The 72089-nt window shown below is 44.2% G+C and overlaps 1 protein-coding gene, 1 non-coding gene and 3 pseudogenes across 3 annotated transcripts; 4 read left to right on the plus strand and 1 right to left on the minus strand.

The window, feature by feature from the left end:
- Positions 1-7931: 7931 nt before the first annotated feature.
- On the minus strand, positions 7932-8004 carry trnat-ugu (transfer RNA threonine (anticodon UGU)). The gene has a single exon. It is a non-coding gene; the product is annotated as a tRNA-Thr (tRNA).
- Positions 8005-10537: 2533 nt separating this feature from the next.
- Positions 10538-12300, plus strand: LOC135520803 (H-2 class II histocompatibility antigen, A-Q alpha chain-like; annotated as a pseudogene).
- A 1123-nt stretch (positions 12301-13423) lies between these two features.
- On the plus strand, positions 13424-17363 carry LOC135520802 (H-2 class II histocompatibility antigen, E-S beta chain-like). 2 transcript variants are annotated; one of them, XM_064946595.1, is made up of 5 exons: positions 13424-13686; positions 15942-16214; positions 16341-16622; positions 16736-16849; positions 16943-17362. In XM_064946595.1, exons 1-5 carry the CDS (start codon positions 13623-13625, stop codon positions 16996-16998), a joined length of 789 nt encoding a protein of 262 aa, XP_064802667.1. In that variant the 5' UTR covers positions 13424-13622; the 3' UTR covers positions 16999-17362. The 2 variants fall into 2 exon arrangements, with proteins under 2 accessions (XP_064802667.1, XP_064802668.1); XM_064946596.1 differs by lacking the exon at positions 13424-13686 and adding an exon at positions 14401-14781 and having other exon boundaries at positions 16943-17363.
- Positions 17364-20384: 3021 nt separating this feature from the next.
- On the plus strand, positions 20385-35412 carry LOC135520804 (cytoplasmic dynein 1 light intermediate chain 1-like; annotated as a pseudogene).
- A 19657-nt stretch (positions 35413-55069) lies between these two features.
- Positions 55070-68512, plus strand: LOC135520805 (CKLF-like MARVEL transmembrane domain-containing protein 6; annotated as a pseudogene).
- Positions 68513-72089: the final 3577 nt, after the last annotated feature.

A 72089-nucleotide genomic window follows, 5' to 3' on the forward strand; every position in this document is an offset into this window, starting at 1 on the left:
TCTGCGGTTGGTTCAACGGTCCTGGGCGTCACCACCCCTTCCGGGGACTGTGCCGGGACCCCCCTTCCAAACTGACGGCCCATGTGTCTCGGTCCCGCACTGGGACTTTGTTGCTAGCTGGCCAGGTCCCTCTAGCACCGACTAATCTGGTACGGGTATACCAATATATTGGAGTAATCCAATATAATGAAACATAACAAAGGTTGCGTATGTAACCACGGTTATGTGAGCTATATGGATCACTCCAATCCTCTACGGTGCTGGTGCGCCTCAAAAATGATGTAGAGAACGTGTGCCGAGGCAATGGGGTCTATATATAGGTACGGACCCCAGCCGTGACATAGGTGTACACGGGAGTAAATATGTAAATCCTCACCTCGGATGTATCCCTCCTCCGCGGAGTGATACCGGATACCAATATATTGGAGTGATCCAATATAGTGAAACATAACAATTGGAACCCTTTCCGTGTTTGACCGCTAGATTTTATGGGTATTATGACACCTCCATATCCCAAAGGTTGGAGCCGTTGAAAGGAGTGATAACTGGGGTAGCATTGTGTTTAGAAGGAGCAACTGAAATGGAAGATTCCCGGTGTATGACGCCTGCCGCTTGGTGTGACTCATAGCCGGTGGAGAGCATGGTGAAACACAGATGACTGTCTGTTCTGCTGAGTGTTGATGCAGAGTCTATACCTGATGAAGTTAAGTTAGGATGTGTCAGTTATCCTGTGAGACCATTTGTGCAGAACCCACTAAGTTTATTTCAGATGTTAAGCTCATGTTGCAGCAGTGTGTAGGTGGGAGATTCCTAGATGTGAGAAGTGTGCAGGAGGACATGACACAAAGGAATGTGTGGAAACGGTGAAAAAAGTGGTGTGTGTAAACATTGGGGGGCCCATGGTGCTGGCGATTGGAAATGTCAGGTGAGAGAGGCAGGTTAAAGTTGCCAGGATCAGAGTAGTCAGAGCATAGCCGCGGGAAGTAGGGGTGCTGAGGGTGCTGCAGCACCCCCTGAAAAATCACAATAAAATAACTATTAATAAATACAAAAATACAGCAGCTACCAGCCTGTGCATGTTTTCTGTCACTTTGAGTAAGCAGAGTGCAGAGACAGTGCCATGTTCTGTCACTTTTAGAAAGCAGAGTGCAGAGACGGTGCCATGTTCTGTCACTTTGAGTAAGCAGAGTGCAGAGACAGTGCCATGTTCTGTCACTTTTAGAAAGCAGAGTGCGGAGACAGTGCCATGTTCTGTCACTTTGAGTAAGCAGAGTGTAGAGTCAGTGCCATGTTCTGTCACTTTGAGTAAGCAGAGTGCAGAGACAGTGCCATGTTCTGTCACTTTTAGAAAGCAGAGTGCGGAGACAGTGCCATGTTCTGTCACTTTGAGTAAGCAGAGTGCAGAGACAGTGCCATGTTCTGTCACTTTGAGTAAGCAGAGTGCAGAGACAGTGCCATGTTCTGTCACTTTTAGAAAGCAGAGTGCGGAGACAGTGCCATGTTCTGTCACTTTGAGTAAGCAGAGTCAGTGCCATGTTCTGTCACTTTGAGTAAGCAGAGTGCAGAGACAGTGCCATGTTCTGTCACTTTGAGTAAGCAGAGTGCAGAGACAGTGTCATGTTCTGTCACTTTGAGTAAGCAGAGTGCAGAGACAGTGCCATGTTCTGTCACTTTGAGTAAGCAGAGTGCAGAGACAGTGCCATGTTCTGTCACTTTGAGTAAGCAGAGTGCAGAGACAGTGCCATGTTCTGTCACTTTTAGAAAGCAGAGTGCGGAGACAGTGCCATGTTCTGTCACTTTGAGTAAGCAGAGTGCAGAGTCAGTGCCATGTTCTGTCACTTTGAGTAAGCAGAGTGCAGAGACAGTGCCATGTTCTGTCACTTTGAGTAAGCAGAGTGCAGAGACAGTGCCATGTTCTGTCACTTTGAGTAAGCAGAGTGCAGAGACAGTGCCATGTTCTGTCACTTTGAGTAAGCAGAGTGCAGAGACAGTGCCATGTTCCGTCACTTTTAGAAAGCAGAGTGCAGAGACAGTGCCATGTTCTGTCACTTTTAGAAAGCAGAGTGCAGAGACGGTGCCATTTTCTGTCACTTTTAGAAAGCAGAGAGACAGTGCCATTTTCTTTGCCTGTTAGCTGATTAGGCAGTGCGCCAATTGCTTTGGATTTGACGTTGGCATTTGAACATGGCCTTGTAAACCTTGTTCTAATCTGATAGCCAGAGGTTAAATTAATTGGGAGGTGGGGAGCCCTCGTTGATGTTGACCATTCGAAACCAAAAGCTGTTTTGTTGCTATTTAAAAATATCTGTTGTGATAGCTGTATGCCTAATTGTTATTTTCATTTATTCACCCAGTAGGCCAGTGCAATTTTGGTTTCACGTAAGCCTGTTGGTATGAAAATAAACAACTGAACAATTTGCTATTTAGAGCATTTCCCACAAATGCATGTCTTGTTTTTGGCTTCAAAGACAATAACAAATGATTGTTGGCTGTAACAAATGTGCATTGTCATGCAGTGACAGAATGATAATGGAAATAATTTATCATTATTGATTACCTAGTTGGGCGAACTTTTTAAACCTCTTGCTGTAGACCTACATCGTCATCCTCTGCCTGCATCTCTACCTGTAGCCTACCTGCCCCGGTATAATGTATGTTCACCTATCCCTCTATCAGTCTTGCTTGACCATCTTCCTGAATATTCAAATAGATCAATCTTGCTGGCAAAACTTAATGAAATATTGCTAAGTTATTTAGCTCTAGTGTAGATCTGGAGCTGTTTTTGTTGGATATAATGAATGCTGCGTAGGCCACACTATAATATAAGACAGAGACAAGCTGGCAGGGGGGAAATGTTTGTGGGCCGCCTCTGTGTTGCCTATGATGTTGCAATATTAGTATTCTCAGAGTAGTCTTGTTGATACAAAATGTTTCAATATAATCCAAGCCGCCTTGTTCGTTTGACACATTTTAATATTCTCAGAAACACCTTGTTGATGCAATGCTTCAATATTCGCAGAATGTTTCACTTCCCTGGTGAATAATGCAGACAGGCAAATACAAACATCAGCTGGCCTTACACAATATAAGCAACATCTCTGAATGCAGAGCAACACATTTGGTGGGAACTGTCATTGTACACTGTATGCTCCGTTCCACAAGCATGCCTTCATATAGCCTAGAGCAGGGGGTCTGAAACCTTTTTCATGAGTTACAATTGATCCTACAACTTCTAAAGATCTATGTGCCAGTTATGATTTTCATATAAGCGTTGTAGGCTACTCAAATGTGCCCAGAAAATGTCTAAAGTGAATAGCCTAATTCTAGCTGGCTACTGGACAGTCACACCCCACGGAGCTCCACTATGTCGACCTGACCAAGGCGCTGTCCATTCAGCGGTGCTGAATCACAGGCGCCGCCTTAATGTGTAGGTTTTTCTTCATTCCTTGGTCGATTTTGTTTGTCTTTATGCGTTCTTGTCGATTGTAGGCCTAAGTAATTCCTTTAACGTATGCATTTTATTTCAATGCATCTGTAGGATTTATCTGGCATCGTCTGTGGCATCGTCTGTGGCATCGTCTGTGGCATCGTCTGTGGCATCGTCTGTGGCATCGTCTGCGTTCGCAGTCAGCTGTTTTCTGCTCCGGTTACTTTCACATTGATGTGGGTATTTGACGTCGGCCTTGGCGTGTTTTATGCATCTATTTCAAGTTGCACTGTTCCACAAGTAGGCTGTGTACGATGAGAGTCATAAACCTAATTTTGTGGTGATAATGTCTGGGGGACATTTTTGTTTGTTTTAACTGTTCTCCAAATAGAATTTTAGAGTTAAACAGTAGAAGAAGACTACAGTAAATGAGCCGCAGCAGTAAATCACAGAGGATAGATGTTGTGGTGGCACCTGCAGATAAGTATTTGGGTGTACGTGATTCACAGGAGGTTGGTGGTGTAACAGTATAACTTTAGTCTGTTCCTCGCCCATACCCGGGCTCGAACCAGGGACTCTCTGCACACAACAGTCACCCACGAAGCATTGTTACCCATCGCTCCACAAAAGCCGTGGCCCTTGCAGGGCAAGGGGAACCACTACTTCAAGGGCTCAATGCTATTAGCGCGCACCACCGCTAACTAGCTAGCCATTTCACATCGGTTACAGTGGCACCTTAATTGGGGAGGACGTGCTCGGGGTGATGACTGAAGCAGAATCCGTGGAATGGTATCAAATACTTTAAACGCATGGTTTCCAGGTGTTTGATGCCATTCCATTTGCTATGTTCTTGACATTCTCCCCTCAGCAGCAGCCACTGATGTGATTGTACTGCAGAAGAGTTACAAGCTGTTAGTGATAGTGTCCTGTCCTACCAGGCTGTTGGCCTGGTGTAGGATCAGATAGGGTCCTGTGGTGGTGGTGAGGTTGTTGGGTTAGTTGGTAGGGAAATTCTTCACAGCGTAATGAATTAATAATGCAGAATAGTAGGCTGACAAACAGCCAAACAGTAGATGGCGGCAAAAAACACGAGTAGGTTGTAGTCTGCCATAAAACCTTACAGAAGAAGGCCGTTAGAACTAGTTTTGACCCGGAAGTGATTGCGAGAAAAATATTTTCAATGACAATAGAACATGTGTTTATGAACATTTTAACCGTCTTTTTGCGTAAATCATTTACAGAGAAATGGCTTCTCCGAACCATAGCCCGGGTGTAGAAGGGGCGGTCAGGGTAACGGCTTCGCCAGCTGGTAAAATACAGACGTTGGTTTTGGCTTCTAGCCTGGCCGGGCTCCGCGGTAAGAAGAGACCTGCTAACACCGCCACCTCTCCTGCTGTACTCGCCAGTGGGAACAACAGCAAGAAGAAGAAATTTCAGCCCATCGCAAACCCGACACAAGCACAGGTAGTTTCCCCGAAGCTAGCTAGTTAGTTAGTTAGCTAGCTAGAAGGCTACTACATATGCAGAGGAATAGACAGACCAATTCAAATGTTGATCTGATTTCGATGATATAGTAACAATAATTTTGTTGGTCGTGGTAAGGGGTCCTCCCATTACAAAAAATACAGTTAAATCAAATTGTATTTGTCGCATGCGCCGAATACAACAGGTGTAGGTAGACCTTACAGTGAAATGATTACTTATAAGCCCTTAATGCTTTAAGAAGTTAAGTAAAAAATAGAAAATCAAAGTAATTAAATAATATAGTGTAGTTAATCCGCAGCAGTAAAATAACAATATCAATATAATAAATAAATATCAAGTAACAATATACAGGGGGTACCGGTACAGAGTCAATGTGCGTGGGCACCGGTTAGTTGAGGTAATTGAGGTAATATGTACATGTAGGTAGAGTTAAAGTGACTATATATAGGTAATAAACAGAGAGTATCAGCAGTTTAAAAGAGGGGTCTGGGTAGCCCTTTGATTAGCTGTTCAGGAGTCTTACGGATTGGGGGTAGAAGCTGTTATGAAGCCTTTTGGACCTAGGCTTGAGGTAGTAGAGAGAACAGTCCATGACTAGGGTGCGCGGTTAAAGCCTCACTTCACCACTTTTTAACCTCGTATTCATCATCTCCAGATCAGTCCCACTGAAAACTATGATCTACGTTCTGCAGTCAAAAACTCTAATCTCTTTTTTGTTTTTCTAAACACCAAAGATCACTCAAAAAACTTGAAAAGTAGGGAGATTACATAATGGTTGTAATGCTGGCTGCACTTTGTCCAAACTGGTTGATCTAGCTAGTTATGTAACAGCTGAGCTGTCCCCTGGGCCAAGTTCAGTTGCCAAACAACATTGCAGATAGAAATGCCATGAATAGAGCCTACATGATCACTTATTTTACATGTCAGAGAGGCATGTTGTATAAACATAGTGTAACAGTGTAACTTTAGTCCGTCCCCTCGCCCATACCCGGGCTCAAACCAGGGACTCTCTGCACACATCAACAACTGACACCCACGAAGCATTGTTACCCATCCCTCCACAAAAGCCGTGGCCCTTGCAGAGCAAGGGGAACCACTACGTCATGGTCTCTGAAACGCTATTATCGTGCACCACCGCTAACTAGCTAGCCATTTCACATCCGTTACACTGGCATATTTCTATCTAAACATTCCAAAATGTTGCATTCTGCTAAACTGACCCTGTAGGTGACTGCAGTGGAGGCAGTGTCTGAGGGGAAGGCAGTGGGTGTGTCTGACGCTGTAGGTCCAGCCACAACGGAACCAGCAGCCAAACCCTGCCCTTCAAAGACCCAATATTTGTGGTGAGCAGACTGGGGGGACACTTGTGAAATGATAACTGGTTGATAGAGCATTTTCTGTCTTTCCCTCACTTGTCTTGGCCTCACTCCTCTCCCCCTTTCTACAGCATTCAGGGATAGGGGAGCTGCAGCAGGAAAAAGAACCGGACCTGGAAAAACCTGAAACAGATTCTTGCAGTGGAACGGACTCTACCCTGGAAGATCAATGACCCCAATTGTGAGTGTGTCTGACTTTGTGTATGAAAGATGTTTTGGGTCAATGTTTCTGCTTTGAAAGATGTTTACAGTGAAAATGAATAGCCATTTTGGGGATTTTAACAGACGGCTGTGTAACTATAAGCTACTTCTGACCTGATTCTTTCTGAGCCTTCTCTGATTGCCTGAATTTAACCTTTGAGCCTGCTGTGTTCAGACTACAGCATCGATGCCCCTCCCTCCCTGAAGCCAGCCAAGAAATACTCAGACATCTCTGGACTCCCGTGAGTAACTGACACAAATACAGTCTTCACACATGTTTATGGACTCTCTGTGAGCTGTTGTCATTTTGTATGTGTCAGGTGAACTACACACACACACTCACTCTGCATTATGCTATGTGTCCATGTGTCAGGCGAACTACACTGACCCCCAGACCAAGCTGAGGTTCACGTCATCTGAGGAGTTCTCCTTCCTGCGCCTGCTCCCCACTGACGCCGTCACCGGTTACCTGGCGCTCCGCAAGGCCACCTGCATTGTACCCTGACCGCAAGGCCTGCTGGGAGATGGGAGTTCAGCGTGTGTCTGTCATGGCCTGGGAGGGACATTGACCATTATGGGGAACAATGTCTAGGTGTCTGAGACTCTCAAGGAGAGGGACCAACAGGGACTGTTACAGAGCGAGGGATCCAATGGATAACTTTGGCCCCCTTTCGACAACAAGGGAAGCGCCTCTAGTGTCGAGAGACTATCACTCCCAATCTGGCTGACGTCATGATGGGGATGTCTACACAGACATTTTGAGCTAGCTACTGTCTACTTAGATATTTTGAGCTAGCTACTGTCTACACAGACTTTTTGAGCTAGCTATTGTCTACACAGACCTTTTGAGCTAGCTACTGTCTACAGACCTTTTGAGTTGGCTACTGTCTACACAGACATTTTGAGCTAGCTACTGTCTACACAGACATTTTGAGCTAGCTACTGTCTACACATCTGAGTTGGTTGTCTACAGGAAAAACAATAGAGTGAATAACTTGACCTTCCTATGATGATTGCTCCTTGATCTGTCTGAAATTATATTTGTGTTTTTTGTGTTGCTGTATGATGATAGTGTTGCTACTTGTTTTATCTGCCCTCTGTAAGGTAACACTCAACATATTGTTACCTGTTTTTTAATGTATTTAAAAAACAAAATACTTATCATCCTTACTGAACAAACTAGTTGTGCCACATTCTGTAATCACCTGCTGTAATGAGATTTGACAGCTTTGAAAGATGACTTTCTCTTTCGGACGCTGTTATCCTTTTGCTTGGGAGCAAAACTGGGAGATGAAGTAGAGAAGAGACTTCATAATGTGTTTTCCAGGGCTGGGTTAGTTTGAGTTGCTGGCTAACTGTAGAGAGCAACAGTACAATGGCTGCTGCATGACAACAGGTGCTACTGGTCTCAGGGTCACAAACCAGCTGGGCCAAAATATGTCAGGCCCCAGCGAGAATTGAACTCGCGACCCCTGGTTTACAAGACCAGTGCTCTAACCACTGAGCTATAGAGCCTTACCTGTATAGCAATGCAGAGAATATGCTATTTAAATACCACACCCCTACTGGCTACAGTGCAGATGCCACACCTCAGTAATATGTCAGACTCCTTATATAAATACAAGTAACGATACCTGCCGGTGTGATCCCACAAAGCCTTCCGAACCGCCATTGTAAATTATATCAAGTGAGTACCACATTGAGATATACTAAGACCCAAGACAAGGTTGAGGCTTATCAATGACAGTTGGGCAGAAAGATTACTCCGAGCTACCCAGAGAGACAAGATTATGCTGGATCTCGGCTTGTGTCTTTCTGTTATCGTTCAGTCTAGTTTGAACTGTGTTTGACCATTCAGACAGCTTTGTTTATGAAATTCTTGACTGGGCCAGGAAAAACAAACAAGATTTCAAAGGGTTGATCAAAAAGCTAATGGAAGAAGACTGGATTTATCCTGCCTTCTAAAATAGAGAAATACAGTAGGTGATGTGACAGTGCCTCCTGGTGGTATAAAGTGTTTAAAACAAGAGTATAAACTGTGGTTCAAGTCCTGAATGCTGATTGGCTGACAGCCATGGTATATCAGACTATATACCACTGGTATGATACCATGTATTTTTACTGCTTGAGTTACGTTGGTAACCAGTTTATAATAGCAATATGTCACCTTGGTGGTTGTGGTATATGGCCAATATCCCACGGCTCAGGGCTGTATCCAGGCACTCCTCTTTGCGCATAAGAACAGCTCTTGCCGTGGTATATTGGCCATATGCTACACCCCTTTGTGCCTTATTGCTTAAACATAGTGCCAGAGTCCTCTATAAACGTTGCTACGCACAGAAGGCGTACGTCACTTTAAGCAAACTTTGATTTATAAAAATAAAAAAACGACGGGAGAATGTGCGGTCCTCCATGGATACTTTGGCCCACATGTACACACACAAACTCGAGAAATGAGAAACTACGACGCCGATGGCAGAAGGATGGAAACTCAAGAAACGCTTTGAAATTAATACAAATGTGTGAAATAAATCGAAATATTACCTCATGGTATGAGTTACCTGGAGTTCACACACACCAAAGACACGATTTAGGATAAATACAAACGGAGATATGTTTTTGCAAAGAACCCCTCATGTGGTCCAGTTTAATCGGGAATCATTTAATTGGATCTGTAATTATTAAACAATACATGAATGTTATGAAATGTATTCTCATAAATACTAGTGAACAGTCCAAATTCTGTTTAAACTGAAGCCGTTTACGATGCCTCAGTCGGGCAGATACGAGTGCACAGTTTCATATTGTTATCACATGTTCGTTGCGCAGAACTATCAGTTACAGTCAGGGTAATTACCACACCTGAAGGTGTTACGCAATTGGGTAGCTTTGACAATCACATGGATGGTTATTAAAACGCATGCAATTACAATGCGTAATGACGCACAATAGCTGCTTTGGCACTGTTGGAAGATGGAGAGCGGCTTGGCGAGAGCGGCTTATCAGAGAACAGCAAGATCTACTGGCCAATGATGAGGAGTGGCTTATGAGCTGGTTCCCATTACCAAGAGCTGTTCTCTTGGATCTGTGTTGTAGTGGGCCCAACTTTACAGAGAAGCACCAGAACTAACAAAGCCGTGCCTGCACTTAAACTCCTTGGCAACCTCGTTAACAGCGTTGATGGTGTCTCTTTGCGTTTGCAGGACTGCATCTGTGAGGACACGGCTGCTGGAGGGTTGACGCACAAGGTGCAGTGGAGACGCCGGGGCTGGGGGCACTCAGAACACTCAGTTCCCGCTCTGCAGCGCCACCGAACCCGCTGGAACACGCAGACTAAAAACAATAGAATGTGTAAATGTTTGAACAACTTGAATGCATCTGCTTTATTCTTTTCAAACGTGTGAATACTATTTACGTACCTGGATCATCCGGTGCGTCTTGCATGTCCGTCACTACTCAGGAGGGATTCCCCTATAATACCGGCAAGGGGGTTGAGCTCCGGTGTCCTTTCCTCCGCCGTGGCAGAACACTGTAAGGCGATGCACCTTTTGACCTCCACTTTTGTCGGACCACCTTTTCATTTCTGAGCCAGCAGCATCCACAGCGTCCGCCACATGTAAAGCCCCACTATGTCCACCAAAGCATATATTTTCTTTCTTCATCCTCCCCTACAAGAACTTCCATTTCACACTGGGTGAAATGTTTTTTTTTATTGCCTTTTTGTCGGGATTTGTTGTCATGCAGTCAGTGACTATTCATAGGCAACTATGGCCGTTAAAAGGGTGGGACAAGACGCTCGCTCACATGCGCCAAATTTCGAGTTGATTGTGATTTCTAACGGAAAACCGGCGTGGGACTTGCATACGCACTGTTAAAAATCAGAATATTTTTGTATGTAAACACTTTCTGTGTTTTGTCCGTACGCCACCTTTTGACGTGAATCTCCCGCCCAGTTTTATAAATGAGACACCTGGTCTGTAAACTGTTTCCTCATGGATACAGAGTGAGAGTGAAATAAATGTTCTGATTGGTTCTAGTCTAGGTAATGCATGTTCAGCATTATTATCTGTAAACGAGAGGAAGGACCAGCACTGGAGTTGTCAGTGCCTTGTTCTCGGCAGAGTTCTCCCACACGCTCACGAACTGAGAGATGAACCTCTCTGTGGCAATTGTCGTTCTTACTGCGGTCGTCTGCACTTCGGCAGAAAGTAAGTATTTTATGGATTTTAATGCCATTTGAATTAGGGCCAGGGTCATATTAATTTATTCAAGGTACTGGGTATATGAAGTGTAATAACGGTTTAAAATAGACTTTGAACCAGTATTTGGTTCAATCACTTTGTAAAGATTGAAGCTGATGTAAATGATTTGGTGTATTTATCACTCAACTGAACTTGTATGCTATCTGTTTGGGTTTCCAGTTCCTCATGAGACCGTCTATGTGCAGGGCTGTCTTGAGAAGACAAAGGTGGAGGCGGAGGCGGAGCTTCAGATGGATGGGGAGGAAGTGGTATATGCTGACTTCCAGAGTGGACAGGAAGTTTGGACATTGCCTGAGTTCCTGGGGCCATTCCCAAGCTCCACTGTTCGTAACTTCTACAAGAATGCCGTTAAAGGCAGACGATTGTGTCAGGATGCCTTGGCTCTTTGGATATTAGAAGAAAAGTGTCCACCTGAGGTAAAAGGTAAAGAGCAAATCAACTTTATGACAATAATTAAAACGAAGATGAAAAGTGACATTTCTGTATTACAGTGAGAGATTGATTTTAAAGCTAGTGGTTGTATTCCCCCCAGATGCCCCTGAGAGCACCATCTACCCCAGGGCTGAGGAGGTGCTGGGGGTGGAGAACACCCTTATCTGCTTTGCCAATCATTTCTACCCCCCGCCTGTCAAAGTCAACTGGACCAAGAATGGCCTGGAGGTGACTGAGGGAGCGTCTCTCAGTCGGTACTATCCTAATAAAGATGGAACGTTCCACCAGTTCTCCAGCCTGAGTTTCACTCCACAGGAGGGGATGTCTATGCCTGCACTGTGGAGCACACAGCCTTGGAGGACCCCAAAACCAGGTTCTGGGGTGAGAAACTGTTTCTCTAAATAGGGTATTTATTAAATTATCTTGGGTCTTTGGAAGCCTATCAGATATAAGAAAATCTGAAACTCAGGGTAATGTTTCCTCAAACTATTGCCACTGTAATATATAATAGTTGAAATATGTATTTCTTCAATGTGTTGATGGCACCGCTCTCCTCTTGTCCCCCAGAGTGTAAGATACATGAGGTGAGTGGGTCCAGTGCTGGTCCTGCTGTATTCTGTGGAGTGGGCCTGACTCTGGGACTGTTGGGAGTGGCTACCGGAACATTCCTGTACGTCAAAGGACAACAGTTTAACTGAATTGTGACATATATGAAATCTAAAAAATCCTCTTTTGCAGTTGTAGGTAAACAATGTGACAGAATTAGTGGCGTACCGCAGTTGCATATTTTTTGTTGAGGGGGGAAACCGCTAACGTCGTACAATTTTACACATTTTGCCACTGGGCAAAGAAAAATAGGCAGTTTTATAACTAATCTCATGCTATTTTGCCATGAGGCTGAGAGAGAGTGTTGCTGTTTTAAAGCTAGTTTCCTGCAATTCTACACATATTGCAATGGGACAGAGAGAAATTTGCATTTTTTAAGCACATTTCCTGCTATTCTACACATTTTGCTCTGAGGCTTAGAGAAAAGGTTGAAGTTTAGCAGCTAATTTCCTGTCATTTTAAACATTTTTGCCATGGCTTATGACATGTTCATATGTTATCTGGGGGGGGGCTGACCTCCAGGGTGTACCCACCTTTTCTTTTGGAGAGAGGGGGGGGTGCAGAGAGTGTGTGGTACGCCAGTGCAAATAATATTATTAACTACTCTGTAACGGTTTAATTTTTTGCATGTCAATAAAATCTTAAATATTTTTTTCGGAAAACAATCAAAGGTATCATAAATATGCACCCAACCTGAGACGTTTAACAATAATAGACACATGAATGGATCACATTCATTAATTGTTCCCGTCTTTTACATTGTACACTGCAAGTGGGTAGTTCCCCCCCTCCGTCATCAAAACTTACATGATCAAACTTTAATGTCATTTCACCATTTACTACATTTACATTACATTTACATTTAAGTCATTTGGCAGACGCTCTTATCCAGAGCGACTTACAAATTGGTGAATTCACCTTATGACATCCAGTGGAACAGCCACTTTACAATAGTGCATCTAAATCAACTAACTATCAGTTGTGTGGTAAACAGGAGGAAGTATGAAGTTTTTATACAATGTACTGAAACTGTGAGTGAGAATGGGAGAGCATGTCTGAGCTATTGTGGGACCAATACCATAGAGACTCAAACAAGACTAAAGTAGTAGGTTGGTTAATATTTACACACAGTGACAGGAATAAGAGTTTTATTGTATGCAATAATTGGTATGGGACTTTGCCTGGTGTCAAATCAATAATCATAAACAGGGTCGGGTAGGTTACTTTCTAAATGTAATCCGTTACTAGTTAAGTGTCATTGTAATCCGTAGCGTAACTTGTGAATTACCCAAACTAACAGATTACGTTCAGTTACTTTTGCATTACTTTCCCTTTAATAAAGAGGTGTTAGAAAAAGACAAAGGATCCATCCAACACATTTGGTGTGTCATAGTGGTCTCTGACTTCTGGTCATACCCGCTCAGGCGGACAAACTTCAACTTGCACAATTGTTCAACGCTGAATTGAATGAAATTGAGAAAACAAAGTGTCAATGTATTTTTTCACAAACATCGATTCTGAATTTAAAAGTAATTCGAGAAGTAATCTAGTTTTTCAAAAGAATTTGTAATCTGATTGCAATATTTTAGCTGGTAATGTAATTCCACATCAGTCATGAATTGCAGTGCTTTGTGATATGCTTAGTGAGAGAGAGAGCATAGCAATATTATAACATGACTTCCTGAAAGACTTTAGAGCTGTTTCCCTACTGGACTGACATTGGTCCATCCAATCTGATTCCTCATTCCGTTCCGTTATAGACACAGGCCAACATTAACCACATAGAGACACAGAAGGACGTATCTAACTCTGTTCTCGTTCTGAGAAGTAAACATGTCTGTGCTGAATCTCTCGTCCATCCACCTATTGCTTCTCTTCTCCTCTCTGTCTGGAGTAGGTGAGTAAAAATCTGCTCCTGTCCTATAGATGTGATCAGGTTTGACAGGAACCACAGAATGACTTTGAATTGATCAAGATACACAAAGTCAGTCCAAAGTCTCAGTTATCGTCTTGAGCTTTGCAAAATGACTGCCATTATAGACACTTGTAGTGGTGAGATAGTCAACATTAATGCTGTTGTTTGTGGTCTCTGTACAGAGAGACTGAAGGGATAGTCAACATTAATGCTGTTGTTTGTGGTCTCTGTACAGAGAGACTGAAGGGATAGTCAACATTAATGCTGCTGTTTGTGGTCTCTGTACAGAGAGACTGAAGGGATAGTCAACATTAATGCTGCTGTTTGTGGTCTCTGTACAGAGAGACTGAAGGGATAGTCAACATTAATGCTGTTGTTTGTGGTCTCTGTACAGAGAGACTGAAGGGATAGTCAACATTAATGCTGCTGTTTGTGGTCTCTGTACAGAGAGACTGAAGGGATAGTCAACATTAATGCTGTTGTTTGTGGTCTCTGTACAGAGAGACTGAAGAGATTGAAGTCTAGTGGTGGAAAAAGCACCCACTTGTGATACATGAGTAAAAATATAGATACTTTTTTAATAGAAAGTTACTCAAGTAAAAGTGGAAGTCACCTAGTAAAATACTACTTCAGTAAAAGTCTAAAAGTATTTGGTTCTAAATATACTTAAGTATCAAAGTAAATATAATTTCTAAAATATGCTTAAATATCAAAAGTAAAAGTGTAAATAATTTCAAATTCCTTATATTATGCAAAGCAGACGGCACCATTTTCTTGTTTTTAAAATTGACAGATATCCAGGGGCGCACTCCAACACTCAGACGTCATTTACAAATTACGCATTTGTGTTAAGTCAGTCTGCCAGATCAGAGGCAGTAGATGCCCATGTGTTCTCTTGGCAAGTGCGTGAATTGGACCATGTTCCTGTCCTGCTAAGTATTCAAAATGTAATGAATCATTTTGGGTGTCAGGGAAAATGTACAGAGTGAAAAGTACATTATTTTCTTTAGGAATAACTCCAGTATGTATTGATATCATTTCACAGGATGTGTTTTTGGATGGAAGCTGTAGAGATCGGTAAGAAATTGCCAAATGTAGCCAAATATCTTATTCATCCATTTTAGTTTTTTTTAAACATTACATGACCTGGTATGATGGTGGGTTGATCAGTTATACAGTTTAAAGCTGTTGTTTTTGCTGGGGGTTTTGCCCAAATTTTACTTTTAAAGTAACTGTCCAGTGTTTCCAGATTTATATGATATATAATTAATTACAATGAGTGTGAAATCATTTTCCATACAGTTTTGGAATGGTGTGGGTTTAACCCAACAACAGAATGGTGTGGGTGTACCCCAACAACAGAATGGTGTGGGTGTACCCCATCAACAGAATGGTGTGGGTGTACCCCAACAACAGAATGAGTTAACAGAATATTCACTTTTAAAAGGGAGATTTTCACTGGACAGTTACTTTAAAATGGCAACATTTTCTCTCAGCCTCATGTCAAAATGTGTAGAGTAGCAGGAAACCTGCTTTAAAACTGAAGGGGAAAAAATCTGAAGAATAGCATGAGATGAGCTATAAAATAGCATTTTTTTCTCTGCCCAAAATGTGTAGAATTGCAAGAAATCACCTTACAAACTTCAACATTGTCTCTTATTCATGACAAAATGTGTAGAATAGCAGTATAAAGCTGCACATTTTTCTCTTCGCTGTTTCTCTCCCCCCACCCCCAAAGTTTGTTTTCCCTAAAAATTATATTCATTTTTTTATTTTGGGGGGAGGGACCTTCAACTCTCCACTTATACTGTGTTTTCAAAATAACCCTCCAAATAACCCTCACGAGAGACATAAGTGATGTCAAGTGTACAATCGCAGGAAATGCATTTTAAAATGTCCAAAAACATTGCAGGGGAGGACCCACTGGTCTGCTGTTCGTCGTCGTCGCACCCCCTCCAATATCTACACTACAATTTCACCCTTGATTTAAGTATATAGTGGTCAAAGTGTGTCATCCTCTGCGTTCTTGTAATCGTGCACTGATGAAATCGTGCACTAAACATGTTTGTATTTTGATAAAGAATGATTCCATCTTATATTTCTATAGACAAAGATACATAAAGAGTGAAATCCACAGAATGTATTTGTTTTCTTTGGTCTGTTGATCAGATGATATTATGAAAGAAGAGAAACGAGGCCTCCAGATCTCATCTTGTTTGTGACTGTTTATTTGACAGATGGCTATTTTGGACACTTTGAGATGAGGTGTCGGTTCAGCTCCGAGGAGCCCCGTGATATTGAGTTTCTGCTGCAGGTCTACGGCAACAAGAAGTTACTGGGACAATACAACAGCACAACAGAGAAATGTACGGTCTACACACAATGGATGAAGAACTTCACTGAAACGGCCTGCAAAGGCCCTGCTTTTCTGGCCGCGAGGAGAGACGAAATGAAGAAATACTGCAGCAGCAACGTTCCTGTGGTGTATGGGTACTTACTAGATAAGGCAGGTGAGTGAATGAGTACATACTCAATGGTAGTGATAAGGAGGAGTACATACTAGATGAGATAGATGAACATCATGAAAAGAGCGTGAGGCGAGCCCTGAAGAACCCAGTATGTTATTCCCTCTCCAGTTGAGCCCTACATCAGGCTGAGGTCAGTGGAGCCGTTCAGTACCAGACACCTGGCCATGCTCGTGTGCAGCGCCTACGACTTCTACCCCAAACCCATCAGAGTGACGTGGCTGAGGGACGGACAGGAAGTGACCTCAAATGTGACTTCCACAGAGGAGCTGGTCAATGGGGATTGGACCTACCAGATCCACTCGCACCTGGAGTACACACCCACACCTGGAGAGAGAATCACCTGTATGGTGGAGCACTTCAGCCTCACTGAGCCCAAACTGTATGACTGGGGTAAGTTTGTGTGTGGACTTGGAGTGTCTGAATGAGATACGAGTGCTTGGGAGGGAGGGTTTAAAAGTCTATTTATTATAAGATGTATGTCTTAATTGTTTGTGTGATTACAGACCCCTCCATGCCTGGTCCTGAGAAGAATAAGATGGTGATTGGGACCTGTGGGCTGCTGCTGGGGGTGGTCTTTATAGCAGCTGGACTGATCTTCTACAGGAAGAAATCTACTGGTGAGGAGACACAGGCTATTCTATGTCAAAACAACCAAATACTTTTCAAGTCCAAATTTGAAATGCAACTTTATCTTTTTCATTCTCTTTCAGAAGGACGAGTGTTGGTGCCGACCATGGCGCTGCCAGAAAGTTATGGCACCATCTAGTGGGCCACACCAGTCTGCCTTCTGAAGGTTGTGATCTGAACCCACTTAATTAGTCTGGGTACCAGTCTTTTTAGTTAACATTCCACTTCTTGTTGCCTTTTCCGTAACATATGCCAAGGAGGTCAAGTAGTGGAATGTCAGCTAAAAAGATTGGTACCCAGACTACCACTTAATCATTCCAAGCACAATGTCTTCTCAGTCTCCCAGGCCTTTTGCATTGGAGGAGAGGAGAGGTTGCAGCCAGAAACTCCCAAGGCGCCGAGTGGCCAACTTCATCATATCTACAGTGCCTTGCAAAAGTATTCGGCCCCCTTGAACTTTGCGACCTTTTGCCACATTTCAGGCTTCAAACATAAAGATATAAAACTGTATTTTTTTGTGAAGAATCAACAACAAGTGGGACACAATCATGAAGTGGAACGACATTTATTGGATATTTCAAACTTTTTTAACAAATCAAAAACTGAAAAATTGGGCGTGCAAAATTATTCAGCCCCCTTAAGTTAATACTTTGTAGCGCCACCTTTTGCTGCGATTACAGCTGTAAGTCGCTTGGGGTATGTCTCTATCAGTTTTGCACATTGAGAGACTGACATTTTTTCCCATTCCACCTTGCAAAACAGCTCGAGCTCAGTGAGGTTGGATGGAGAGCATTTGTGAACAGCAGTTTTCAGTTCTTTCCACAGATTCTCGATTGGATTCAGGTCTGGACTTTGACTTGGCCATTCTAACACCTGGATATGTTTATTTTTGAACCATTCCATTGTAGATTTTGCTTTATGTTTGGATCATTGTCTTGTTGGAAGACAAATCTCCATCCCAGTCTCAGGTCTTTTGAAGACTCCATCAGGTTTTCTTCCAGAATGGTCCTGTATTTGGCTCCATCCATCTTCCCATCAATTTTAACCATCTTCCCTGTCCCTGCTGAAGAAAAGCAGGCCCAAACCATGATGCTGCCACCACCATGTTTGACAGTGGGTAGGTGTGTTCAGGGTGATGAGCTGTGTTGCTTTTACGCCAAACATAACGTTTTGCATTGTTGCCAAAAAGTTAAATTTTGGTTTCATCTGACCAGAGCACCTTCTTCCACATGTTTGGTGTGTCTCCCAGGTGGCTTGTGGCAAACTTTAAAAGACACTTTTTATGGATATCTTTAAGAAATGGCTTTCTTCTTGCCACTCTTCCATAAAGGCCAGATTTGTGCAATATACGACTGATTGTTGTCCTATGGACAGAGTCTCCCACCTCAGCTGTAGATCTCTGCAGTTCATCCAGAGTGATCATGGGCCTCTTGGCTGCATGTCTGATCAGTCTTTTCCTTGTATGAGCTGAAAGTTTAGAGGGACGGCCAGGTCTTGGTAGATTTGCAGTGGTCTGATCCTCCTTCCATTTCAATATTATCGCTTGCACAGTGCTCCTTGGGATGTTTAAAGCTTGGGAAATCTTTTTGTATCCAAATCCGGCTTTAAACTTCTTCACAACAGTATCTCGGACCTGCCTGGTGTGTTCCTTGTTCTTCATGATGCTCTCTGCGCTTTTAACGGACCTCTGAGACTATCACAGTGCAGGGGCATTTATACGGAGACTTGATTACACACAGGTGGATTGTATTTATCATCATTAGTCATTTAGGTCAACATTGGATCATTCAGAGATCCTCACTGAACTTCTGGAGAGAGTTTGCTGCACTGAAAGTAAAGGGGCTGAATAATTTTGCACGCCCAATTTTTCAGTTTTTGATTTGTTAAAAAAGTTTGAAATATCCAATAAATGTCGTTCCACTTCATGATTGTGTCCCACTTGTTGTTGATTCTTCAAAAAAAATACAGTTTTATATCTTTATGTTTGAAGCCTGAAATGTGGCAAAAGGTCGCAAAGTTCAAGGGGGCCGAATACTTTCGCAAGCCACTGTATGTCCACATCCTGTCTGAGACGTTAGATCTGGGATATAATTTTGTAAGGAATTTTCAGATGCGACAAACAAGATTGGTTTATGGAATTGTTCATCCTTAGGTTTTGATTCTAATTCTTGTTTGTATTGGCAACTGATGTTATTGTTAACTTGGCTTTGTCTTTAATTAAAATTGTTTTATTTTGCAGTTTTCATTTGTTTGGGTATTTGTTGATAGATTCGCAAGGGGTAGGCTATATTTAACCAATAAGGTCCAAGGAGGTGTGGTATATGGCCAATATACCATGCCAATGGGCTGTTCTTTAGTACGACACAACGCTGAGTGCCTGGATACCGCCCTTAGCAGTGACATATTGGCCATATACTACAAACCTCCAAGGGGCCTTATTGTTATCATAAACAAGTTACCAACATAAATATGACTGTAAACGAGAAATGTTGCATCATACCCGTAGTTCACGTCATGTCCCACTGCTTAGACGCTGCCAGATCTTACAACACCTAGATAGGTATTTCACCTTTCAGCTAACCACATGTTATAGCACTCTGTCAGTCGATGACATGTCGATGGACACAGTCGACAGTCATGCAACCGTTGGTTGATTCATGCAAAGTCTAAGCAGTGGAAAGCAACCATACCGTCCGATATTCCACGTCTTTCAGCCAATCAGCATCCAGAAGCCAAACTACCCAGTTTATAAATGTCTATATTAGCGAAAAGCTATATAAGGCTATAAGTCAAATTACTTCCTCATGCTTTCCCTTCCTTCATGGACACTTACACAAAAAATAAAATAAAATAATGAAAGCCATTTGAAAGAAAACATCCTCCATATTGTTTTCACTCATCCTTTGCTTTCAGATCAGTGCAAATCAAGGAAAGGAGGCTAAGGCACAGGAAAGGAGTCTAGGCTAGGACATAGGAAAAGAGGTTACGCTAGGTCACAGGAAAGGAGGCTAGGACACAGAAGTCTAGCACCAGCAGACACTCCGTGCCAGAGGATTGGTTTGTGTTCCAGGTCATCTTTTTTTGCAGTCACAGTTTGCTCAATAAGATTGCTGTATCTTATTCATGTGGTTCCTGAGCCTTTCTACAGTCCAGACGTTGTGACGCTCATCTACAAAGCGTGACTGCAAAAAAAGATGACATACAAGATGGAAGGCAACTTGAAAGTAAAATGTCAATTTCAAAAAATATATCAATGCAACTTTTTCCATTCCGAGCAGACACAGATTGTATAACTGCATAATTTAATCATTTATCATTTTGTACAAACCCGTGTTTAAAATGTCTCTTTCACTCTGTGCTTGGTTCTGCACAGATCTGCTGCAAGTTGATTATTTTTAGATCAGTGATTCTGCGTGGCTTCCTTGTTTCAAATTTGAACTTGCCGTGACCGCAGCGCTTATAAATAAGGGAATCTGGAACGCGCCCTTTATTATGCCAATTCAAACATCCGGGCACTTAATCCATTCAAGGCTGATAGAAGATGGCTTCGACAGTGAGAATTACGTCAACTGCAAATACACTAAATTCTATAGAAAATCAAACCAGCGACGAGGATGGCCAGAATTTATGGTGAATATTGGTCCTGAACTATACAATGCTATGGCTTAAGAAAGGCCTGTCAGAGCCACTTTGAATGGTTTTAGGGTTTGAAAATCTGGTTCTAGGGAGTAGCGCATCTGAATAGCAGGGATATGGGCGCTTGGTGTTTGTCTGATGTCATTGTCTCTCTTGCAGGTCCTCTATTTTGAGTGAGGTATCGACGCGTTCACGGTCAAAATTGCCGTCTGGGAAAAATGTTCTTATTATGGGTAAGCCTATTTAATTTTCTGCTTGCGTTGTGTAATATTGGCACCGGATGAACCACCTGCTCCCTCCGCTACTTCAGAGTGTGCGGGATGCTAGACAAGGAGTGCCTCTCACCACGCGTTCTGTATTCCATTACAATGTCAATAACAGACAGTATTGGACCATTGTTGCGAGGTTTGAGAACCAATTGATTATTAACCGAATTATGGCAGGCTGTTGTTGAATGCATTTATAACAGCACCGCTTATAATTGTCCAACAAAATATGGACAGTGTTTCATAGACGACTAAAAATGGCCATTTCTGCAGGTCAGATCGGATCTGATCCGATCGCATTGAAAGAGTGATTATATTCAACACCTGCTAGTTTTATCCGTAAAATAAATCCCTCAACAAGCAAATGAGATTACATGTATTTCTTATCTGGTCGACTAGTGGTATACAATGCCTTCAGAAAGTATTCACACCCCTTGACTTTTTCCACATTTTGTTATTACAGCCTGAGTTTTAAATGGATTACATTTAAATGTGTTGGTCACTGGCCTACACACAATACCCCATAATGTAACAGTGGAAGTATGTTTTTTGAAATGTACCAAAAATGAAAGCTGAAATGTCTTGAGTCAATAAGTTTTGGTGTAAAAATTTGCTTAATAAGTTACATGGAGTCACTCTGTGTGTAAAGTGTTTAACATGATTTTTGAATCTCTGTAACCCACACCTACAATTATCCCTCAGTTGAGCAGTGAATTTCAAACACAGATTCAAATACAGAAACACAAAGGTTTTCCAATTCCGAAAGCAGACATTGAATATCCCATTGAAACATGGTGAAGTTATTCATTACTGGATGATGTAGCAATACACCCAGTCACTACAAAGATACAGGCGTCCTTCCTAACTCCGTGATGGTGAAGTCGTCTCTTTTTACTGACTCAGATCTTTGACCCGTTCAGTCAAAATAATGAATCTTCTGACTCAAATGAACAAAATGAGTTAATAAGAGACCATTTATGCTTTATCCCAAATATGGTCGGAGGCGCCCAATGGATCGTGTGACTCAAATACGGAAATTCCGGAGGCACGCAGAGGCCAAATTGAGCTCTGTTCCGCATCGCCGTGCTCCGCTCAAATGTTGTAATTATGTGGATGGCTCCGCATTTCCGTGATTGGTTGGTGGTAGGTGAGGGCGATAAGTCCTATGTAAACACAAACTCACATCCTTAACAACAGGGCGATAAGTCCTATGTAAACACAAACTCACATCCTTAACAACAGCTCTACGATGAACTGAAGACTGGCATTCACAGTAGGGGTCTTATTGGAGCTGTCATTTGTGACTGAGACTTGTAAATGTGTGCTTTTAAACAATGTTAATTGCTAGGCATACAAATGACATTATTTCTTGATACATTTGAAACGAGGTCCCTCTAGCTGTGGCTGCTACCGGACGAGATTGTGAACGACTCTTGGCGGGATGCATTGCTTGACTGCCGTGAGAGTTCAGTGGTTCACGAACTGCAGCCGACCAAACGATTCGTTCTAAAGTTCGAGTTTGCTGAGCAGAGGCTGTGTATGGTTTGGTTCTACTAAGCTGTGTCCATCTTAACATTAAATCAATTTAATGCAGTCATTCTTGCACCATACGACCAATTATCAGTTCTAGACATGTCTGTCTTCTCAATGCTCATGATTTATTTTCCTGTGCAAATATGGCAAACAGTTGTGGGTTGGAGGCACGTCTCTGGAGCTGCTGAGCCGGAGGAGCGTGTATGAAAGGCGCTGCTTGGTCATTCCGACGTCTGCGTTGGCCTTGCAGCATCTATGGGGACACAGCCTCTGCAGAAGTCAGGGCATCCATACTTCTTGAGCTTCGCCGAGCAGCACAGATCTGTTGTCAAGGAAGTGAGTTTGTGTTTACAGGACCTCCCACCCTCGCCTATCGTCAAACAATCATGTCAATGCAGAGCTACAGTTGAAGTCGGAAGTTTACATACACCTTCGCCAAAGACATTTAAACTCAGTTTTTCACAATTCCTGACATTTTAATCCAAGTAAAAATTCCCTGTTTTAGGTCAGTTAGGATTACCACTTTATTTTAAGAATGTGAAATGTCAGAATAATAGTAGAGAGAATTATTTATTTATTTATTTCAGCTTTTAGCACATTCCCAGTGGGTCAGAAGTTTACTCAATTAGTATTTGGTAGCATTTCCTTTTAAATTGTTTAACTTGGGTCAAATGTTTTGGGTAGCCTTTCACAAGCTTCCCACAATAAGTTGGGTGAATTTTGTCCCATTCCTCCTGACAGAGCTGGTGCAACTGAGTCAGGTTTTTTAGGCCTCCTTGCTCGCACACACTTTTTCAGTTCTGCCCACATATTTTCTATGGGATTGAGGTCAGGGATTTGTGATGGCCACTCCAATACCTTGACTTTGTTGTCCTTAAGCCAATTTGCCACAACTTTGGAAGTATGCTTGGGGTCATTGTCCATTTGGAAGACCCATTGCGACCAACTTTAACTTCTGATGTCTTGATGTTGCTTCAATATATCCACATAATTTTCCTTCCTCATGAAGTCATCTATTTGGTGACGTGCCCCTGTCCCTCCTGCAGCAAAGCACCCCCACAACATGATGCTGCCACCCTCGTGCTTCACGGTTGGGATGGTGTTCTTCGGCTTGCAAGCCTCCCCCTTTATTCCTCCAAACATAACGATGGTCATTATGGCCAAACAGTTCTATTTCTGTTTCATCAGACCGGAGGACATTTCTCCAAAAGTACGATCTTTGTCCCCATGTGCAGTTGCAAACCGTAGTCTGGCTTTTTTATGGTGGTTTTGGAGCAGTAGCTTCTTCCTTGCTGAGCGGCCTTTCAGGTTATGTCAATATAGGACTCGTTTTACTGTGGATATAGATACTTTTGTACCTGTTTTCTCCAGCATCTTCACAAGGTCCTTTGCTGCTGTTCTGGGATTGATTTGCACTTTTCGCACCAAAGTATGTTCATCTCTAGGAGAACGTATGATGGCTGTGTGGTCCCATGGTGTTTATACTTGCATACTATTGTTTGTACAGATGAACGTGGTACCTTCAGGCATTTGGAAAGCTCCCAAGGATGAACCAGACTTGTGGAGGTCTACAATTTTTTTTCTGAGGTCTTGGCTGATTTCTTTTGATTGATTTTCACATGATGTCAAGCAAAGAGGCGCAGATTTTGAAGGTAGGCCTTAAAACACATCCACAGGTACACCTCCAATTGACTCATATGATGTCAATTAGCCTATGAGAAGCTTCTAAAGCCATGACATAATTTTGGGGAATTTTCCAAGCTGCTTAAAGGCACAGTCAACTTAGTGTATGTAAACTTCTTACCCACTGGAATTGTGATACAGTGAAATAATCTGTCTGTAAACAATTGTTGGAAAAATTTGGGAGGCGCACAGCGATGCTGTACGTGCCTTCAGAAGGTCCGTAATTGCGTCAAACCATCCATACGGCGCCTCCAACCACATTTTGGATCAAGCATGAATTGGCTCTTAATCCTGCAGTAGGACTGAATAATTGCGGCCAGCACTAGAAGGTCAAACGAACAACTAGGAGCCAATTTATGCCTTTTTAAATGAACGAGTCACTCAGAAAACAAATCATGATTCTCGAGTCAGTAAAAAGAGTTGTGCAAACAATTTTGTTATTTTTGAAAACTGCACATCATTAGAAGGAAACCGGTCAGAGATTTCACCATGAGGCCAATGTTGACTTTAAAACAGTTAGTTTAATGGCATCAACAATCAACAACATTGAAGTTACTCCATAATTCTAACCTAATTGACAGAGTGAGAAAAGGGAGCCTGTACAGAATAACAATATTCCAAAACATGCATTCTGTTTGCAATAATGCACTGTTTGGGGCAAATCCAACACAACACTGAGTACCACTCTTCATATTTTCAAGCATAGGGGTGGCTGCACCATGTTATGGGTATGCTTGTCATTGGCAAGGACTAGGGAGTTTTCTTTATGATAAAGATAATTGTAATAGAGCTAAGCAGTGGCAAAATCCTAGAGGAAAACCTGGTTCAGTCCGCTTTCCAGCAGACACTGAGAGATGGTCACCTTTCAGCAGGACAATAACCTAAAACTCAAGGCCAAATATACACTGGAGTTGCTTACCAAGATGACATTGAATGTTCCTGAGTGGCCTAGTTAAAAATCTATAGCAAGACTTGAAAATGGCTGTCTACCAATGATCAACAATCAACTTGACAGAACTTGAAGAACTTAAAAAATAGTTATGTGCAAATGTTGTGCAATCCAGGTGGGAATAATTCTTAAAGTGAAATGGCTCACAGCTGTAATCGCAGCTAAAGGTGATTCTAACATGTATTCAATGCATCTAATCAAGAGTTTCATTTATTTATATCTTTTATTTTACAAATGTTAGAATTTTTCTTCCACTTTGACATTACAGAATATTTTGTGCAGATCGTTTGCAAAAAAAGGTCAATTACATCAATTTGAATCCCACTTTGTAACACAACAACATTTTGAAAAAGGTGAAGGGGTGTGAGTATTTTCTGAAGGTATTGTATCGGCCCTGCATATAGGCCTGATTTTGTGAGCTATAGCTGCATTGATGCAAAATGATATACTTTTATAGGCCTAGAACACCGCCACAGCAGGCAGCTGACCTAAAGGCCTAATGTAGCCTACAGTAGGCTATAACGGATTTGAATCATTTTGCTTAGCATGCAGTTTACCTGCACCAATGTGTTTTCATGCATGCTACAGGTGAGACGGGGGCAGGGAAGACCACTCTCATAGCCAAACTGCAGGGAGTTGAAGAATACATGAAAGGCAGAGGACTGGAGTACCTGTACTTTAACGTTCACGATGATGACATCGATGGTAAGTGTGTCTTTTGGACACAATGAGAAAACAAAGGGGATCAAGTTTGATGATTTGTTTTAGTTCATAATGTAGCTTGGGCGTCAGTGTCTGATGGGTCAGTAACGATCAATAGGATAGCCTTGTACAATTTCTCCTTTTGGTGTGATTTGACCCCAAACTGTGTGTGTGTGCAGATCATGCTATGTGTAACGCATGGATTCTGGACGGTGACCTGTACCACAAAGGCCTCCAGAAGTTTGCTGTGTGTGGGGAGAACATGGCCGACACTATGGCCCTGCTGGTAGTGGACATGTCCAGGCCGTGGACGGTGCTGGACTCTCTGCAGAAGTGGGCCAGTGTGCTACGAGAACACATCGACAAGCTCCGAGTCAACCCAGAGACACTGAGGCACATGGAACAGAGATGTACGTCTGAATCTGAGAGGGAGACGTTCTTACTTTACAACATTAAACACTTGAAATAGCTACTTCAACAGTATTTCTTTAAAAATTTAAGTAGCCATGAGATGTAAACTATAAAGTTAATTGAGATGAATTGTTCGGAGTTTGAATTAAAAAGGGTAAAATAGCAATAGCTGTAAAACGGAATCTCTTCCACCCTCTCCCCTACCGCTAGTGGTCCGCCAGTTCCAGGAGTACACAGAGCCAGGGGGCGACCACAGCGCCTCTCCCAAGAGGAGGAACCCCGTGGCCGGGGAGGCTGAGGAGGAGAGTGTGCTGCTCCCCTTGGGAGAGAACACGCTCACACACAACCTGGGCGTGCCTGTTATGGTGGTGTGTACAAAGGTAAGGTGGGCAACGCTCTGGCATTAGGGAAAGAAATGACCTTGCCTTGTTAACTCAACTTATCAAAGGATACTTTCCGTGGCATTGGTATGGTTTCTTTATTCATGTGTAGAAAGGACGGAAAATCTGTCATTTTGTTTTACTCTATTTCTCATCTTCGCTTTCAATTTCCTTTTCATTCTTGTCTTGTGTGGCTTACCCTCTCTCTCTCTCAGTATTCTCTTTCCCTCTCCACTTCCCTCCTTTGCAGTGTGACACGTTTCTCAGTCTAGAGAAAGAGCATGACTACCGGGAAGAACACTTTGACTTCATCCAGTCTCACATCCGACACTTCTGCTTGCAGTGTATCCTTCTGCCTCACCGACTGGTTTTCTGCCCTAAGAGTTGGCATTCCTCTGGCGTTATTCTGTCAAACTAATGGATTTTCATATTTTCTTAGATGTACCAACAATGTGCAGGCACCAGTTTCAGGTTGTTCTTTCTTGTGTGAAGTGAGCATGTTTTTTCTGAGCTCGGTAGAAGAGGAGTCTTTAAGATATCGTTGGCCATTCTAGCAATAATACTACCCTTGACAAGTAGTGGTCTCTCAGATGGCGCAGCGCTGCTATACACATCAATGAAGGAAAACAAAAACCTAGACCTATTGTATAAATACCTGGTCCATAGATTATACGGGTTTCCCTTTGACATGCTGGCCCAGGTGGTGGACAAAGACTCAGTATTCATGTAGGTGTGACTCCGTGTTCTCACTAATGAAACATTTAGCCTTTTTCTCACGTGCTGTTAACAATGACATGAGTTATTTTTATATATATATTTTATGCTTTTGTGGTTCATTGTCTTCCAGCCCATCAGGATGGGATAATGAAAAAAAGGTTGCCATTTTATATGAGAACTTTCAGTCGTTGAAAAGGGAAGACAAGTTTGAGGAGGTTATCGTCCAGCCTCCTGTTAGAAAGGTAACGTCACTCCCAGATCTTCTCCTTCTTATTTTTGGCACAGACATGAAATATTAGAAACAAGTGTAATTTAACAGACCTTTTAACTGACCTACACTCTAGGGGTAGTATCTTGGAGTTGATTAAAATTGTGACTGAATCCAAAATCCTTAGCCCTGATCAGGGTCAGAGATTACTACTGGCATGCAGGGTTGGTGCTGTGCCTGGGTGGACTGGGGGATTCTGGGTGTTTGCTCTCTCCAGTCCTCTCCTCTCGACTTTAATGGGCCCATTAATCTTAAACAACATCAGATTACCAGGATGAGCCTGCCTGTACTCAGATTACAGTGACAAGGCCAGGCAAATATGTACTTAATCGGATGTACACTAAACTAACACATTAGGATGACTTGCATGTCATTTTGTGGAGAAAAGGTATATAGGTATGTGTTTGTTTATGATTTGTTTTTTGTGCAGTTTGTACATGAAAAGGAACTAGGTGCGGAGGATGACCAAGTGTTTCTCCTAAAGCTTCAGGTAAGGGAGAATGTACAGTGTATATGTGTACAGCTGGTATGACCCAAAACATTACTTTGATAATATTGCATAATGCTAATCTGACATCAGCTGTGATAAGTTTAATTCTGCCAGTTGCCATATGAATTAGGTTAGTGGTATTAAGGGCTTCAGACTCTATCTGGACTCACACACTACATGCTCTGTGTTGTCTATTAACAGACCCTGTTGTCTAAGCAGCCCCCAGCGGCAGCAGGCAGACCAGTGGTAAGTGTCTGGGGAAACATGCTACTGTAAAGGACCTAAAGAGTTAATGTAAATATTCTGATATATGCAATTAATGATCCTCTACTCCTTCTTTCTTTCCTGTCTCTTCTCTTTCTCTCCTCTCCCCTCCCTTCTCATCCACTTCTTCTCCTCTCTACTGTTCCTGTATCATCCCTCCTTCATTCCTCCTCCTTTTCATCTCAGGACACCTCAAACAGAGCACCCACTGGGTCTCCACGGGTGTCAAATCGCTCGGCAACAGCAAACGTGGCCAATGTGATGCCCATGCAACCCGGTACTGAGACCATAGATCCCCGATTAACTCATTCTACTAAAATGACAAAGATTAGCTTTGGCACCAGTATTAAGTTTGCACCTACTGTGCATTTGGAAAGTATTCAGACCCTTGACTTTTTACACATTTTGTTACATTGCAGCCTAATTCTAAAATGGATAAAAAAAAAAATGTAAATCCTAATTCATCTACAATCAATACCCCATAATGACAAATAAAAACATGTTTGTAGAAGTTTTTGCCCATGTATATAAATAAAACGGAACGATCACATTTACATAAGTATTCAGACCCTTTACTCGGTACTTTGTTGAAGCACATTTGGCAGAGATTACAGCCTTGAGCCTTCTTGTGTATGACGCTTCAAGCTTGGCACACCTGTATTTGGGGAGTTTCTCCCATTCTTCTCTGCATATCCTCTCATGTTCTGTCAGGTTGGATGGGGAGTGTTGCTGCACAGCTATTTTTAGGTATTTTCAGAGATGTTCGATAGGGTTCATGTCCGGGCTCTGGCTGGGCCACACAAGGACATATAGAGTGTCCTTGAGTGGAACCAGAGACTTGTCCCAAAGCCACTCCTGTCATGTGCCTTTCACTGAGGAGTGGCTTCTGTCTGGGCACTCTACCATAAAGGCCTGATTGGTGAAGTGCTGCAGAGATGGTTGTCCTTCTGGAAGGTTCTCCCATCTCCACAGAGAAACTCTGGAGCTCTATCAGAGTCACCATCAGGTTCTTGGTTACCTCCCTGAACAAGGCCCTTCTCCCGCGATTGCTCAGTTTGGCCTGGCGGCCAGCTCTAGGAAGTCTTGGTGGTTCCAAACTTCTTCCATTTATGAATGGAGAAGTCCACTGTGTTCCTGGAGACCTTCAATGCTGCAGAAAGGTTTTGGTACCCTTCCCCAGATCTATGCCTCGACACAATCCTGTCCCTGAGCTCTACGGACAATTCCTTCAACCTCATGGCTTGGTTTTTTTCTCTGACGTGCATTATCAACTGTGGGACCTTAATATAGACGGGTGTCTGCCTTTCCAAATCATGTCCAATCATCAATTAAATTTACCACAGGTGGACTCCAATCAAGTTGTAGAAACATCTCAAGGATGATCAATGAAAACAATATGCACCTGAGCTCAATTTGGAGTCTCATAGCAAAGGGTCTGAATACCTATGTAAATAAGGTATGTTTTTTTTATGTTGATTACATTTGCTAAAAATGTTAAACCAGTTTTCACTTTTTATTATGGGGTGTTGTGTGTAGATTGAGGATTTTTCTTATTCAAGCCTATTCAGAACACGGCTGTAACATAACAAAAGGTGGAAATCTGAATGCACTGTATATTTTGTACGTAGGGAATAATACCGCTAGCCTAACTGCTCTTTTTTATAAACAATACCTGCCATCCTTGTGTGTGCAAGTTCGCTGCGTAACTGTGATGTTTTGTCTCTTTGTTTTCGCTGTGCCATTAGGCGGGCAGACCAGCGAGGGCGTGCTGGCTAACTTCTTCAACAGTCTGTTGAGCAAGAAGACTGGGGAAGGGGCGGGGCCAACAACACGCCCAGAACAGTCCGGAAGTCAGGTACTGCTCCACACATGGAAGATCTGTAACTCTTTTGTCATACACCTTCTAGTAAAGTTCTAGGCAGCACAGTGACAGGTATTCTTCCCCAAATTTCCACAGAAAGACTTGAAATAGAAAACATCCATTCTGTCATCTCACTGTAAGTCCGTCACTGTGTGGTTGTTTAGGTGCACTGTGCACGTGTGTGTTCTGTCCCCCTGATCTCTCCTTTATTAGACTGACTCGCACTCCTTCCATTGTCTTTACCAGCGGTTCTAAACCTCATTAACTAAGCTCATAAGGCATTTACAAGTTATTTTCTTTAAGAGTTGTTGGTGTAATAGAGAATTTCCATGAGAACCAGAAGGTAAGCAATCATTGATCAAATCAATCAGAAATCTGTTTAATACAAGTTGCAACAGGGAGACAATCTCCAGAATTGAACATTTCCAACTGGCCTTCTCTAAGCAGCCCTATGTTCTAATCTCACAACACCAGTGTTCTGTGAACATCCGCCGCCGAGAGGCTTGTAGGAAGTCACTGCATCATCTGCTAGTGCTACAGAATACAATAACAATCAGTGTCCTCGTACCTCCAGTCTGGCATCAATCACTATCAACAGATATGAGCATATCCATAACATTCAGTATCAAGTCTAGTGACCAGCAACCCATAAACAATGAGTGTCCTAAATAAAACACTCTAAATCATGTGTTTTACATGAAGGGAGAACATATAAATAAGTATTGTGGTAATATGAACTTTATTCATCTGAAATATTCCCATTACAAATGGCTACATATCAACACAGGTTCAGAGATGGATGGATGTACCAATCTTACACGGAACAAACATATATAAATACAACATGCAACAATTTAAAAGATTTTACAAAGTTACAGTTCACAAAAGGAAATCAGTCAATTGAAATAAATGCATTATGCCCTAATCTGTGGATTTCACATAACTGGGGATACAGATCTGTTGGTCACAGTAGTTAATACTTCTGTCCTAAATGAACCGTTTTTGTTTTTGATGGTTTTCAACCTTCTTTTAATAATCATGACGTAATCTATACTTGTCTAATGATGTGGAGGGTAGATCAATTGATCATAACTGAGTTGTCAATACGGATTGTATTTTAGAGCCCTGTGTGTGTGTGTGTGTTAGCGGATGCTGGCCCTGCTAAGGTCGGTGTATCATGTAACTCTCCTGCATGCGTTCATATTCTCAGCATGCTCACTCTGTTGCCATATTACCATTGAACAAACCCTTATTTTATGTTGTACTTGGTCAATTAGACCGAACGACCTGTTTCCCTGTCCTTGTGTTGCCTTATTTGAATGCCTGCGCACACAGAGCCTGCCTGGCCCAAATGAGTGTCTGGGTGCTCCATCGGCTCCCCAGACGTCAGGCAGGTCTGCCACTAACAGACAGCACAGAGCCTGTCTGGCCCAAATGAGTGTCTGGGTGCTCCATCGGCTCCCCAGACGTCAGGCAGGTCTGCCACTAACAGACAGCACAGAGCCTGTCTGGCCCAAATGAGTGTCTGGGTGCTCCATCGGCTCCCCAGACGTCAGGCAGGTCTGCCACTAACAGACAGCACAGAGCCTGTCTGGCCCAAATGAGTGTCTGGGTGCTCCATCGGCTCCCCAGACGTCAGGCAGGTCTGCCACTAACAGACAGCACAGAGCCTGTCTGGCCCAAATGAGTGTCTGGGTGCTCCATCGGCTCCCCAGACGTCAGGCAGGTCTGCCACTAGCAGACAGCACAGAGCCTGTCTGGCCCAAATGAGTGTCTGGGTGCTCCATCGGCTCCCCAGACGTCAGGCAGGTCTGCCACTAACAGACAGCACAGAGCCTGTCTGGCCCAAATGAGTGTCTGGGTGCTCCATCGGCTCCCCAGATGTCAGGCAGGTCTGCCACTAACAGACAGCACAGAGCCTGTCTGGCCCAAATGAGTGTCTGGGTGCTCCATCGGCTCCCCAGACGTCAGGCAGGTCTGCCACTAACAGACAGCACAGAGCCTGTCTGGCCCAAATGAGTGTCTGGGTGCTCCATCGGCTCCCCAGACGTCAGGCAGGTCTGCCACTAACAGACAGCACAGAGCCTGCCTGGCCCAAATGAGTGTCTGGGTGCTCCATCGGCTCCCCAGACGTCAGGCAGGTCTGCCACTAACAGACAGCACAGAGCCTGTCTGGCCCAAATGAGTGTCTGGGTGCTCCATCGGCTCCCCAGACGTCAGGCAGGTCTGCCACTAACAGACAGCACAGAGCCTGCCTGGCCCAAATGAGTGTCTGGGTGCTCCATCGGCTCCCCAGACGTCAGGCAGGTCTGCCACTAACAGACAGCACAGAGCCTGCCTGGCCCAAATGAGTGTCTGGGTGCTCCATCGGCTCCCCAGACGTCAGGCAGGTCTGCCACTAACAGACAGCACAGAGCCTGTCTGGCCCAAATGAGTGTCTGGGTGCTCCATCGGCTCCCCAGGCGTCAGGCAGGTCTGCCACTAGCAGACAGCACAGAGCCTGTCTGGCCCAAATGAGTGTCTGGGTGCTCCATCGGCTCCCCAGACGTCAGGCAGGTCTGCCACTAACAGACAGCACAGAGCCTGTCTGGCCCAAATGAGTGTCTGGGTGCTCCATCGGCTCCCCAGACATCAGGCAGGTCTGCCACTAACAGACAGCACAGAGCCTGCCTGGCCCAAATGAGGGTCTGGGTGCTCCATCGGCTCCCCAGACGTCAGGCAGGTCTGGCACTAACAGACAGCACAGAGCCTGCCTGGCCCAAATGAGTGTCTGGGTGCTCCATCGGCTCCCCAGACGTCAGGCAGGTCTGCCACTAACAGACAGCACAGAGCCTGTCTGGCCCAAATGAGTGTCTGGGTGCTCCATCGGCTCCCCAGACGTCAGGCAGGTCTGCCACTAACAGACAGCACAGAGCCTATCTGGCCCAAATGAGTGGCTGGGTGCTCCATCGGCTCCCCAGACGTCAGGCAGGTCTGCCACTAACAGACAGCACAGAGCCTGTCTGGCCCAAATGAGTGTCTGGGTGCTCCATCGGCTCCCCAGACGTCAGGCAGGTCTGCCACTAACAGACAGCACAGAGCCTGTCTGGCCCAAATGAGTGTCTGGGTGCTCCATCGGCTCCCCAGACGTCAGGCAGGTCTGCCACTAACAGACAGCACAGAGCCTGTCTGGCCCAAATGAGTGTCTGGGTGCTCCATCGGCTCCCCAGACGTCAGGCAGGTCTGCCACTAACAGACAGCACAGAGCCTGTCTGGCCCAAATGAGGGTCTGGGTGCTCCATCGGCTCCCCAGACGTCAGGCAGGTCTGCCACTAACAGACAGCACAGAGCCTGTCTGGCCCAAATGAGTGTCTGGGTGCTCCATCGGCTCCCCAGACGTCAGGCAGGTCTGCCACTAGCAGACAGCACAGAGCTTATGTCCTCCATATCCTCTCTGGTTGTAGACCTGTCTCTGGGTCTTAGTATGTCTCTGGGTCTTAGTATGTCTCTGGGTCTTAGTATGTCTCTGGGTCTTAGTATGTCTCTGGGTCTTAGTATGTCTCTGGGTCTTAGTATGTCTCTGGGTCTTAGTATGTCTCTGGGTCTTAGTATGTCTCTGGGTCTTAGTATGTCTCTGGGTCTTAGTATGTCTCTGGGTCTTAGTATGTCTCTGGGTCTTAGTATGTCTCTGGGTCTTAGTATGTCTCTGGGTCTTAGTATGTCTCTGGGTCTTAGTATGTCTCTGGGTCTTAGTATGTCTCTGGGTCTTAGTATGTCTCTGGGTCTTAGTATGTCTCTGGGTCTTAGTATGTCTCTGGGTCTTAGTATGTCTCTGGGTCTTAGTATGTCTCTGGGTCTTAGTATGTCTCTGGGTCTTAGTATGTCTCTGGGTCTTAGTATGTCTCTGGGTCTTAGTATGTCTCTGGGTCTTTGTATGTCTCTGGGTCTTTGTATGTCTCTGGGTCTTTGTATGTCTCTGGGTCTTTGTATGTCTCTGGGTCTTTGTATGTCTCTGGGTCTTTGTATGTCTCTGGGTCTTTGTATGTCTCTGGGTCTTTGTATGTCTCTGGGTCTTTGTATGTCTCTGGGTCTTTGTATGTCTCTGGGTCTTTGTATGTCTCTGGGTCTTTGTATGTCTCTGGGTCTTTGTATGTCTCTGGGTCTTTGTATGTCTCTGGGTCTTTGTATGTCTCTGGGTCTTTGTATGTCTCTGGGTCTTTGTATGTCTCTGGGTCTTTGTATGTCTCTGGGTCTTTGTATGTCTCTGGGTCTTTGTATGTCTCTGGGTCTTAGTATGTCTCTGGGTCTTCACGGCCTTAGTAGTTGGTTACAACTAATTTCTTTTTTTTTCAGAATTTAATGTATCAGTTTGTTTCAAATGTGTGTTTATTTGTCGTTTTCAAATGCTGCCACAGAGAGTACAACTGCAGAGTGATCTTTGTCCCGATACTAGTAATTGGGTGAAAGTGTATTTTTTTAACACCTACATCTATTTTGCAAACTCTTCCAGCATCAAAGGTGGGACTTGACGGTGAGCCAGAGGCGTCCTCCCCGACCTCATCCTCTCCCCCAGCCGACATGGAGGAGTCCTGAACCCCCAAACCCTCCCCGCCACCACACACCCACACACACTCGCTGGGTCCTCTCGCTCTTTAGACCCTCTACTGTCAGATGGATCAGAAGCTGGACTGGAAACAGAACAGAGCGGTCTTGGAGCGGTTGCCGTGAGACCGAGCCTTGCATGCCAATCCGTTGAACCACCACCAAAGCAAAACAACATGGACTTACTGAAAAGCATCAATGTATTATATAGAAGATAAGCTCCCAGGATATCGGAGGGAAATGGAGTAAGTCTGACGCGTTGTTGCTTTATTTGACAGCAACATTAAAGTGAGAGGAACTGGATATCTTGCGGGTGGTCTTGAAGCCACTGTGACAAGTGCACATCCTTGATATCACTCTGAGCACTGTGGCTGTCTGCGAGGATGTTTTCAAAGTGGAGGAGATTGATGTCTGCCATTTGTGGAGATGGGTCTTTGGTAGACAGCAGTTCCATTGTTATGTGACGTCATAATGCACTGGAACGCTGATGGATGAAGACTGCTGTACAATCAGGCAGAATGATGGAAATAGTTGGTGTTTTAGTGCTTATAATGGTCATGATCAAGGGTTCTGTTAGAACTCAAGAATCCAGAGTCAAGGATGATGCTCTAAAACCAGGGAAATTATTTATTCTTTATTTTTTAAACTTGTGTGTTCATTTGCTTGGTTTGGATTAGGGAATAGGCAGACCTCTGGAGTGTTTTATTGGCATAGGGGAATCATCTATCACAATCTTAAAGTAGTCAAGTTCTCATGAACTATTCAACTGTTAAATCTGCCATTATTCAATAAAGCTGTATTACTAATCAGGACTCTGCTTTTGTCTCTGTCATGTGTCTTTAGGCCTACGGTGCCTCTTGCATGGTGCAATAGCCAATGGTCTTGTGTAACTTACACCACTATTATTGAGTTGTATCCTGGTACTGGCCGGGAAGTCTGAAATACAAAAAGGAGACGAGGTCGTGGAACGGGGTGCTAAGAAAATCATTGTCGCTCAGTTTCAAATGGGGAGAAGATCTTGACGAAACGGGGAGAAATCCAGTGGAGGTGGTAGACAACACTGGGCTGTGATTGGAGCAGAGATGGATAGGAAAGTCGGGCAGTTAGGGTTGAGTGAGGAAGTAGGAGAGGTTGTGTCTGCTAAAGTTCTTTGTGATGGAAGTTTGGTGTGTTTCAATGTTAAACAGTATGAGAAGGTGCTCAAACTCAAGCAGGTATGTAAAGTGGTTGATCGTAGCCTGCTGGACGGCAGTGGGTGAAGAGTTATTACAGGAGTTCCAGAAAGTGTTAACATGCCAGAAATAAAGGACCACTTGAAGGTCGGCTCTCTTATTGAGGCAAAGCACCTCCAGATGACATGAGATGGGAGCAAGGTGGATCGCTTGTCAGTGCTACTATTGGTATTGCCAGGAACAGTTAGTAACTCATACCCAATCCTATGTGTGAACATACAGTGCCTTGCGAAAGTATTCGGCCCCCTTGAACTTTGCGACCTTTTGCCACATTTCAGGCTTCAAACATAAAGATATAAAACTGTATTTTTTTGTGAAGAATCAACAACAAGTGGAACACAAACATGAAGTGGAACGACATTTATTGGATATTTCAAACTTTTTTTTAACAAATCAAAAACTGAAAAATTGGGCGTCCAAAATTATTCAGCCCCCTTAAGTTAATACTTTGTAGCGCCACCTTTTGCTGCGATTACAGCTGTAAGTCGCTTGGGGTATGTCTCTATCAGTTTTGCACATCGAGAGACTGACTTTTTTCCCATTCCTCCTTGCAAAACTGCTCGAGCTCAGTGAGGTTGGATGGAGAGCATTTGTGAACAGCAGTTTTCAGTACTTTCCACAGATTCTCGATTGGATTCAGGTCTGGAATTTGACTTGGCCATTCTAACACCTGGATATGTTTATTTTTGAACCATTCCATTGTAGATTTTGCTTTATGTTTTGGATCATTGTCTTGTTGGAAGACAAATCTCCGTCCCTGTCTCAGGTCTTTTGCAGACTCCATCAGGTTTTCTTCCAGAATGGTCCTGTATTTGGCTCCATCCATCTTCCCATCAATTTTAACCATCTTCCCTGTCCCTGCTGAAGAAAAGCAGGCCCAAACCATGATGCTGCCACCACCATGTTTGACAGTGGAGATGGTGTGTTCAGGGTGATGAGCTGTGTTGCTTTTACGCCAAACATAACGTTTTGCATTGTTGCCAAAAAGTTCAATTTTGGTTTCATCTGACCAGAGCACCTTCTTCCACATGTTTGGTGTGTCTCCCAGGTGGCTTGTAGCAAACTTTAAACGACACTTTTTATGGATATCTTTAAAAAATGGCTTTCTTCTTGCCACTCTTCCATAAAGGCCAGATTTGTGCAATATACAACTGATTGTTGTCCTATGGACAGAGTCTTCCACCTCAGCTGTAGATCTCTGCAGTTCATCCAGAGTGATCATGGGCCTCTTGGCTGCATCTCTGATCAGTCTTCTCCTTGTATGAGCTGAAAGTTTAGAGGGACGGCCAGGTCTTGGTAGATTTGCAGTGGTCTGATACCCCTTCCATTTCAATATTATCGCTTGCACAGTGCTCCTTGGGGTGTTTAAAGCTTGGGAAATCTTTTTGTATCCAAATCCGGCTTTAAACTTCTTCACAACAGTATCTCGGACCTCACTGGTGTGTTCCTTGTTCTTCATGATGCTCTCTGCGCTTTTAACGGACCTCTGAGACTATCACAGTGCAGGTGCATTTATACGGAGACTTGATTACACACAGGTGGATTGTATTTATCATCATTAGTCATTTAGGTCAACATTGGATCATTCAGAGATCCTCACTGAACTTCTGGAAAGAGTTTGCTGCACTGAAAGTAAAGGGGCTGAATAATTTTGCACGCCCAATTTTTCAGTTTTTGATTTGTTAAAAAGGTTTGAAATGTCGTTCCACTTCATGATTGTGTCCCACTTGTTGTTGATTCTTCACAAAAAAATACAGTTTTATATCTTTATGTTTGAAGCCTGAAATGTGGCAAAAGGTCGCAAAGTTCAAGGGGGCCGAATACTTTCGCAAGGCACTGTATGTTCCGACACCATTGCGTTGCTGTAACTGTCAAAGGTTTGGGCGTGTGGTGTGTAAAGGCAAAAGGAGATGTGGAGGGACATACATACATGGAGATGGTCCAGTTAAAGTGCTGGAACTGTCAAAGGTTTGGGTGTGTAACGGCAAAAGGAGATGTGGGGGGGACATGCATACGTAGAGACGGTCCAGTTAAAGTGCTGGAACTGTGGGGAGGTGCCCGTAGTGTGACGTATGGGGCTTGTTCAGTGGTGTAAAGACCGGTGCAAGTGCAGCAGGTGAGGAGTGAGCGTAACATCTCATGTGCAGAAGCAGTGAAGGTAGTTCAGGCAGAAACAATCGAGGCACTGAGGAGAGCAGGTATGCCAGGGCTGATTGGAATGCAGGTTGGGCCAGATGTAGAGAGCAGAATGGTAGTAGACATGAAGGTTGTTACATTTGTGACAGCAGCAATCAATTGCACAGAAAAATGACAATCAAGACTATGCAGATACAGATCATAGTGGAGCAGGCAGTGAGGTATCTTGGGATCACAGGACTGACAGGGGAAAATGTACAGGATGACCTCAATAAGATTGAGAATCAGTCCAGCCAGGAATCATGTATTGGTTAATTTTCATTATGGTGTTAACCCTTCAATGGAACGCCAGAAGTTTGATGGTGATGGTGAATGGGCAGGAGTTCAAACAGGTTCTTGAGTTACCAGCCAGCCTGATGTGATAGGTCTCCAGGAGACATGGCTAAAACCTCGTCTAGATGTTATATTACAAGGTTATGTTGCAGTCTGTAAACATAAGGGTGGGGGTGAAACCTTTTATAATGCAGGGGATCCCATATAGGTGTGTGGGACAGGAGTATGTTGTGGTTGGGCGGGAGGGGGGAATATGGTAATAGTCAACTTTTACAAGCCGTGTAAGAGTTTCTGCCCCTTGGAAATGTAGAAGGTAAAGATAGGAGACGGGTAATGTGATGGGGGGATTTTAATGCTCATCGTACGCTCTGGGGAGGGTTACAGACTGATAAGAGACAGACAAGTGTTGGAGGAACTACTGGATCAGAAAGGCCTTGTGAGTTTTAATGACGGCCGGGGAACCAGGATTGACCCAGTAACTGGGATTGAATCTTACTTTATTCTCAAGTTGAATGGCAGGCAGATGTAGTTGGGAGGCTTTGGAAGAATCTACAGGGGGTAGTGATCACTGTCCTGTTGACTGTAGGATTGAGGGAGGAAAAATCAGTAGGAAATGGATTGAGGAGATGGATATTTGGGAAAGCGGAGTTGGATCAGTTTCAGGAGTTGAGTGAACAGGAGCGCTCAGGTTGATCTCAGTTCAGATATAGAAACAGGCAATGATGTAGAGTAAGAGGTGCAATAGTAGGGGTCGCAAGGCAGGTGATTCCTATGCTATGGGTACAGGAGGAGAAAGAGTTCTGCAGGTGATTCCTATGGGTACAGGGGGGGGGGAGTTCTGCAGGTGATTCCTATGGGTACAGGAGGAGAAAGAGTTCTGCAGGTGATTCCTAAGGGTACAGGAGGAGAAAGAGTTCTGCAGGTGATTCCTATGGGTACAGGGGGGGGGGGGGAGTTCTGCAGGTGATTCCTATGGGTACAGGGGGGGAGAAAGAGTAACACAGTCCCCTGGTGGAGTGTAGAGCAGCAGTGAAGAGTAGGAACAGGGCTTTCAGAATGTTGAAAAGGACCCATAATTACCAGCACCTGATACAGTAGAAACAAGAAGTAGTAAGGAGGATGATTAGGACAGCTAAGAGGGCGTATTGGCGCCAGTTCTGTGGAAACAAGGGCAGGACCACTCCTGTGGGAGAGGTATGGGGGATGATTAAGAGGATGAGTGGGGTCAGAAGAGATTGGGATCTCCCTGTGCTGAAAAGGGGGAGATGCTAGCCCAGGCATTTGTGAAGGTGCACAACTCAAATAATCTGACAGAAGAGGGGTAGGGTGGGAGAGAGAGGGTCAGAGGAGAACATCCGGGGGTCCTGGATCAGAGAGAGATGGTGGGGGATACATTGAATGGCCCTTTTACGTTGGCTGAGATGAGTGCATTAGCTAAAGCTGGGGTAACATCTCCTGGGAAGGATGAGATGTGTTACATCATGATGGCTCATCTCAGTGCCACTGTAATGGGGAAGGTATTGGGCCTTTACAATAAGGTGGGGCTGAAGGGAAACTGCCTGGAGGGTGGTAGCAGGCGGTAGTGGTGTCAATACGGAGACCAGGGAAAGACCCTACTAGTCCTTTACAATAAGGTGGGGCTGAAGGGAAACTGCCTGGATGGTGGAAGCAGGCGGTAGTGGTGTCAATACGGAGACCAGGGAAAGACCCTACTAGTCCTTTACAATAAGGTGGGGCTGAAGGGAAACTGCCTGGATGGTGGAAGCAGGCGGTAGTGGTGTCAATACGGAGACCAGGGAAAGACCCTACTAGTCCTTTACAATAAGGTGGGGCTGAAGGGAAACTGTCTGGAGGGTGGAAGCAGGCGGTAGTGGTGTCAATACGGAGACCAGGGAAAGACCCTACTAGTCCTTTACAATAAGGTGGGGCTGAAGGGAAACTGTCTGGAGGGTGGAAGCAGGCGGTAGTGGTGTCAATACGGAGACCAGGGAAAGACCCTACTAGTCCTTTACAATAAGGTGGGGCTGAAGGGAAACTGTCTGGAGGGTGGAAGCAGGCGGTAGTGGTGTCAATACGGAGACCAGGGAAAGACCCTACTAGTCCTTTACAATAAGGTGGGGCTGAAGGGAAACTGTCTGGAGGGTGGAAGCAGGCGGTAGTGGTGTCAATACGGAGACCAGGGAAAGACCCTACTAGTCCTTTACAATAAGGTGGGGCTGAAGGGAAACTGTCTGGAGGGTGGAAGCAGGTGGTAGTGGTGTCAATACGGAGACCAGGGAAAGACCCTACTAGTCCTTTACAATAAGGTGGGGCTGAAGGGAAACTGTCTGGAGGGTGGAAGCAGGTGGTAGTGGTGTCAATATGGAGACCAGGGAAAGACCCTACTAGTCCTTTACAATAAGGTGGGGCTGAAGGGAAACTGTCCGGAGGGTGGAAGCAGGCGGTAGTGGTGTCAATACGGAGACCAGGGAAAGACCCTACTAGTCCTTTACAATAAGGTGGGGCTGAAGGGAAACTGCCTGGAGGGTGGAAGCAGGCGGTAGTGGTGTCAATACGGAGACCAGGGAAAGACCCTACTAGTCCTTTACAATAAGGTGGGGCTGAAGGGAAACTGCCTGGAGGGTGGTAGCAGGCGGTAGTGGTGTCAATACGGAGACCAGGGAAAGACCCTACTAGTCCTTTACAATAAGGTGGGGCTGAAGGGAAACTGCCTGGATGGTGGAAGCAGGCGGTAGTGGTGTCAATACGGAGACCAGGGAAAGACCCTACTAGTCCTTTACAATAAGGTGGGGCTGAAGGGAAACTGCCTGGATGGTGGAAGCAGGCGGTAGTGGTGTCAATACGGAGACCAGGGAAAGACCCTACTAGTCCTTTACAATAAGGTGGGGCTGAAGGGAAACTGTCTGGAGGGTGGAAGCAGGCGGTAGTGGTGTCAATACGGAGACCAGGGAAAGACCCTACTAGTCCTTTACAATAAGGTGGGGCTGAAGGGAAACTGTCTGGAGGGTGGAAGCAGGCGGTAGTGGTGTCAATACGGAGACCAGGGAAAGACCCTACTAGTCCTTTACAATAAGGTGGGGCTGAAGGGAAACTGTCTGGAGGGTGGAAGCAGGCGGTAGTGGTGTCAATACGGAGACCAGGGAAAGACCCTACTAGTCCTTTACAATAAGGTGGGGCTGAAGGGAAACTGTCTGGAGGGTGGAAGCAGGCGGTAGTGGTGTCAATACGGAGACCAGGGAAAGACCCTACTAGTCCTTTACAATAAGGTGGGGCTGAAGGGAAACTGTCTGGAGGGTGGAAGCAGGTGGTAGTGGTGTCAATACGGAGACCAGGGAAAGACCCTACTAGTCCTTTACAATAAGGTGGGGCTGAAGGGAAACTGTCCGGAGGGTGGAAGCAGGCGGTAGTGGTGTCAATACGGAGACCAGGGAAAGACCCTACTAGTCCTTTACAATAAGGTGGGGCTGAAGGGAAACTGCCTGGAGGGTGGAAGCAGGCGGTAGTGGTGTCAATACGGAGACCAGGGAAAGACCCTACTAGTCCTTTACAATAAGGTGGGGCTGAAGGGAAACTGTCTGGAGGGTGGAAGCAGGCGGTAGTGGTGTCAATACGGAGACCAGGGAAAGACCCTACTAGTCCTTTACAATAAGATGGGGCAGGAAGGGAAACTGTCTGGAGGGTGGAAGCAGGCGGTAGTGGTGTCAATACGGAGACCAGGGAAAGACCCTACTAGTCCTTTACAATAAGGTGGGGCAGGAAGGGAAACTGTCTGGAGGGTGGAAGCAGGCGGTAGTGGTGTCAATACGGAGACCAGGGAAAGACCCTACTAGTCCTTTACAATAAGGTGGGGCTGAAGGGAAACTGCCTGGAGGGTGGAAGCAGGCGGTAGTGGTGTCAATACGGAGACCAGGGAAAGACCCTACTAGTCCTTTAAGCTATAGGCAGATAGCGTTGACATCTCACGTATGTAAACTATAGAAAGGCTGACGTACGTTCTGTTGAGGACTAATGTCACCAGATCAATGTGGGTTCAGGAAAGGCAGAGGAACGATGGACCCTGCACTGTGCCTAGAGTCAGTCATATAGAAGGCACAGGGAAATAAGGAGGTGGTGGTAGTCGTTTTCTTCGATGTAGAGAAGGTTTATGATGTGGAGGGAAGGCCTACTTATCAGGCTGGATAACATGGGGGTTGGAGGAAGGGTTTTTAACTGGATAAAGGATTTTCTTCTTGGGGCGATAAATACAAGTGAAGGTGGAGAACTCTGTCAGAAAGCTATGACTCCCCCCCCCCCCCCCCCTGACAGAAAACTATGAATATTGAGTGTGATGTGTTGCTTGTCAGGAATGGAGTAACAGATAGAATGGTGTTGAAAATGATATATATAGCGCTGTTAATTTCATCAGTGGATTATGGAAGTATAGCATATGGATCAGCAGCTCGGACATCTTTAAAAAAGATGGATGTTATCCAGGCTCAAGCCCTAAGAATATGTTGTGGAGCCCTTAGGACCGCCTGGTGGCAGCGATGCAGGTAGATTTAGGAGAGATGCTGTTAAAGTTAAGAAAACAACAGTTAGCCATGACATACTGGGTAAATCTACAAGGACATAAGGTCACACATCCTACAAAAATGGTGCTCCTAGAGTGCTGGGAACATGAATAGAAATCTGAATACAACTTTGGGTGGATAGGCAATTACATGGCGAGAGAGATGGGGTTGTTTGGGAGGGAGTTTAGCCCCTCTGTGGTTCTTCCTGCTATCCCACCTTGGTTTCTCCCTCAGCCAGTGATAGGTCTAGGGTTGCTTGAGAAGGTAAGAGATGTTGAGGAAGGAGTAGATTCAGTTGTAAGGGAACATTTAAGAACACAATACTATGCTTTCTTCAATATATTGACAGTTGGATCTAAGGACCCGAAAACAGGAAGGACAGGAGCAGCTTTTAAGTGTTCCTGAGTGTTCCTGAGTTTAAGCCCAAACAGCAAGCAATGCAGATGTAGAAGCACAGTGGCTAGGAAAAACTCTGTAGAAATACCGGAACCTAGGAATAAACCTAGAGAGGAACCAGGCTATGTGGGGTGGCCAGTCCTCTTCTGGCTGTGCCGGCTGGAGATTATAACAGAACATGGCCAAGATGTTCAAACGTTCATAGATGACCAGCAGGATCAAATAATAATCACAGTGGTTGTAGAGGGTGCACCAGGTCAGCACCTCAGGAGTAAATGTCAGTTGGCTTTTCCTAGCCGATCATTCAGAGTTAGAGACAGCAGGTGCAGTAGAGAGAGAGTCTAAAACAGCAGGTCCAGGACAAGGCAGCACGTCCGGTGAACAGTCGATGGCTCCACAGCCGAAACCAGATACATTTAATTATGTATTTCATTTCCTTAGGGAGATGAGATTATTGGACCTTCACTGTCTCTGGTCCACACTCCAGTCCAGTTGGTGGCAGTAATGCACCTTAACGTTGGTTGCCAACCGCCATATAAAATCCAAAAGACGAAGAAGAGTTGTATTTTGAATGCTTTATTTCTGTTCAAGGGATGCAAGGGGAGCCTTGATACGGAAGGGGAATGAGCCTGCGAGTCTGGTGTAGGACAGGAGGAGGAAATGGCGACTGTGCTTGAATCCAGAAGTACGGCAAGTAAAGTGTGTAATAATGAATGGAAAATAGTGACATCAAAGAATGGAACAAAACAAGCAAAAGTTGTAGTAGAAGACAAGGACTGGTCCAATAAGGCATTTCTTATTAGACTGCATTTTTTTGGACAAGGAGATTAATTGTGGAAATCCATTTGTTAATATCGAGGATTGTGAAGAAAGCAGTGGGAAAGGTGGGGTCAATAAAGGTGACGAGAAGCGGCCTTGTTTTGGTTAATTGTGTTGATGAAGAACAGAAGAGCAGGGCACCTGCCAAAGGAGTTATAGCTGGAGTCTCGTTGGATGTAGATAATGAGTACCTTCGTCAGAAAATCCAAGGAGTGGCTTGTGCACGTCGCCTGACCCCTATGGTAAATGGAAGGAAGGAGAAAAGCCTGTCGATATTGTTGTTTGAGGAGACTCTACCTGAATATGTGAGGTATGTGGTGAGAACATGTGTGTCCATTACAGTGTGTAAATTGTAAAGGATATGGGTGTAACAGTATAGCTTCCGTCCCTCTCCTCACCCCAACCCGGGCTCGAACCAGGGACCCACTGCACACATCAACCACAGTCACTCACGAAGCATCGTTACCCATCGCTCCACAAAAGCCGCGGACCTTGCAGAGCAAGGGGAACCACTACTTCAAGGTCTCAGAGCGAGTGACGTCACCGATCGAAACGCTATTAGCACGCACCACCGCTAACTAGCTAGCCATTTCACATCGGTCACATGGGCACGGGTTACATTTTTGCAGACAGAAGAAGTATGATAATGAAGAATCTGTGAATGGAAAATGTTGCAACTGTGGTGGGGATCATACTCCGTACTTCCTTGAGTGCGCTGTTAGGGTGAAGGAGGTCGAGGTGTCAAGGGTCAGGGCTGCCAGCGGATCACCGAGGAGTTTTTGGGGCTCCAAGACTTCACAGCAGAAGCACTACAAGGACTTTTCTCGCTAGGAAATGTTTCGCCCTCACCGGAGGCTTCTGAGGCTGTGTTGGGACCTGATTAAAATGAGTGTTTTACAGAAAAGCATGTTGATTTTGTTTAGTTAATTTCTTTTTTGATAGTTTGTATAATATTTTACTTATTTTTACCCAAATGTTTTCCTTTTTGGGATCCTTATTATCCACCTTCACAGTAGGTGGCGGAAATCACATCTAATTGTTGCGAATAGAAGAAGAAGAAGCCTTTTGACTTGTTTCACAATATTGTTGCGTCACAGTATCCTGTATGAAGACTAGACTGTAGTCTATCTGGGCTAGACTACTCTACTATGGGGGTGATAAGTGCCAGAATTAAGCCTTGTGAAGCTGCTGATACCTTTCACGAAGTCACTTAATGTCTTCCTAGCGCCATAAAATACCACCATGAATTAACATGGACTGTCAATGGAGACAGTTTTTTTCTAAGAAGTCAAACTGCTGACGTGTTCACTTCACGTTCATGTCACGTACATGTCATGTAGACAGACGTAGTGTTCACGCCATGTAATGTGGCACTGATAAGTCATTTGTCAGTTTGCTTGTAAGTTTATTATGAACGATCTTACCGTGTTAGTTTGTGTCTGTTTACTTTATTATTAAAGATCTCACCATGAACGCCTTACATCTAAATATTTTTCATTGCCAGAGTAATCTAATCAATTTCAATTGAAATTCGTCAAATGAATATCACCTCAATACAAAAATGATTAGGCTCGTTGATATCGCAGCCAGCCACCATGACTGTGAAGATATGCCTATTTCTCACATCAATACAGACACAAGTGCTTCTTTGTTGGAGGTAGCCCTATTCAGAAATAAGAGGTAGCCTAGTTCTCTAGTGGCCATTCAAAAAAACTCAGAACTCTGCAATCTTCAGTGTGTTGAAGACAACTGGGAACTCACAAAAAAGCAAGCTCAGACTGGGAAAAAGAGTTTTGAATGGTCATCCAACTCGGAATTCCAATTCAGAAACTCTGGCATCTTTCTCTGACCTGAAAATCCCTGATATCATGACGTGAACTAGTTTTTTCCCCCTGAGTTTCCTGTTTACCAGTTTAACAGACACAATCACTGTCACCATGCAATCGTTAGGCTATACGTTTTTGTGGAGATGTCTTATGGTTAAAAGCAGGGCTCGAATTGCAAAGAGAATGACCTTCAGGTTGTCCTCCCACCATTCCTGGAACCCGTCAAGGGACTTGCCCATGGCAGTCTTGAGGGTGTGGCTGGTCTGTTCATCCAAACCTAGAGGAGGGGCTAGGAAAGGGATATCTACTGACAATGGAAGATATTGAAATGTCTGATTATGTACCATGGAAAAACAAATACTAATAGTACCTTGTTTCAGAGTTCACGACCTTGGTCAATCAAGATGACCTCAGGAGAACCGTAGGTGTTGAAGATGTCCATCATCACCTTGGAGGTGGCCTCGCCAGTCTTGTCCTTGTATCATACAAAATAAACTAAATGTTTGGTTCCAAGCAGCCTTTTTAAATGGGTTACAGAAGGGAATTTAGAGTTAAGCACATTCTCTTCCTTTACAGACCTTGATGGGTATTGCCTCCCCCCATATGGTAAAATAATCGGTCGCCGTTAGACAACAGCTGACCTGGATTTCGTCAAGGGTCCAATGAGGTCCACCCCAAACATAGAAAGTCGTAGAGAGAAGATTCATTCTTACTCATATCTGTCGTTCAGTATGCAGATTTTCATATTTGTAAGGGTATAACACACAATCTATATTATTGAACTCTGCTTTGGTCAAATAAAGCAACCATTACAAAACAACTTATCAGGGCAAAATTTGTACTGTGCCACTTACCGATCATGTGCCATGGTAAAAAACTTTATCCCTCTCCCCCATCTCTCTCTGTCCTTCACTCTCTTCCCACCTCTCTCTCTCACTCTCACTTTCATGCTTTCTTTATCCCTCTCCCCCATCTCTCTCTGTCTTTCACTCTCTTCCCACCTCTCTCTTTCACTCTCACTTTCATCCTTTCTTTATCCCTCTCCCCATCTCTGTCTGTCCTTCACTCTCTTCCCACCTCTCTCTTTCACTCTCACTTTCATCCTTTCTTTATCCCTCTCCCCCATCTCTCTCTGTCTTTCACTCTCTTCCCACCTCTCTCTTTCACTCTCACTTTCATGCTTTCTTTATCCCTCTCCCCCATCTCTCTCTGTGTGTCTGTCTAGCAAAGACACCTAGTTAAGGGCAGTTGGAGTGACCATAATTGGTAAGACCTGTCCATTTGATTGATCAGGGTTAACTTATAGCTAGATACCTCAATATGACAGACATTTAACTAAATGTATAACTAGCAACTTCGAGATGGAAAATGGTTGTTGAAAAATGGTAAATCCTTCCAGTTATGTAATAGAAGTTAACCGCTTTACGTTACCCTGAATAGTGAATTTCTGCCCCCTACAAATGTTGCGCCTCTTGTCGAGATCAGTGGTGCCTTCATAGTACTTCACCTGGTTGGAAAGATAAAATAACATCTCCTTGAGGGATGCCATTAAAGTGCAAGCTACATACAAACAGAAAGCTACAGAAACAGTTAGCTAGCTAGTTAACGTTAGCTAAACAAATCTGTCTGTCTGACTGACTAGGGAGTCTGATGTAAGTAAATAAGTAATGTTACAGTAGCTGGCAATTTCAATACAAAAGCAGCTTCATTTTCCCCCTATTTAATATTTTGTTATATAAAGACAAATATATGGTAAAGAAAACATTTGTCAAACTACATACGGAGTCGTCTTCTTTGATACTATGGCGGTTTGCAAACAAGTGTCACAGGCTCATGCTGCCATCCACTGCCCTGGCTGTATATCAGCCCAAATACTTAACGAAGTAAACAAAACCCAACACAATCCTGTAGTCAGATTCAACTGCCAACACCCATCCCTACAGGCTCTGGGGCCTGAGAAAGAAAAGCATCTTCAGCCAGTATTCTCTGCAATGTTTCGGCAGTGAAGTCCTTGAAACCCAAAGACCTTTTTGTTGCAGGGGAACACTATTTGGCATGACAGGCCCTTTAATGTTGTTTTCCATAAATGACTACTGCAGTGGAAAGATGAGATGGTGATAATACTCCTGGCTGGCTGGCGTTCCCATGGAAGTCCTGGGGCCACTGACGCCAGGAGAGGTGTGAAGACAGATGGAGACGTCTATCAACTAAATCAATGTTACTATGTCAATTGAATTGCCATGTTTGAATTTTTCAAGTGTTCACAAAGACCTACACATGTGTGTATATTTTATTGTAGTGTAAGTGCTATGGGGTGTATTGTTACAGGGAGTGTTGTTTTGTTCATCGGGCAGCGTATAGTTTAAAGAGGGAGCGACACAAGGATGCACTCCTATCATTTACATTGAGTTGATTAGATTTGAATCTGGCTGTCTTCCTGTCTTTTGTTTTAAGCAGTCAAAAGTGCAAAGAAATGTTAATTCAGGTTGGGTATCAGTTTCTGCTTGAATTTGGTTTAAAGGACAGTGAATTTGTTCATAATTTGAGAACTTGCTACCAAGCTCCTGTGTGTATCAGACACACATCGTGTTTTCTCTTAGAGCCCATCCTGAACTGAAGACACGTGTTACCATGTTGTTTTACCTTATTGGTGACAGTCATATACTTTGTGTTATTATGTAATGTATAATGTATTTCATGTACACTGTCATTTTTTGTGTCAATTATTTCATGCTATTAGTTAAATAGAGTAACTTAATTCCTTGTTTACAGAGTCAGTATTAGATTGACTAAATTATTCTAATTTAGAAGGTCTATTGGTAGTTGTTATTTACACAATACACATACTGTAGCATATTATTGGGTACCACCTTGACATCTCTGATCTGCTTGCCTCAATTCATTAATGCTAGAACATTGGTCGCCAGGATTAGCGATGTGTATCTCGTCTCTTAATAATTGCATAATGGTGCAGATTAGGCATGTTCATTATAGTCGTACTGAGTCGGTGATGCATTCATTCACTATCTTGCTAGATCCTCCAGAGACGCACAGGGCCTGTTGCATTTATTTTTTACAAAAAAACAGAACCACTACTGCAATATAGGCCTGCACTCAAAAAGGTGATATCTACAACCTAAAAGGATTCTTCCACTGTCCCCATAGGATAACCCTTTTTGGTTCCAGGTAGAAACCCTTCTGTGCCTAGGTATAACCCTTTTGGTTCCAGGTAGAAACCCTTCTGTGCCTAGGTATAACCCTTTTGGTTCCAGGTAGAAACCCTTCTGTGCCTAGGTATAACCCTTTTGGTTCCAGGTAGAAACCCTTCTGTGCCTAGGTATAACCCTTTTGGTTCCAGGTAGAAACCCTTCTGTGCCTAGGTATAACCCTTTTGGTTCCAGGTAGAAACCCTTCTGTGCCTAGGTATAACCCTTTTTGGTTCCAGGTAGAAACCCTTCTGTGCCTAGGTATAACCCTTTTGGTTCCAGGTAGAAACCCTTCTGTGCCTAGGTATAACCCTTTTTGGTTCCAGGTAGAAACCCTTCTGTGCCTAGGTATAACCCTTTTTTGTTCCAGGTAGAAACCCTTCTGTGCCTAGGTATAACCCTTTTTTGTTCCAGGTAGAAACCCTTCTGTGCCTAGGTATAACCCTTTTGGTTCCAGGTAGAAACCCTTCTGTGCCTAGGTATAACCCTTTTGGTTCCAGGTAGAAACCCTTCTGTGCCTAGGTATAACCCTTTTGGTTCCAGGTAGAAACCCTTCTGTGCCTAGGTATAACCCTTTTGGTTCCAGGTAGAAACCCTTCTGTGCCTAGGTATAACCCTTTTGGTTCCAGGTAGAAACCCTTCTGTGCCTAGGTATAACCCTTTTGGGCTCCATTCCAAAGCAGGTTCTACATGGAACCAACAATACTTCTACCTATAACCAAAAAGGGTTCTCTTTTGGTGACTGCGAAAGATCCCAGTTGGAACCCCTTTCTAAAAGTGTGTACTCAACAAGTTTAGCCTAAATTTACACAATTTAATTCTGTACTCAAACATCTGCCTGATATTCAATATAACATGCAACTTTGAATGTTTTCGGCAACCTCTGCTCAGACTTAAATAGCAGTGTTCCAAGATCTTCCACTAGGGGTGACTGTAGTATCCTCAAATGGACAAAAAGGAGACACAAGAGGCACCCCTCATTTTAGATCCCAAGGGGTCTTGATTTTCATACTGTATGCTCTCACTCTCATCACTATCTCCTTTGCCATCTTCTCATGTCTTTTCTTGGAACTCCATCCACACACACACACACGCTCACACACCCACACACACACAACTGAAGCATCTTGTTTACAATTTTCATATTTTAGGTGTCCAGCTGAGGCCTTGGATGGATCATGTTGCAAGGAGATGGGCACAGGGGTATGTACAGTACAAGTCCAAAGTTTGGACACACCTACTTATTCAAGGGTTTTAATTTTTGTAACAATTTTCTACATTGTAGATTAATAGTGAAGTCATCAAAACTATGAAATAACACATGGAATGAAGTCTCTTCTTCTATTGGTGTCGTTTAGTAGTATTGTCTTTGCAGCAATTCGACCATGAAGGCCTGATTCCTGCAGTCTCCTCTGAACAGTTGATGTTGAGATGTGTCTGTTACTTGAACTTTGTGAAGCATTTATTTGGGCTGCAATTTCTGAGGCTGGCAACGCTAATGACCTTATTTACATTACATTACATTTACATTTAAGTCATTTAGCAGACGCTCTTATCCAGAGCGACTTACAAATTGGTGAATTCACCTTCTGACATCCAGTGGAACAGCCACTTACAATAGTGCATCTAAATCATTTAAGGGGGGGGGGAGAAGGATTACTTATCCTATCCTAGGTATTCCTTGAAGAGGTGGGGTTTCAGGTGTCTCCGGAAGGTGGTGATTGACTCTGCTGTCCTGGCGTCGTGAGGGAGTTTGTTCCACCATTGGGGGGCCAGAGCAGCGAACAGTTTTGACTGGGCTGAGCGGGAACTGTACTTCCTCAGTGGTAGGGAGGCGAGCAGGCCAGAGGTGGATGAACGCAGTGCCCTTGTTTGGGTGTAGGGCCTGATCAGAGCCTGGAGGTACTGCGGTGCCGTTCCCCTCACAGCTCCGTAGGCAAGCACCATGGTCTTGTAGCGGATGCGAGCTTCAACTGGAAGCCAGTGGAGAGAGCGGAGGAGCGGGGTGACGTGAGAGAACTTGGGAAGGTTGAACACCAGACGGGCTGCGGCGTTCTGGATGAGTTGTAGGGGTTTAATGGCACAGGCAGGGAGCCCAGCCAACAGCGAGTTGCAGTAATCCAGACGGGAGATGACAAGTGCCTGGATTAGGACCTGCGCCGCTTCCTGTGTGAGGCAGGGTCGTACTCTGCGGATGTTGTAGAGCATGAACCTACAGGAACGGGCCACCGCCATGATGTTGGTTGAGAACGACAGGGTGTTGTCCAGGATCACGCCAAGGTTCTTAGCGCTCTGGGAGGAGGACACAATGGAGTTGTCAACCGTGATGGCGAGATCATGGAACGGGCAGTCCTTCCCCGGGAGGAAGAGCAGCTCCGTCTTGCCGAGGTTCAGCTTGAGGTGGTGATCCGTCATCCACACTGATATGTCTGCCAGACATGCAGAGATGCGATTCGCCACTTGGTCATCAGAAGGGGGAAAGGAGAAGATTAATTGTGTGTCGTCTGCATAGCAATGATAGGAGAGACCATGTGAGGTTATGACAGAGCCAAGTGACTTGGTGTATAGCGAGAATAGGAGAGGGCCTAGAACAGAGCCCTGGGGGACACCAGTGGTGAGAGCGCGTGGTGAGGAGACAGATTCTCGCCACGCCACCTGGTAGGAGCAACCTGTCAGGTAGGACGCAATCCAAGCGTGGGCCGTGCCGGAGATGCCCAACTCGGAGAGGGTGGAGAGGAGGATCTGATGGTTCACAGTATCGAAGGCAGCCGATAGGTCTAGAAGGATGAGAGCAGAGGAGAGAGAGTTAGCTTTAGCAGTGCGGAGCGCCTCCGTGATACAGAGAAGAGCAGTCTCAGTTGAATGACTAGTCTTGAAACCTGACTGATTTGGATCAAGAAGGTCATTCTGAGAGAGATAGCGGGAGAGCTGGCCAAGGACGGCACGTTCAAGAGTTTTGGAGAGAAAAGAGAGAAGGGATACTGGTCTGTAGTTGTTGACATCGGAGGGATCGAGTGTAGGTTTTTTCAGAAGGGGTGCAACTCTCGCTCTCTTGAAGAAGGAAGGGACGTAGCCAGCAGTCAGGGATGAGTTGATGAGCGAGGAGAGGTAAGGGAGAAGGTCTCCGGAAATGGTCTGGAGAAGAGAGGAGGGGATAGGGTCAAGCGGGCAGGTTGTTGGGCGGCCGGCCGTCACAAGAAGCGAGATTTCATCTGGAGAGAGAGGGGAGAAAGAGGTCAGAGCACAGGGTAGGGCAGCGTGAGCAGAACCAGCGGTGTCGTTTGACTTAGCAAACGAGGATCGGATGTCGTCGACCTTCTTTTCAAAATGGTTGACGAAGTCATCTGCAGAGAGGGAGGAGGGGGGAGGGGGAGGAGGATTCAGGAGGGAGGAGAAGGTGGCAAAGAGCTTCCTAGGGTTAGAGGCAGATGCTTGGAATTTAGAGTGGTAGAAAGTGGCTTTAGCAGCAGAGACAGAGGAGGAAAATGTAGAGAGGAGGGAGTGAAAGGATGCCAGGTCCGCAGGGAGGCGAGTTTTCCTCCATTTCCGCTCGGCTGCCCGGAGCTCTGTTCTGTGAGCTCGCAATGAGTCGTCGAGCCACGGAGCGGGAGGGGAGGACCGAGCCGGCCTGGAGTATAGGGGACATGGAGAGTCAAAGGATGCAGAAAGGGAAGAGAGGAGGGTTGAGGAGGCAGAATCAGGAGATAGGTTGGAGAAGGTATGAGCAGAGGGAAGAGATGATAGGATGGAAGAGGAGAGAGTAGCGGGGGAGAGAGAGCGAAGGTTGGGACGGCGCGATACCATCCGAGTAAGGGCAGTAAGGGAAGTGTTGGATGAGAGCGAGAGGGAAAAGGATACAAGGTAGTGGTCGGAGACTTGGAGGGGAGTTGCAATGAGGTTAGTGGAAGAACAGCATCTAGTAAAGATGAGGTCGAGCGTATTGCCTGCCTTGTGAGTAGGGGGGGAAGGTGAGAGGGTGAGGTCAAAAGAGGAGAGGAGTGGAAAGAAGGAGGCAGAGAGGAATGAGTCAAAGGTAGACGTGGGGAGGTTAAAGTCGCCCAGGACTGTGAGAGGTGAGCCGTCCTCAGGAAAGGAGCTTATCAAGGCATCAAGCTCATTGATGAACTCTCCGAGGAACCTGGAGGGCGATAAATGATAAGGATGTTAAGCTTGAAAGGGCTGGTAACTGTGACAGCATGGAATTCAAAGGAGGCGATAGACAGATGGGTAAGGGGAGAAAGAGAGAATGACCACTTGGGAGAGATGAGGATCCCGGTGCCACCACCCCGCTGACCAGAAGCTCTCGGGGTGTGCGAGAACACGTGGGCGGACGAAAAGAGAGCAGTAGGAGTAGCAGTGTTATCTGTGGTGATCCATGTTTCCGTCAGTGCCAAGAAGTCGAGGGACTGGAGGGAGGCATAGGCTGAGATGAACTCTGCCTTGTTGGCCGCAGATCGGCAGTTCCAGAGGCTACCGGAGACCTGGAACTCCACGTGGGTCGTGCGCGCTGGGACCACCAGATTAGGGTGGCCGCGGCCACGCGGTGTGGAGCGTTTGTATGGTCTGTGCAGAGAGGAGAGAACAGGGATAGATAGACACATAGTTGACAGGCTACAGAAGAGGCTACGCTAATGCAAAGGAGATTGGAATGACAAGTGGACTACACGTCTCGAATGTTCAGAAAGTTAAGCTTACGTAGCAAGAATCTTATTGACTAAAATAATTATCCTCTGCAGCAGAGCTAACTCTGGGTCTTCCTTTTCTGTGGCGGTCCTCGTGAAAGTCAGTTTCATCATAGCGCTTGATGGTTTTTGCGACTGCACTTGAAGAAACTTGAAGAATTCTTGAAATTTTCCGTATTGACTGACCTTCATTTCTTAAAGTAATGATGGGCTGCCATTTCTCTTTGCTTATTTGAGCTGTTCTTGCCATAAAAAAAACACAACTAAGTGGCTCAAACACATTAAGAAGGAAAGAAATTCCCAAAATTACTTTTTACAAGACACACCTGTTAATTGAATTGCATTCCATGTGACTACCTTATGAAGCTGGTTGAGAAAATGCCAAGAGTGTGCAAAGCTTTCATCAAGGCAAAGGGTGGCTACTTTGATGGATCTCAAATATAAAATATATTTTGATTTGTTTAACACTTTTTTTGGTTACTATATGATTCCATGTGTGTTATTTCATAGTTTTGATGTCTTCACTATTGTTATACAATGCAGAAAATATGAATATAAAGAAAAACCCTTGAATGAGTAGGTGTGTCCAAACTTTTGACTGGTACTGTATGTACAGTCCTTTCCAGTGCGGCGGCAAATTAGTTGAACAGGAGAAGAGGATGTGGTTGCTTGTGGAGAGAGAACAGTGTGGGTGGTGGGTAAAACAGCTGCAGTGAGACTGATTGAAGTAGCGTACTCACCCACATTTATAATTTCATTGATACATTTGATAAATAATACTAGTATATACAGTTACATTATTGTAGAATAGGCTACTCCTGTATCCAGACTATATTAGGATACCATTATTTCATTGGCCTTGTCAGGCATGATTTTAGGTATTTGATCAAAGTTGTATGTTGTACCTTGTATCCCTTCGTCAATGAAAAGTACTTATGCATCCCCCATTCAATTCAGTTTGAGTGTGAATGTGTAGGCCAGTGTCAGTGGAAAAATAAACCCATAGTTCCAGCACAGAATGGCATGTAGGGGTAGTTTATTACAATGTAAAATATGTATATATCCTATAATACAATGCCATGTAGGAGTAATGTATTACAATGTGAAATACTATATATCCTGACGACATGTTAGTTACATGTAGGCGTCACGCAGACGTTAGTAAGGCGTTGGTATCGTGTAATGTCAGTCAGACGTTCAATGGTAGGCAACAGCCACACGGTGGTACAGTTGCCTAAGCTTAATTCTGGCACTTGTCACCCCCCATACTCTTCTGTTAACGACAGGGGTGTAGACAAGCCGTTCATTTGCGGAAGTGTGGATCTAGGTTTTATACAAGAACGCAACAACAAAGGGCATTTGCATTGGAAAGTCGTGGAAATACGATATCTATCGCCAAGGCATACCTATTCATTTGGTTGCTCCAAACTTGACGCGTGAGTCCATCGTTTCTACTTTTTTTTAGCCTTTATTAGTTTCCCCTTTCAATTTGATTTAATCTTTATTAGCTGTATGTTCTCACTTATGTGAGTGTTTGATGCAGTCTACCCGAGCCAAGATACCCGATGGAGTTGAGTACGGAGGCGATGAATTTTCGACTACATTGAGTCAGTATCAGTCGATACTTGTAAAATGTCCAGTGACGGGCTACCCTAAATTTAACAGCAAGTTATTTCTTCCATCGTGACTTTTGAAGTTAAACAAATGCCACGCTTTCGCTTTCGCTCTGTAGTTTGCCTCCAGTCTGATACTGTTAATAGATGATAGGCCTACACTGTAACATGAAGTACATAGTTGCAGTCTTATTGAAATTGTACTTTTTTTCTTCAAATCTATTCATTTCAGTCAAACCATGGCTGCGGCGGAACCAGTCTACAGTCCAACAACAGTTTCAGAGACCAAATCCAAAAAGTGGTTAATTGTACCAACAGATAATTTGGATAAAGTCAGATGTTTGATAAAGGTGGTGGAAGTGGTAAGTCATATTCTTGTCATAGTTCTTGTTATGATACTGTTATTGTTAATGTTCCACTGTGTTGGGCCAGTCTTAATCCAAGCATAACATTGAACAAACAAATGTAAAGTATTGGTCCCATGTTTCATGAGCTGAAATAAAAGATCCCAGACATTTTCCTTATGCACAAAAAGCTTATTTATCTAACAGGATGTCATAAGGTGAATTCACCAATTTGTAAGTCGCTCTGGATAAGAGCGTCTGCCAAATGACTTAAATGTAAATGTTTGGCAAAAATTTGTTTACATCCCTGTTAGTGAGCATTTCTTTGCCAAGATAATTGATCCACCTGACAGGTGTGGCATATCAAGAAGCTGGTTAAATGCACGGTCATTACACAGGTGTACCTTGTGCTGGGGACAAAAAGCCACTCTAAAATGTGCATTTTTGTAACACAACACAATCGCACAGATGTCTCAAGTTCTGAGGGAGTGTGCAATTGGCATGCTGACTAACTCTGGTGGACATTCCTGACTGCAGGAATGTAGCTAGAGAATTTAATGTTCAACATCGTTTTAGAGAATTTGGCAGTACGTCCAACCGGCCTCAAAACCACAGACCCTGTATATGGCGTTGTGTGGGCGAGCGGTTTGCTGATATCAACGTTGTGAACAGAGTGCCCCGTGGTGGGGGGGTTATGGTATGGACAGGCATAAGCTGTGGGCCATGAACACAATTGCACTTTATCTAAGGTAATTTGAGTGCAGAGAGACACCGGGATGAGATCTGGAGGCCCATTGTCGTGCCATTAATCCTCCATCACCTCATGTTTTAGTATGATAATGCACGGCCCCATGTCGCAAGGATCTGTACATAATTCCTGCAAGCTGAAAATGTCCCAGTTATACAATGGCCAGACCCATTGAGCACGTTTGGGATGCTCTGGATCGACATGTACGACACTGTGTTCATGTTACCGCCAATATCCAGCAACTTCGCACAACAGCCTGGCCAACTCTATGTGAAGGAGATGTCACACTGCATGAGGCAAATGGTGGTCACACCAGATACTGACTGGTTTTCTGATCCACTCCCTTAACTTTAAAAAAAGTATCTGTGACCAACAGCTGCATATCTGTATTCCCAGTCAAGTGAAATCCATAGATTAGGCCCTAATGCATGTATTTAAATTGACTGATTCCCTTATATAAACTGTAACTCAGTAACATCTTTGAAATGGTTGCATGCTGCATTTTATGTTTTTGCTCTGTGTATTTCAGAGGAGAGACCAGAAGGTTGTCTTCCTACCTGTCTGTCTGTTCTGATGGCACCAAGTAGTAAAACAGGGTTAGATCAACTCTGGTGACAATATGACTTTTATCTAGTGGTGTCATCACATGTTTACTTTGTGCTCCAGATATGAGACCAGATGAACAAGTTAGTATGTAAAATGTCCAAGTATAAACAGCCATCTCCCTTGCCAGTTATCATGCTACGTTCCTTGTAAGTGGATAGTCTGCCTGTAATAAATAGAATATGCAGATTTTCAAATGCTACCATTGTTTTGTGTGTAACAGGATCTGGCTCCACAAACTGGGGGTTGTCTATCCCACAATTAACAGGCCAGTTTGTAAACCATAACCTGTGTCTTTCTTAGGGTGTGACCATTGTCAGCTGTTTTTCTTGATTATTCTTTGAAATGTGAAAGTCAGACCATTCTATAGAACAGTTGCAACAGCGATGATGCACCCAATCAGAACACACTCATCAGACCACACCCAGTCCTCCCACATCCCCTTCATGATGGCCTGGGGTATTTGTCAGCATATAGATGACCCTCAGGAACCTTTAACTGATCGTCAGGCCTAAGACAGCGAAGTTGTTTTTCAGATGTCAGAGTCCAAATCAGTCACTATGGAGCTGCTGTAACCAGTTGAGGGTAGCTGACATCAGATCCTGTATCTTTAGCTCTATATAGCCTCTCTAGAACAGCACTCCAATTGGACAGTTGGACACATCACCAAGCTCACATATTAAAGAGGAGACTGGGTCGGAAACCATTTTAGACAATTGAAATGCCTCCGTGTTTGCCTATATGAAAGACCAGCCGTGCTTAAGTCAGCGTGTGTGTGTGTGGTGTGGGGGTGTCTTTAAAAGCAATTCTGTTGAATTGGGTGAGGCTACGACAGCTTGGAATTCTGTTGAATTGGGTGAGGCTACTACAGCTTGGAATTCTGTTGAATTGGGTGAGGCTACGACAGCTTGGAATTCTGTTGAATTGGGTGAGGCTACTACAGCTTGGAATTCTGTTGAATTGGGCGAGGCTACTACAGCTTGGAATTCTGTTGAATTGGGTGAGGCTACTACAGCTTGGAATTCTGTTGAATTGGGTGAGGCTACTACAGCTTGGAATTCTGTTGAATTGGGTGAGGCTACTACAGCTTGGAATTCTGTTGAATTGGGTGAGGCTACGACAGCTTGGAATTCTGTTGAATTGGGTGAGGCTACGACAGCTTGGAATTCTGTTGAATTGGGTGAGGCTACTACAGCTTGGAATTCTGTTGAATTGGGTGAGGCTACTACAGCTTGGAATTCTGTTGAATTGGGTGAGGCTACTACAGCAGACTGCTGTTGAATTGGGTGAGGCTACTACAGCTTGGAATTCTGTTGAATTGGGTGATGCTACTACAGCTTGGAATTCTGTTGAATTGGGTGAGGATACTACAGCTTGGAATTCTGTTGAATTGGATGAGAATACTACAGCAGACTGCTGTTGAATTGGATGAGGCTACTACAGCTTGGAATTCTGTTGAATTGGGTGAGGATACTATAGCTTGGAATTCTGTTGAATTGGATGAGGCTACTACAGCAGACTGCTGTTGACTTGGATGAGGCTACTACAGCAGACTGCTGTTGAATTGGGTGAGGCTACTACAGCAGACTGCTGTTGAATTGGATGAGGATACTACAGCAGACTGGTGTTGAATTGGATGAGGATACTACAGCAGACTGCTGTTGAATTGGATGATGATACTACAGCAGACTGCTGTTGACTTGGATGATGATACTACAGCAGACTGCTGTTGACTTGGATGATGATACTACAGCAGACTGCTGTTGAATTGGGTGAGGATACTACAGCAGACTGCTGTTGAATTGGGTGAGGATACTACAGCTTGGAATTCTGTTGAATTGGGTGAGGCTACTACAGCTTGGAATTCTGTTGAATTGGGTGAGGCTACTACAGCAGACTGCTGTTGAATTGGGTGAGGCTACTACAGCTTGGAATTCTGTTGAATTGGGTGAGGATACTAAAGCTTGGAATTCTGTTGAATTGGATGAGGATACTACAGCAGACTGCTGTTGAATTGGATGAGGATACTACAGCAGACTGCTGTTGAATTGGATGAGGATACTACAGCAGACTGCTGTTGAATTGGATGAGGATACTACAGCAGACTGCTGTTGAATTGGATGAGGATACTACAGCAGACTGCTGTTGAATTGGGTGAGGATACTACAGCAGACTGCTGTTGAATTGGGTGAGGATACTACAGCTTGGAATTCTGTTGAATTGGGTGAGGCTACTACAGCTTGGAATTCTGTTGAATTGGGTGAGGCTACTACAGCAGACTGCTGTTGAATTGGGTGAGGCTACTACAGCTTGGAATTCTGTTGAATTGGGTGAGGATACTACAGCTTGGAATTCTGTTGAATTGGATGAGGATACTACAGCAGACTGCTGTTGAATTGGATGAGGATACTACAGCAGACTGCTGTTGAATTGGATGAGGATACTACAGCAGACTGCTGTTGAATTGGATGAGGATACTACAGCAGACTGCTGTTGAATTGGATGAGGATACTACAGCAGACTGCTGTTGAATTGATGAGGATACTACAGCAGACTGCTGTTGAATTGGATGAGGATACTACAGCAGACTGCTGTTGAATTGGATGAGGATACTACAGCAGACTGCTGTTGAATTGGATGAGGATACTACAGCAGACTGCGGTTGAATTGGGTGAGGATACTACAGCAGACTGCTGTTGAATTGGGTGAGGATACTACAGCAGACTGCTGTTGAATTGGGTGATGATACTACAGCAGACTGCTGTTGACTTGGGTGATGATACTACAGCAGACTGCTGTTGAATTGGGTGAGGATACTACAGCAGACTGCTGTTGAATTGGGTGAGGCTACTACAGCAGACTGCTGTTGAATTGGATGAGGCTACTACAGCAGACTGCTGTTCAATTGGATGAGGCTACTACAGCAGACTGCTGTTGAATTGGATGAGGCTACTACAGCAGACTGCTGTTGAATTGGATGAGGCTACTACAGCAGACTGCTGTTGAATTGGATGAGGATACTACAGCAGACTGCTGTTGAATTGGGTGAGGATACTACAGCAGACTGCTGTTGAATTGGGTGAGGATACTACAGCTTGGAATTCTGTTGAATTGGGTGAGGCTACTACAGCTTGGAATTCTGTTGAATTGGGTGAGGCTACTACAGCAGACTGCTGTTGAATTGGGTGAGGCTACTACAGCTTGGAATTCTGTTGAATTGTGTGAGGATACTACAGCTTGGAATTCTGTTGAATTGGATGAGGATACTACAGCAGACTGCTGTTGAATTGGATGAGGATACTACAGCAGACTGCTGTTGAATTGGATGAGGATACTACAGCAGACTGCTGTTGAATTGGATGAGGATACTACAGCAGACTGCTGTTGAATTGGATGAGGATACTACAGCAGACTGCTGTTGAATTGGATGAGGATACTACAGCAGACTGCTGTTGAATTGGATGAGGATACTACAGCAGACTGCTGTTGAATTGGATGAGGATACTACAGCAGACTGCTGTTGAATTGGATGAGGATACTACAGCAGACTGCTGTTGAATTGGATGAGGATACTACAGCAGACTGCTGTTGAATTGATGAGGATACTACAGCAGACTGCTGTTGAATTGGATGAGGATACTACAGCAGACTGCTGTTGAATTGGATGAGGATACTACAGCAGACTGCTGTTGAATTGGATGAGGATACTACAGCAGACTGCTGTTGAATTGGATGAGGATACTACAGCAGACTGCTGTTGAATTGGATGAGGATACTACAGCAGACTGCTGTTGAATTGGATGAGGATACTACAGCAGACTGCTGTTGAATTGATGAGGATACTACAGCAGACTGCTGTTGAATTGGATGAGGATACTACAGCAGACTGCTGTTGAATTGGATGAGGATACTACAGCAGACTGCTGTTGAATTGGATGAGGATACTACAGCAGACTGCTGTTGAATTGATGAGGATACTACAGCAGACTGCTGTTGAATTGGATGAGGATACTACAGCAGACTGCTGTTGAATTGGATGAGGATACTACAGCAGACTGCTGTTGAATTGGATGAGGATACTACAGCAGACTGCTGTTGAATTGGGTGAGGATACTACAGCAGACTGCGGTTGAATTGGGTGAGGATACTACAGCAGACTGCGGTTGAATTGGGTGAGGATACTACAGCAGACTGCTGTTGAATTGGGTGAGGATACTACAGCAGACTGCTGTTGAATTGGGTGATGATACTACAGCAGACTGCTGTTGACTTGGGTGATGATACTACAGCAGACTGCTGTTGAATTGGGTGAGGATACTACAGCAGACTGCTGTTGAATTGGGTGAGGCTACTACAGCAGACTGCTGTTGAATTGGATGAGGCTACTACAGCAGACTGCTGTTGAATTGGATGAGGCTACTACAGCAGACTGCTGTTGAATTGGATGAGGCTACTACAGCAGACTGCTGTTGAATTGGATGAGGCTACTACAGCAGACTGCTGTTGAATTGGATGAGGATACTACAGCAGACTGCTGTTGAATTGGATGAGGATACTACAGCAGACTGCTGTTGAATTGGGTGAGGATACTACAGCAGACTGCTGTTGAATTGGGTGAGGATACTACAGCTTGGAATTCTGTTGAATTGGGTGAGGCTACTACAGCTTGGAATTCTGTTGAATTGGGTGAGGCTACTACAGCAGACTGCTGTTGAATTGGGTGAGGCTACTACAGCTTGGAATTCTGTTGAATTGGATGAGGATACTACAGCTTGGAATTCTGTTGAATTGGATGAGGATACTACAGCAGACTGCTGTTGAATTGGATGAGGATACTACAGCAGACTGCTGTTGAATTGGATGAGGATACTACAGCAGACTGCTGTTGAATTGGATGAGGATACTACAGCAGACTGCTGTTGAATTGGATGAGGATACTACAGCAGACTGCTGTTGAATTGGATGAGGATACTACAGCAGACTGCTGTTGAATTGGATGAGGATACTACAGCAGACTGCTGTTGAATTGGATGAGGATACTACAGCAGACTGCTGTTGAATTGGATGAGGATACTACAGCAGACTGCTGTTGAATTGGATGAGGATACTACAGCAGACTGCTGTTGAATTGGATGAGGATACTACAGCAGACTGCTGTTGAATTGGATGAGGATACTACAGCAGACTGCTGTTGAATTGGATGAGGATACTACAGCAGACTGCTGTTGAATTGGATGAGGATACTACAGCAGACTGCTGTTGAATTGGATGAGGATACTACAGCAGACTGCTGTTGAATTGGATGAGGATACTACAGCAGACTGCTGTTGAATTGGATGAGGCTACTACAGCAGACTGCGGTTGAATTGGATGAGGATACTACAGCAGACTGCTGTTGAATTGGATGAGGCTACTACAGCAGACTGCTGTTGACTTGGATGAGGATACTACAGCAGACTGCTGTTGACTTGGATGAGGCTACTACAGCAGACTGCTGTTTAATTGGATGAGGATACTACAGCAGACTGCTGTTGACTTGGATGAGGCTACTACTGCAGACTGCTGTTGAATTGGATGAGGCTACTACAGCAGACTGCTGTTGAATTGGGTGAGGATACTACAGCAGACTGCTGTTGAATTGGGTGAGGATACTACAGCAGACTGCTGTTGAATTGGATGAGGCTACTACAGCAGACTGCTGTTGAATTGGATGAGGCTACTACAGCAGACTGCTGTTGACTCATGTTTGACCCCTTTCTGTGTCCCGCTGGTCATCACAAGTGACAGAGCTGTGACATGTCTACATTTGAACTGGATATCATGAATGGCTTACTCTTATTCCTAGACCCCAATGTCAAGGCTTCAACTATTTGACTGCCTTCCTAACTGCAGTGAAATGTGATCTTCAATTGAATTCAAATCACATGGTTTATGGCTGCTATCTTGTATTTCTCTCCAGTTAACAAGATCTTGAAACAAACTCTTTCCCTGCAGAGGGAGGGCTTGTTTGGGTGAGGGCACCTCTTGTACTATTAGGTTGGCCTGTGAGTAAGCAGGTTAGAGCTCGAGGTTTACTAGTTGCCATATTTGGGAATGAGCTCTTAGTCCAGGGAATTTTTTAAAATGGATTTCATCTCCTTCTGAAGCAGGAAATCTGAGTTGGTTCAGAGTTTGTCTCTTGTGGAACAGTCTGGAGACAGACAGTGATGGCACGGCTCTGTCTTCCTCAGATCACTGGGTCCTTAGTCAAGCTAATCAGAGTCAGGTGTTAGCAATACCATCTAGCGGTGCACTGCAAATGAAATTAGCAGCCAGATGCAAAATGTCATTACCAGGGTTATTTTAAGCTTTGCTGTTTGACCTTATTGTGTGTGAGAGAAACGATGGATTCCTCCAAATATGATCAACATTGCAAGAATGCTTGGCAAGCTCATTGGACATAAATATCTGTGGAGTTTAATGTAATTTAAAGCATTTCCCGCTTAAAGCCACAAAGAACCCTCAAATCTAATGCTTTTTAGCTCTCTGCTCTTTCTCTTGCAACACAACACTTTGCTAGAGTTGTGTGTTCATAGAACATTGTGGAGAGCACACACAGTCTTGCACAGCTAACCTTGTGGGAACACACAATTCAGTGCTATTCAAAATCCCATGTTTTCCCTAACCTGTACTCATACCCTAACCTTATCCCAAAAACCTAACCCTAGCTCCTAACGCTTAATGTATTCTAACCTGTACTCATACCCTAACCTTATCCCAAAAACCTAACCCTAGCTCCTAACGCTTAGCGTATTCTAACCTGTACTCATACCCTAACCTTATCCCAAAAACCTAACCCTAGCTCCTAACGCTTAACGTATTCTAACCTGTACTCATACCCTAACCTTATCCCAAAAACCTAACCCTAGCTCCTAATGCTTTACGTATTCTAACCTGTACTCATACCCTAACCTTATCCCAAAAACCTAACCCTAGCTCCTAACGCTTAACGCATTCTAACCTGTACTCATACCCTAACCTTATCCCAAAAACCTAATCCTAGCTCCTAACGCTTAACGTATTCTAACCTGAACACTATTTCTAACCTTAAACCTAAACCCCCTAGAAATAGCATTTGACCTTGTGGGGACAAACAATGTCCCCAATTGGTCCAAATTGTTGTTTATTTACTCTTCTTGTTGGTACTTATATTTTTTTTTATTTTTTTGGTTTAACCTTTAACATACTGTACAGTTTAGCCACTGTTTTTATAGATACACACACACACACACACACACATATGGCACATTATGCTCAGCACCGTATTACAGTGAGAACATGTTTGCTGTCTATCGTTTAGTTTTCGATAGCCATTTATCACTGTCTAGCTGAATAGTGTGAGGACAGATCCTCAGAGCAGTATGCTGTCTGGCGTGGGGACAGATCATCAGAACAGTATGCTGTCTGGCGTGGGGACAGATCCTCAGAACAGTATGCTGTCTGGCGTGGGGACAGATCCTCAGAACAGTATGCTGTCTGGCGTGGGGACAGATCCTCAGAACAGTATGCTGTCTGGCGTGGGGACAGATCCTCAGAGCAGTATGCTGTCTGGCGTGGGGACAGATCCTCAGAACAGTATGCTGTCTGGCGTGGGGACAGATCCTCAGAACAGTATGCTGTCTGGCGTGGGGACAGATCCTCAGAGCAGTATGCTGTCTGGCGTGGGGACAGATCCTCAGAGCAGTATGCTGTCTGGCGTGGGGACAGATCCTCAGAACAGTATGCTGTCTGGCGTGGGGACAGATCCTCAGAACAGTATGCTGTCTGGCGTGGGGACAGATCCTCAGAACAGTATGCTGTCTGGCGTGGGGACAGATCCTCAGAACAGTATGCTGTCTGGCGTGGGGACAGATCCTCAGAACAGTATGCTGTCTGGCGTGGGGACAGATCCTCAGAACAGTATGCTGTCTGGCGTGGGGACAGATCCTCAGAACAGTATGCTGTCTGGCGTGGGGACAGATCCTCAGAACAGTATGCTGTCTGGCGTGGGGACAGATCCTCAGAACAGTATGCTGTCTGGCGTGGGGACAGATCCTCAGAACAGTATGCTGTCTGGCGTGGGGACAGATCCTCAGAGCAGTATGCTGTCTGGCGTGGGGACAGATCCTCAGAACAGTATGCTGTCTGGCGTGGGGACAGATCCTCAGAACAGTATGCTGTCTGGCGTGGGGACAGATCCTCAGAACAGTATGCTGTCTGGCGTGGGGACAGATCCTCAGAACAGTATGCTGTCTGGCGTGGGGACAGATCCTCAGAACAGTATGCTGTCTGGCGTGGGGACAGATCCTCAGAACAGTATGCTGTCTGGCGTGGGGACAGATCCTCAGAACAGTATGCTGTCTGGCGTGGGGACAGATCCTCAGAACAGTATGCTGTCTGGCGTGGGGACAGATCCTCAGAACAGTATGCTGTCTGGCGTGGGGACAGATCCTCAGAACAGTATGCTGTCTGGCGTGGGGACAGATCCTCAGAACAGTATGCTGTCTGGCGTGGGGACAGATCCTCAGAACAGTATGCTGTCTTGCGTGGGGACAGATCCTCAGAACAGTATGCTGTCTTGCGTGGGGACAGATCCTCAGAGCAGTAAGCTGTCTGGCGTGGGGACAGATCCTCAGCGCAGTATGCTGTCTGGCGTGGGGACAGATTCTCAGCGCAGTATGCTGTCTGGCGTGGGGACAGATCCTCAGACCAGTATGCTGTCTGGCGTGGGGACAGATCCTCAGAGCAGTATGCTGTCTGGCGTGGGGACAGATCCTCAGAGCAGTATGCTGTCTGGCATGGGGACAGATCCTCAGAGCAGTATGCTGTCTGGCATGGGGACAGATCCTCAGAGCAGTGTGCTGTCTGGCGTGGGGACAGATCCTCAGAGCAGTGTGCTGTCTGGCGTGGGGACAGATCCTCAGAGCAGTGTGCTGTCTGGCGTGGGGACAGATCCTCAGAGCAGTGTGCTGTCTGGCGTGGGGACAGATCCTCAGAGCAGTATGCTGTCTGGCGTGGGGACAGATCCTCAGAGCAGTGTGCTGTCTGGCCTGTTCCTTCCAAACAATCAATAAGGAAAGGAAAACAAAAAGCAGGAACCGCATGGTCAGTTAAAGTGTGTTTTTGCTGGCCCTGTGGCCTTTCTCAGGGATAGTTATTAGTAGTGGCTATTGTGAAATCAAAATGGGGTCTGTGGGTGTTGTAAAGGGGTGGATCCTTTAGTTGGTCACCGTTCTAATGGCAACATGTAAAAGCTATTTTGTGTGTGGTGCGGTATGAATAGAGCCAGTATGTGGTGCTTCATCACGCTGTGATGAGCTTTTAAGAACGCTGTGATGGTCACACCAGAAGAATCCTCTCATTGTGAAGATTACATTAAAGAGTTGTCCCTTCCTCCAAGCCCAACTCTGAACAGCGCATGAAATATTTAGACATTTACATATACCCTCATTTACATAGGGCTATGATTGTCACTCAATTCTTCAGTCAACTCTACTGATGTCACTATATTGGCACAACATATAAATATAGCATCAGAAGACAAAATCCTGAGTTCATCAGTACTCAAGCATGTTTGACGACACTAAATTACCTCTAACCTGTTTTATATCTGAGACAAAAAACACAACTTCCCATTTAGGGTAAGCGGCAGGGTAGCCTAGTGGTTAGAGCATTGGACTAGTAACCGGAAGCTTGCAAGTTCAAATCCCCGAGCTGACAAGTTACAAATCTGTGGTTCTGCCCCCTAGGCTAAGTTCTTAACTGACTTGCCTAGTTAAATAAAGGTAGTACATATAATAACAGATGGCACTGTAGTACTACCAGAGCTAAATATAAATAACGATAACAGTGCCATCTGTTGTTGAGACTGGGGTAGTTCATGATCAGTTAGTTTTGACTTGTGTGTCCTCAGCTCCTGTCATTTGTGGCCTTCATTCTTGAAGAGGTAGTGACGAACTGTATGAGCTGCTCTCCGCTGTACTTCTTTGAGTTTGTCAGCTGCACAGCCTTCCTCTTCACAGCTCTCCTCCTCATCCTCCTCGCTACCACCCTGCACAAGAGAGTGGGCATCAGCTGCTGGCCCTCCGTGGTGAGTACTCTGTGTGTGTATGAATATGTTGATAAATGAGACCCACTGACCTGCCTAACATTTGTATGTTTATCATTCATAAGACTTTGTGTGTGAGGATACTTGTATTCCCATTTAAATGTATGCTGGTGTATAACCATGCTGACTTGTCTCTTACAGGACTTTGTGTGTGTGTGAGGATACTTGTATTCCCATTTAAATGTATGCTGGTGTATAACCATGCTGACTTGTCTCTTACAGGACTTTGTGTGTGTGTGAGGATACTTGTATTCCCATTTAAATGTATGCTGGTGTATAACCATGCTGACTTGTCTCTTACAGGACTTTGTTTGTGAGGATACTTGTATTCCCATTTAAATGTATGCTGGTGTATAACCATGCTGACTTGTCTCTTACAGGACTTTGTGTGTGAGGATACTTGTATTCCCATTTAAATGTATGCTGGTGTATAACCATGCTGACTTGTCTCTTACAGGACTTTGTGTGTGAGGATACTTGTATTCCCATTTAAATGTATGCTGGTGTATAACCATGCTGACTTGTCTCTTACAGGACTTTGTGTGTGAGGATACTTGTATTCCCATTTAAATGTATGCTGGTGTATAACCATGCTGACTTGTCTCTTACATGACTTTGTGTGTGAGGATACTTGTATTCCCATTTTAATGTATGCTGGTGTATAACCATGCTGACTTGTCTCTTACAGGACTTTGTGTACACAGCTTTGATGGCTGCATTCTTCCTCATCGCCTCCATTGTGTTTGCCTCAGATAATGGTGGAACTGACCTGGAGAATGCTGCTGTGGTAAATGAACATCTTTACTCAGACTGTCCTCATACCTCAGGGTCCTGGTTACTGTTTTTTCAAATGAAGACAAAATATCAGCCCAAACCAAGCTGGGTTTAGATTGAAAGGAGAATCTTTTTGTTTGTTACCAGATGTTTTACTAATGTTAATACTTAGTAATAACTTATTACTATTTATTTTCAGGCATTTGGCTTCCTGGCCACTGTGGCATTCCTGGTGGATGCTGGCTGGTTTGTGAAGACCAGGGGTTTTCCTTTTAAAAGACCAACCAGCAAGCCGCGAGCAACGGCGGGGCCCCGTGGCAGAGGCCGAGAAACTCAACAGGGAACAGAACGAAGCAGACTAGGCCCAAGGATACCTAACGAGTGTAACACTGGTATCTCTTTCTCCCACATTTACACACTCAAACAAGCAACACATGAAGACTATCAGAGGGTCACCTTATATCTGCTTAAAGGAAGGAAAGAAATCTCCAGTAGTTTTAACATCTTATTCAGAGCTTTTATTCTCAGCAGTGGGACCATTTTTGTAGGAGACATGGTCTGTGTTGTATACATTCTGTTTCCTTGGACCATGGACCTGCTTGGAATGGGACAACTCATTGATAAAAATAGACCAAGGCTCTCCAACCCTGTTCCTGGAGATCTATCCTCCTGTAGCTTTTCACTCCAACCCTGTTCCTGGAGAGCTATCCTCCTGTAAGTTTTCACTCCAACCCCAGTTGTAACTAATCTGGTTCAGTTTATAACCATGTAATTATTAGAATCAGGTGTGTTAGATTAGGGTTGGAGTGTGAACCTACAGGAGGGTAGCTCTCCAGGAACGGGGTTGGAGTGAACCTACAGGAGGGTAGCTCTCCAGGAACAGGGTTGGAGAGTCCTGGAATAGACTATTGTGAGATTAAGATCACTGTATTGCCTTACCACTGACTGTCATTCCTGCATTTCTCAGTGTTACTGGGATGAGCACATATCTGTACTTGCAATTGCATCTTATCAAGATGGCTCGAGCTATGCAAAATGCGGTATCCAATCTCTCTCTAAAAAATGGTTTGGGAGTTGAAGAACAATATTTATCCAGTTATTTCGTCAAACCCAACACTTTCATATCCATTTCGGAAAGTACAGTTACATTATTTAACTGGAAGAAATCGTTTTAAAAGTCAACCATTTATTAGCCAGTTAAGGAATGACAATATGATTAAATTCAAACTCTTTAGTAAGGAAAGGGAACAGTAAAGCCAGAAACGTTTCTACAGAAATATGATATATATGTTTTAATGGGCCCCTATGTCTGTCATTTTATTTTAGACCTATTTCTCAGAAGTCATTGATTTCTATGGTTTTAAAATTTCAGTCCATGCAAGCAAGCTCCCCAGTATTTCTATATGAGGCCAACTCCACGTTCCTTATTGGTGTTCATACCATATAGATTCATTTTAAATATGGCAATCAATGAAACTGACTATATCTGTAATGTTTTTAAATGCTTTTTCAATCACAGTTTATGTATGTGTTTTTCTTTATTTCAGAAGTAACTTGGAGGGGTCAGGGAGGGGTCAGGGAGGGAGGGAGGGGTCAGGGTTTTGGAAGATTGAACTATTTATTGTCCTGGATGGATTTTATCTTTCAGTTTTTCTTCTGTTCAGTCAGGTGACCTTGTGTGTAATGAATTTAGTTACTTTCAGGTGGCTACCACATTGTAAGAGGTTTAAGTGAACCTGTGCAGATATTGTGTGACTATGTGAGAGTGAAGTCTTGCAGTGTTGCTTGTGCAACGTCATTTCGCTGACTCTACCTTTAACTCCCAGGTTGTAGATTAATAGTTTTGAAATGTCCGTTTCAGAGAATATCCTGGATTGTAGTGATGGACACCCCTTTTCCCCAAAAAAGTTCATACACATTTGATTGGCCAATGAATTACTTACTTTATAAGTAGCATGGTTAGGGTCAGAAATCCAGATTTCTTAAAACATTTATTTAAAAAATGTAATCTGAGTCAATCAACAGTGAAATAAATGATATGCTGGATTCATCCAACAGCTGATCTGAAATGTCTTAGGTGATAGTAGAAAGTAATAGGGTAGACATCTATAATACGCCTTTTTTCTAGTGTTGGAATAAGACATAAGTATTGAAGCGCATCCTGTTATAATTAGTGACCCCTGACTGACAATTCCCTTATAAGCAAGACATTCCCATCCAAGTACAGTACATTAAGTGTTTTCTCAGGACAAATACTGTAAAAGGTTCATGTTGTTCATGTGGTGTTGTCGATGAAAGCAATGTGATACTAGTGCCCTAATCCTATCAGATACACAGTACATTAAATAACTTGGTGTAAGGTTTGAATTGGGAATATACATAGCCCTTATCTAAACTCGTGCCTTTATACTGACTAGTAATATTCATATCAATATCTACTCAATGTTTTGCGCCAATGTTTTATGCCTTCATTTTTGTCATTTAAAAAACATTTATACTGTGTCAATAATTCGTCATGCAATAAATGCCATCACTTTTCTGAAGTATTTCGTTTTATGGGATTACTGGTTAAGAGCTTATATCTGTACATGTATATATCTCTCTCTCTCTATATATATGTGTATCTCTATATATAATCTATATCTATCGATCTCACTATATCTATCTAGCTCTATATATATATATATATATATCTATATATAATCTGTTATTTAGCCCTTGTAATAATTCTACTGTATCAGAGATAGTAGTGTTGTGCTGGTCCAACCCCTCAACCTACGTGTGAATTCAGTTAGTCCACAAGGGGGCACATGTTATTCACGGCAAAACCATCAGTAGTTCAACAGGAATTGCTTTAGGGAATGCGAACCATAATATAAACCTTTTTTAACCACTAAAGATATTAAAAAATGTTCATCCCTGAGGTCATTTTTGCTATTCTAAATCCAAAGCTTATTTTAATGCAGTTTTCATTTTTGTATTAAAAAAAGTCAATATACTGTCCTTTTTACTTAATTTTTTCATTTTAGCAATTTAGCAGACGCTCTTACCCAGAACGACTTACAGGAGCAATTAGGATTAAGTGCCTTTCTCAAGGGCACACTGACAGATTTTCACTTAGTCAGCTCAGAGATTCTGTATTATATGGGTGGGTTGAGACCAAAGTCATGCCATGGATTTTATCCCCAGCTCATGCTTATGTAAATTACCTCCACTAATGAAACTGTGAATAACATGACTTTATTTCCTCAGTTTATATTGTGAGGCAGATGGAGCTATAGAACAGCATGTCAGAATAAATGCAGTTGGTGAACATGAAGCTGCTACTGGGCTGCTGAAAGTAAACAAATGGGGCCCCAGGGAGAGCAGGGCTGCAGGAGGCAGCACAGTGTGAGTAATGTTTTCCCTACTAGCCTCCCATCTCAAACCCAAACAACGTTTCCACAGACATCTCACTTCTTCCACTGCTCCCTCCCTCCCTCCCATCCGCCTTTCCTTCTCCCTTCTCAGACTGGACTAGGCTGCCTTCTCCTGACGTGTATGTAGCTGAAACCAAACAGAGCTTTCATGGAGGGTTTGATCAATAGGCCAACACTTGACACCATATTGCATGGGGGTAGTGGTACTGATGTCTCTGATTCTCACATGTCTCTGCTGCCATATTCCTGGCAGGTCTCTCTGTAACAGGCCTCTCTGCGCCAATAGAGTCGGTTGATATCAGATCGTCAGACCAAAAAAGTTTGGGCAGCAGTTTTTTTTTTAAATATCAAGAATATCTCCTCCATTTACATTAACACATACATAAGCCTGAAACACGGGAAGACAACATGATTTTGTCAACAACATAACTGTAATAATACCATCTAGCCTCTTTAAAAAAAAAGTGTACAACCCTTTCTTGCAGAGGGTTCTACATGTAACCCAAAAGAGTTCTACCTGGAACCAAAAGGGGTCCTCCTATGGGGACAGCTGCAGAACCCCTTTTCTAAGAGTGTGTACTTTAAAGTGAATTCCCTTGCCTCCACCAGGAATAGTGAGGAGGAGGTACTAATCAGTATTTCTGTGTGTTTAGGCCATGTCCCACCCGGCAACACAGGAATG

The sequence above is a fragment of the Oncorhynchus masou genome, chromosome 29 (assembly GCF_036934945.1).
Source record: "Oncorhynchus masou masou isolate Uvic2021 chromosome 29, UVic_Omas_1.1, whole genome shotgun sequence".
NCBI lineage: Eukaryota > Metazoa > Chordata > Actinopteri > Salmoniformes > Salmonidae > Oncorhynchus > Oncorhynchus masou.

What these genes read in the sequence shown, in the direction of transcription:
- LOC135520802 (XM_064946595.1), top strand. Translation starts at nt 13,623, where the DNA reads ATGTCTGTGCTGAATCTCTCGTCCATCCACCTATTGCTTCTCTTCTCC. An exon ending in GTACTTACTAGATAAGGCAG is followed by an intron (nt 16,215 to 16,340) that starts GTGAGTGAATGA and finishes TTCCCTCTCCAG; the next exon opens with TTGAGCCCTACATCAGGCTG. An exon ending in GCCCAAACTGTATGACTGGG is followed by an intron (nt 16,623 to 16,735) that starts GTAAGTTTGTGT and finishes GTGTGATTACAG; the next exon opens with ACCCCTCCATGCCTGGTCCT.